This window comes from Globicephala melas, chromosome 16, assembly GCF_963455315.2.
Source record: "Globicephala melas chromosome 16, mGloMel1.2, whole genome shotgun sequence".
NCBI lineage: Eukaryota > Metazoa > Chordata > Mammalia > Artiodactyla > Delphinidae > Globicephala > Globicephala melas.
Genome location: NC_083329.1, coordinates 33747563 through 33819651, shown reverse-complemented (window position 1 = coordinate 33819651; position 72089 = coordinate 33747563). Strand labels below are relative to the sequence as shown.

Below are 72089 nucleotides of genomic sequence, written 5' to 3'. Positions count from 1 at the left end.
CCTAAACAAGTGGAAGAGCAGAGGTGTCACTACCTGAGATAAGGGAGAAGACGGTGGCAGGAGCAGGGTTTGAGGTAGAAGGTTTGCTGACAGGTTTTGGACATGATCAGTTTAAGATGTATATCAGGGGCTTCCCTGGTGGCGAAGTGGTTGAGAATCCGCCTGCCAATGAAGGGGACATGGGTTCAAACCCTGGTCCGGGAAGATCCCACATGCCGCAGAGCAACTAAGCCCGTGTGCCACACTACTAAAGCCCGTGTGCCACAGCTATTGAAGCCTGCACACCTAGAGCCTGTGCTTCGCGACAAAGGGGAGCCCCCACTTGCCGCTAAAGAAAGCTCGTGCCCAGCAACGAAGACCCAAAAAATGCACAAAAAAAAGGATGTATATCAGACATACAAAGGAAAATGTTGAGTAGAAGTTTATTACTTAAATCTGAAATTCAGGGGAGAGGTTCTGGCTACCGATACACATTTGGGAATTGCCCGAATACAGATCAAGCCAGTTTCATAAAACTTCTGGGATGATGGATATATTCTATATCTGCACTGCCCCATTTGGCAGCCACAAGCCACATATGACTTGAAATGTGGACAGGGTAACTGAGGAACTGAATTGTTAATTTTAGTTAATTTACAGTTAAATAAGCACATGTGGTAAGTGGCTACAAATTGGACGAAACACATATATATGATTGGATGAGAACCCTGGTGAGTGTAGGTAGAGAAGATTGGGTACTGGGACAAGCCTACCACATGGATTATTTGTGATAGGAAAAAAAAAAACCTCAAATCTCCATCAACAACAGAATAAAAAAATAATTAGTGACATTTTCACATAAGATTGTCTTTCAACAGTGAACACATACATCTATGTGAATGAATCTCAAAAACACTGTTAAACGAAAAATAGTAACTCAGAGAAGAAAATTTTCCATAAAGGTCAACAACAGACAAAACTAAACAATGTACTGTTTAGGAATACATTAAGATTGATAAAGCAATAAAGGAAAATCAAGGGAATTAATATCCAAATTCAGGATAACATCATCTCTTCAGGGGAGGTGAGCACAAAGGGCTTCAAAGTTACCAGAAATTTCCTAAACTAGATGGTGGGTACACAGGTGTTCATTTTGTTATTCTTCTTTGTCCTATACACTCTGGCATGTATAATATTAAATAATTAAAAGAGTAAAAAATTATGAGGCTGTATATGGTTAAATGTAAAATGGGTATTTCAAAATATCTTAAAATCATTAAGTTCAGAAAAAGGAAAGATAACTGTGTGGCCTGTATAAGGTCTAAAAAGGACAGGTTGAGTCATATAAAGAAAAGAGGGAAAGGCATGCTAGAATGGGAATCAACAGGTCATGTACAAGAATCAGTAAATTAGTGAGTCTGACCAGAGAAGAATGAAGTTAGGTTGAAAAGTTGGGCTAAGACCAGCTTATGAGATGCTTAAATGCTGGGTCGAGAAGTTTGGACTTGATCTTGAAATAGTGCATAACCACTGATGGTGTCTAAACAAGACAACAGCAGTGATAAGCATCAACTAATAGGAAAATAGGAGGCTGGAAAAATCAGTTATGAAACTTGAAGATGTGAGATGTCAGGGAAGATTTATTATGGCCTGAACTAGGATCCTGATGGATAATCAAGTTTACTCCAAGAAACTTTAAGATGAAAGACTGAAGAGAGTTTGGTCTTGGGAACAGGCAGTGAAGCGAAAAGAGAGATTCATAGATTACTCCAATTTTCAAGCTAAACTGAGAAAATGATAACACCAACATATGCAAAACTAGGAAATTAAACAGAGAAAACCAGTGTTGAAGGAAGACCATTAATTCATTCATGGGATAAATATGTCAAGCAGTGTGATATCGTCCCCTCAGGGAACGGTCTGTGAGTCCTACTTTTTTCTTTCTTTCTTTTTTTTTTAGTTACATACTTTTAATGGGCAAAGAGAAAGTATACAGTTCTTTGGGAAGAATAAAAGCTTTTATATCTTTTAACTCTATAAGAATTTTATAAGTACCATTTTATTTTATTTATTTATTTTTAAATTTATGTATTTATTTATTTATGGCTGCGTTGGGTCTTCATTGCTGTGCATGGGCTTTCTCTAATTGCAATGAGTGGGGGCTACTCTTCATTGTGGTGTGCGGGCTTCTCATTGTGGTGGCTTCTCTTGTCACGGAGCACGGGCTCTAGGCGCGCGGGCTTCATTAGTTGTGGCACGCGGGCTCAGTAGTTGTGGCTCATGGGCTCTAGAGTGCAGGCTCAGCAGTTGTGGCGCATGGGCTTAGTTGCTCCGTGGCATGTGGGATCTTCCCGGACCAGGGCTCGAACCCATGTCCACTGCATTAGCAGGCGGATTCTTAACCACTGAGCCACCAGGGAGGCCCATTTTAAAAGAAGAGTACTGTGGGGACTTCCCTCGTGGTCCAGTGGCTAAGACTCCACAGTCCCAATGCAGGGGTCCTGGGTTCCATTCCTGGTCAGGGAACTAGATCCCACACGTGTGCCACAACTAAAGGTCCTGCATGCCTCAATGAAGACCTGGCGCAGCCAAATAAATAAATAAATAAATATTTTTTTAAAAAAAGAAAAGAGGAAAACATGATCTACTAATTTTTAGAAAAAGAGTACTGTGAAAATAATACTGAGTTGCTTTTCAAAATAAATTGAGAGAAGGAACAGAACACAAAAATGGAGATGTTCAGTGAAAGGTCAGAGGTGAAGGAATGGACAAGTCACTACATGACCGAACACTCCTTGAGGACAGAATTTATAACTGACTGTCTTTGCATCCCCCACAGCAATGAGCACAGTGAGTGATCACTACAGAACAGACATTCAAGTAAGGCTGAATGAACAGACAGAAGAATGAGGGCAGACTGAAGACAAGCCAGTTAGGAAGACCCTACCCGAGCCTTCAGAACCCAACATACCTTAGAGGATCTAACCCTATGGAAAGAGAGTTCAGCCTTCTCACCCTGGCTGAAAGGTAGGCTGAGCCTCTGGTACCTGTTTAGGAGATCTAAAATACCAACAGGAAAACGGAAAGGAAACCCATTCTCAAGGAAACATATACTGAACTTCTGCTCCCCACATTACTCCCTAATGAGACCGTGCCCAACTCTAACCTTTAAGGCAGATAGGCAGAATGTAACTTATTATGTTTATGGTTAATGCTAAAGATATTCAAGGGCATCCGGTCCTTTTAACTTGTTAAAAGACATTGTTCTGGTTAAAAGTGGTTTAAAAGCCTGAATCTTAATAGGTAGCCCCACCTAGCAAACCTCTGTTTCTTAAGCCTGTAGAACAGAGAAATGCAAAGTAGAGCTACCTGCAAAGTGAGATGACTGATGCTCAGGTGTTTCAAGTGGTTGCCAGGAACTGGGCTATTACCTCCAGGTTCCCCTAGGTTCAGATGATTCTGCAGAGCTCCCGTTTATCCAATATGGCTGAACAGAGAACAATGAGGCTGCTTTTTAAATGAACTGATCTTATACAAATGCTGTAAGACCACTCCTTTCTCAAGAGGTTAGAACAGGAAACGAATGCCCAAACACTGGCAAAGGCAGTATAAAATAACAGTTAAGAGCTCAGGCTCTGGCACCAGACAGACACAGGTTAAATCCCAGCTCTTCCAGTAAATAGCTATGTAACCATCTCAGTTAACGCATTCGTCCTACTATGTAGAGTAGGACTGAGTACCTTCCTTAAGATCGGAATATATGGTAACTTCCGGTGTTAGTATGTTCCTTCCTAAAACTACACCCTGATCCCTTTGATTGGACCTGCATTTTCCTTACTAGCCTCAGCCACTAATTTTTAGTGTAGAGCTTTCTAAATGGTTGATCTCATTTATTACGCTTTGAGTCTCGAATTTCCCTCTCTGAGAACCACCATATTTTGAAGCTCTGGTTGTTCAACCCATACCCTGGACTTCATCAATGAAAGTGAAGAACAGTGGCAGAAAACCATAGAGAAAAGTGAACTGTAAGTTGAACATATAAACCTTTTAGTTGTATAAAACTTAAAATTGATGCTTTCTTTAAAATCACAAATTCTGTACACTGGAGATAAGGTGGAGCGAAACACAGCCTATTAGCAACAATTTTAAAAAGTGTTCTGACATGAAGGAGGCCCAGGGAGGTACCCCACCTATGCTCAGCACCTCCACTTCCCTTTCTAAACTCAGGGATCTTTTTGCATGTTGTAGTGGATTCTGGGGTGTAGCAGGAAACAGAAGAGGGAAAAGAAGTTCCACAGATTCTTCATTTGCATTAGGCCTCCTTTAGTACCATTACTACTATCCTAGTTCTGGCAGTAAAGACTAAGGCCCAACCAGTTTCTCTGCCTCAGGCCTCTCCAGTCTCTTACAATCCTGCACACAGCTACCAAACTAGTTTCCTAAACAACCAGTTTCATTAGATCACTTCCCACCTCAAAAACTCCTAATGGCTCCCTACCAATTATTAACCAGAAAAAGTCCAACTAAAATCCAAAGGTCAAGCTAGTATTATCCTACTTTTATAACACAGGACTTGTTTCTTCTTAATTCCCCCAAGGAAATTCTCTAAGGCTCCGACTAATCTGCTCACCGTCCTCCCAACACAGACAGGCTAACCTGCACACCTAGGTAGGATTACACCCACCTTCTGCCTTTCCTTCAAAGGTCAGCCCAGACCCCCTCCTCTATCTTTGTCCCACACCATGCTCCTAAAACACATCCTGCGCAGCTTCTGACCCTCTCAGTTGGCTATGCTCTCGTGGCATCTCAATCCGCTCCAGCAATTATGAAGGCAGACCATATTACACAGAGGGTCATCACTGTATCCTGCACTTATTAGGTCCCAGATATTTGTTAAACCAGACGAAGAGTTCAAATAATGTACCTAAGTAGGGCAAGACAATACTGCCCATCTTTGCCAATTCCTCTTTATTCACAGTAAAGGGTATTCAGCGCTCGCTACAACGCTGAAAATTTCTAGTACACACAGAGCAGCCAAATGGAGAGAGCACGCCACCGGATGGCAAAAACCTGCGTCCCAATCCTGGTTTCTGCCACAATCTCTCCTGGGCCTCGGTTGTCTCAGGTGTAAAACAAGGGAGCTGCGGTGAAGGATCCCAGGGTATCTTTCGGCTCCCAAATTCCCTCCCACAGTAAAGCCAATACTCGGCTACTCGCTAAGGCGGAGGCAGGGAAACTTTTACACTTCCCAAGGCTGGCATTTCCACAGAGGAGTGGAAACTCAGTCCGCAGAAGAAAAAGCGGAGCTGAGAGGAAGGTGAGAAGCGGTCTCCCTGGACTCGGATCCTTTACCCCATAGCAAGGGACAGTCCGCCTCGGCTTCCCAGTCACTCACAGGAAGACTCTCCCCAGAGTAGCGCGGCCCTGCGCGGCTCCCGGCAGCGGGCCGGGGTGACTGTTCGCGCCCGCGCCCCCCGCCCCCCGCACTTGTGACACACGCCCGCTGACCCCGGGTCACAGCCTCCGTCCGCCCTCACCGCCCGAGGGACACCCTCCTCTCCGGGCAAGGGCCCTAGCTCCCGCCCCGCGAGCAGCCCTTCCGGGCCCCGTGCGGCCTCAGTGCGGCCGTCCGGGCCCCAGGCCGGCGGGACAGGCGGCGTGAGGGGCGGCGGCTTTAAGTGCTGAATCACCACTTTGCAACCCGAGCTCCAAACCACCGTGACCCAAGGGCCCCGAGGGCCCAGGCGCTCCGCTCGGCTCACCCACAGAGGCGCTCCGGAGGGGGCAGGCGGGCGCCGAGGACCGAGCGGAAGGTGCTGGACAGCGCGGAGTGCAGCAGCCACGTTAGCCGGTACCGCATACCCCAGCGCAGCCGCCGGGACCACAGCGAACGCTTCCTTCTTGCGCCGGAGCCGGCCTTGCTCACTGCGCATGCTCAGTCCGCCGCGCCGCGTCGCCTCCCGGGAGCCTCCGAGCGGCCGCCTCCCCGGGTTTTGCCTGGAGCCCGACAGGGCGGGGACGGAGGGCGGCCAGGGCCGGAGCTAGCGGGCGGGACGGAGTCTGGCCAGGGAGCTGTGGGAACCCAGCCGTCAGGCTTCCCGGGGCGGGGAGGGGCCCGGCCGGCTCACGCCAGGCGCACGCGTGAGGGTGGCGATGTGTATCTGGCTCTGTGTTAGCAGGGGTCAGGGAGCTCACGAATACCGTGAGGACACAAGGGACCACGTTTGCGGAGGCGCCCTCATTGGCTGTCGGCCCCGGCAGTGCAGGTGTTGGAACAAGGTCTGCGAACTAGGCGACCTCGCACAAAACCAGTCGGCGGCGGGCGCGCGGCCCGCGGGCTCCCTCTAGAGCGCGGTGGGGACGTGGACCGCGGGGTAGGGCACCGGGAAGAAGTTAGACTCGAGGGCCCCCCCAGATGGAGGCCGGGACCCTGGGAGGAGTTTCCATCCTGGGAAACTAGCAGCCCTTCAAAGAGCAAGGTGGAGATGGGACAGGCCACAACAAAACAAGGCTTTCGGGGGTTTACAAATCTAGAATAGAAACTACCGCTCTGTACTACTACTATATATTTTTTAAAAACATTTATATGTAGTACTACTACTACTATTGTTAGTGTACTTCAGTCACTATTCGTAAGACAAGACTTTTTTCCTCCCGATGGCTTTCTGCTGTGCACCCGAAAATAATTTAATAGTTGTTATGAATCAGACTTTCCGTTACGTTATTTTACAGGGGTCTTTAAAGAAAAGCGAAATTAGGGTCAGCAACTCTCTAGCTTAAGTGCTTTTAGGTTCTTGATGTGGCAGACCGGAGACTACAGCTGAAGACAGTGCTCTGAATCCTATTATAGCTTCAAATGGGAATTCAGGAGAAGGATTCCTTAATCAAGTGGTTGCTTCATCAAAGAGGTACTCGGGCATCTTTTTTACCAGTTTCTGCTAAAGGCAAACGTTGGATGGACGAAAACTGAGATAGCAGAGAGAAGGAAGCACTCCTAGTACAGTGTAAGGTAAAATTTCACAATGTTACTTTCTAGTTCCAGCCCATCTGTATTAGTTTCCTGTGGTTGCCATAACAAATTACCACAAATTTAGTGGCTTAAAACAACAGAAATTTATTCTCTCACATCCTGGCTGCCAGAAGTCCAAATCAAGATGTTGGCAGGGCTGCACTCCCTGCAGAAGGTCTTAGGGGAGAATCCGTTCTTTGCCTCTTTCAGCTTCCGTGGCTTGAGGCCATATCACTCCAATGTCTGCCTCCGTCTTTACATTGCCTTCTCTTCTGTGTCTTTCTTCTTTTGTCTCTTATTAGGACATTTGTCATTGGATTTAGGGCACAATCAGGTAATCCAGGATGATCTCATCTCATCCTTAACTTAATTACATCTGCAAAGACACTTTTTCCAAATAATGTAACACTTACAGGCTACTGGGTTTAGGACGTAGACATATCTTTTGGGGGGCCTTTACTCACCCCACCTTTCTAGCCTCTACACCTGCCATCCAGCAACTCCAATTCACACAGCTGTCACAGCTAATTGATGCTTACAACAATACTAACTTGTCAGTGCTCTTTCAAGCCCTATTGAAAAGGCATTGCCTTTACAAAACTTTCCTTCAATTCCATTCCTCACATACCCCATTGGAAGTAACACTGATCTGAGCCGCCACTCTCTAAAGGCATTTATTTGACTCTTAACCTTCCATATGGGTAAGAAGCAGTAGATTAGGAATGATGTCTTTATCATTTTTGTATATCATCTGGCAGCAAGCACAATGCTTAGGCAATGCTTGTCAAGTTTATGTTTGCTGAATCTTATTAAGCCTCTAGATGTAACTACCATTTATAGGAAATACAGGGGACAAATGTGTTAACTTACACCATAAGGATACAATCAGCAAAGTTTAGAATGTTTGGAACATTACACAACAAATGACTCTATTACTTTGACAAATAAATTGCAAAATAAAAAAGAGGAAGGAGAAGCCTATGGATTAAAAGGGACTTAGAATTGTCAAGCTATGACAAGCTGTTATAAAATTTGAATGAAAATGCAAAGGGCCAGGAAGACCCAAGCCAATCTTGAAGCAGAATCAGAAACACTTACGCTACCAAATTTTTTTCTTTTTTCTTCTTTCTTTTTTGCCACACCACGAGGCTTGTGGGATCTTAGTTCCCTGACCAGGGATTGAACCCGTGCCCTCGTCAGTGAGAGCACAGAGTCCTAACCACTGGACTGCCAGTAAATTCCCACCACCAAATATTAAAAGTTACTATTAAGCTATAGTAATTGAGATAATATGTTAATGGCATGAGGGCAGACAAATAGGCCATGGAAAACTATTTAGTAGTATCTACTAAAGCTGCACACATGCATATGTTATGATCCAGCAATTCCACCTTTATACTCAGAAATGTGAACACACATCCGCAAAAATACATGCACTAGAATGTTCATAGCAGCATAATTATTAATAGTCCCAAACTGGAAACAGTTCAAATGCCATCAAGAGTAAAATGCACAGGAAAAGTAAACTGGGGAATAGTCACACAATGGAATACTATACAGTGATGAAAATGGACATACAAAAATTACACTGGACAATATGAATGAATCTCACAAACGTGATGAAAGAAGCCAGACCCAAAAGAGTATATACTATATGCGTCCATGCTCTTTCAAGCCCTATTGAAACCAGACCAAACTAATCTATAGTATTAGAAGTCAGGTTAGCGAGTACTCTGGGGTCTGCAGTGACTGAAAGAGAATGCAGGGAGCTTGTTTTACATGCGTGTGTTCAGTTTTTGAAAATTGAGCTTATGATTTATATACCTTTCTTTTTGCAATACTTCAATAAAATCTTCAAAAACAGATTGTCTTCAAAAATGCAAAGCAAGAGGGCTTCCCTGGTGGCGCAGTGGTTGAGAGTCCGCCTGCCGATGCAGGGGACACGGGTTCGTGCCCCGGTCCGGGAAGATCCCACATGCCGCGGAGCGGCTGGGCCCGTGAACCATGGCTGCTGAGCCTGCGCATCCGGAGCCTGTGCTGCACAACGGGAGAGGCCACAACAGTGAGAGGCCCGCGTACCAAAAAAAAAAAAAAAGCAAAGCAAGAAAAGAGACATTAACCAAATGAAATGCTTGGTTCTTGTTTAAATCCTGATTTGAACAAACCATTGTGGAAAAGAAATGTTTATAAGACAATTAGGAAAGTAAGAACACTGACTAGAATTTTGATGATATTAAATAATCAATTTGGGGGTTATGTTAGTGGCTGTTCACAGCAACTTTTTATTTGCGGTACGCGGGCCTCTCACTGTTGTGGCCTCTCCCGTTGCGGAGCACAGGCTCCGGACGCGCAGGCTCAGCGGCCATGGCGCACGAGCCCAGCCGCTCCGCGGCATGTGGGATCTTCCCGGACCGGGGCACGAACCCGTGTCCCCTGCATCGGCAGGCGGACTCTCAACCACTGCGCCACCAGGGAAGCCCCATGAACACTTTTTTAGTGCTTGGAAGAATGTTTAAGTTATGTTAAATAAAAATTCAGGTTGTGAAACTACATATTTAAGTATGATTTCAATTATTAAAAACATAGACATTGGAAAGAAATACATCAAAATATTAATAGTAATCACTAGGTAGTGGCAATCTATTTTATTTATATATATATATATATATATAGAAGTTTAAGAAAGAAAGAACAGAAAAAAAAAAAAGGAAACCAGTAGAAATATTCAATGGATACTTCAAAATTATTTTCCAGAACTGAAGGAAATGAGTTGCCAGAGTGAAAGGATTCACCAAATGTCAGCTCAGTGGGTGAAAATAGATGCGCACCAAGTCAGATTATTGCAGAGTTTCAGCACGTTGAAGGGAGAGAGAAGATTATTTAAGGTTCCAGAGAGAGAGAGAGAGAGAAAAAAAAAAAAGAGAGGCCAGAAACAAATGACTGGGAGTCAGAATGGCTATGGACTTCTCAGCAGGAGCAGAACCTAGAAAACACTGTCTTCAAAGTTCTGGGGCAGCAATGCCCTTGTCCTAATGGTGGCACAAAAGCAGGAGAGTTCCCACTCTTCAGGGGCTATATGTGGTTGCACAATAGGTATATCAGAAGTAACTCATATAAATCAAAGTCTGGAGGGCTCTTCCCACGTGTTTTTCTCTGTGTGAAACCCCTGGACCTTTGCACATCCCAGAGTGTGAGTTGTGGGAAGAGTAATCAAGGTTGAAGTTTCCAGGTGGAAGAGGAACTCAGGGTCACCTTTAATATCATTTAAATAAAATAAAGTAATGTGATATTTCTTACACCACCCAAGATCGTGGTTGCAAAATCATATCTGCTATAATAGTTTTTAGGGTAAAATTTAAGGACATAAAAATTATAGTAATAATCATAGGTATAAACTAATTACTATGGAAAATCAAATGTTGGTGAGTTGGTGGTTTATAGAAAACACTAATTTCTCCAGATTACTAATAACTTCCAACAGGTTTCACATAGAAGGTCCAAGATAGTAGCAAACGCCTGCCATCCTTAAATTATTCTTCGAAAAGACCTAGCTTCCTGCTTGGAAGGAAATACAGTGAGAACAAAACACAGATTTATATTTCAATAATTCTGCACTAGGTTAGTAGGATGCCTATTTAAAATGCTTTTCTTTATTGTGAAGGTAAAAATAAAGCTCTGAAATGAACAGAAGCACTTTTTTTTCCCAAGGTTTTAAAGACTATTTTTTTTAAGACCAGTTTTATGTTCACAGGAAAAGCGAGAGAAAGTTTCCGAGATAGCCCATACACTCCCCGGCCCTGCACTTGCATGGCCTGCCCTACTATCAACATCCTCCACAAAAGAGGTACATTTCCTACAATTGATGAACCCACACTGAAACATCACTACTACCCAAAGTGCATAGTTTACATTAGAGTTCACTCTTGATGTTGTATATTCTACGGGTTTGGACAAATATATAATGACATGTATCCATCATTATAGTATAATACATAGTATTTTCACTGCCCTAAAAATCCTCTGTGCCCTGCCTATTCATCCCTACTTCCCCTCTAACTCCTGGCAACCACTGCTCTTTTTACTGTCTCCATAGTTTTGCCTTTTCCAGAATGTCATATAGTTGGAATTATTCAGTATGAAGCTTTTTCAGATTGGCTTCTTTCTTTTAGGAATACACATTTAAGTTTCCTCCATGTGTTTTCATGGCTTGATAGCTCATTGCTTTTCATGGCTGAACAATATTCAATTCTTTGGATATATCACTTACTAAAAGGATATGTTGGCAGCTTTTAAGTTTTGGCAATTATGAATAAAGCTGCTATAAATATCCACAGGCAGGTTTTTGTGTGGACATAAGTGTTCAGTCTCTTTGGGTATATACAGTGGTCCGTCAGTACCCACAGGCACTGGTTCCAGGACTCTCGTGGATACCAAAATCTGCGGATGCTCAAGTCCCTTATATAACTTGGTATAGTGTAGGTGGTCCTCCATATTAGCAGGTTCCACATCCTTGGATTCAACCAACCACAGATCAAAAATCGATCTACAGGGCTTCCCTGGTGGCACAGTGGATAAGAATCCGCCTGCCAATGACGGGGACACGGGTTCAAGCCCTGGTCTGGGAAGATCCCACGTGCTGCCGAGCAACTAAGCCGTGCGCCACAACTACTGCGACTGCACTCTAGAGCCCATGAGCCACAACTACTGAAGCCCGGGCGCCTAGAGACCGTGCTCCACAACAAGAGAGGCCACCGCAATGAGAGGCCCGCGCACCACAACGAAGAGTAGCCCCCGCTCGCCGCAACTAGAGAAAAACCTGCGTGCAGAAACAAAGACCCAACGCAGCCAAACATTTTTTTTTAATTTAAAAAAAAAAGATTAAAAATAAAAATCGATCTACAGGGAATTCCCTGGCAGTCCAGTTGTTAAGACTCCCACTTTCACTGCCACGGGCACAGGTTCGATCCCTGGTTGGGGAACTAGGATTCCACAAGCTGCATGGTGTGGCCAAAAAAACAAAAAATGAAACAAAAACAAACAAACAAAAATCGATCTACATCTGTGATCCACTATGAGTTAATTTTTGTGAAGAGTGTAAGGTCTGTGTCTAGAGTCATATTTTTTGTCAGAAACACTTTCTGTGTTTAAAAATTAATCACTGTAGAGAGAAGATGCAGAAGTACTTCTGTTTCAAATACCAAAAATCACACTGAAGAATTTTTTTACTGAGATATAATTCACTTACCATAACATTTGCCATTTAAAAGTGTACAATTTAGTGGTTTCTAGTATATTAACAAGGTTGTGCAACCATCACCACTAATTTCAGAATATTTTAATCACCCCTAAAAGAAACACAATCAGCAGTCACCACCACCCCAATGCCACCCTCCCCCAGACCCTGGTAACCACTAATCTACTTTCTGTCTTTACGAATTTTCTTATTTTGAACACTTTATTTTTTTTTTATTAAAATTATTTATTTATTTGGCCATGTCAGGTCTTAGCTGCCGCATGCGGGGTCTAATTCCCTGATCAGGGATTGAACCCAAGCCCCCTGCACTGGGAACGTGGAGTCTTAGCCACTAGACCACCAGGGAAGTCCTCTGAACATTTTATACAAATGGAATTATACAATATGTCGTCTTTTGTGTCTGGCTTCTTTCACTTAGCATAGTCTTTTCAAGGTTTATCCATGTTGTAGCATGTATCAATACTTTATTCCTTTTTACTGTAGAATAGTAAGTAGTCCATTGCTTAGATATACCACATTTTTAAAACATCCATTCATCAGTTGATGGTCATGTGGGTTGTTTCCACTTTTTTTCCTATTATGAATAATGCTGCAATTGAATATTTGTGTACAGTTTTTATGTGGACATTTATTTTCATTTCTACTGAGTGTATACCTAGAAGTGGATTTCCTGGGTCATGTGGTAACTCTCCGTTTAAACTTTTGAGGAACTGCAATACTGTTTTGCAAAGTGGCTGCACCATTTTGCATTCCCACCAGCAATGTGTGTGGATTCCAATTTCTCCACATCCTTACACTTGTTATTATCCATTTCTAAAAAAATATAGCCATCCTAGTGTATGTGAGGTGGTATCTCCACACTGAGATTTTAAAAGTATTTGTGGAATAATTACTGATTGTAGACTAAATACTGATTGTAGAACAAATATTGATTATTTTAATCAGTGAGTTTTTTTTGTTTTTTTTTTTTTTTTGCGGTACGCGGGCCTCTCACTGTTGTGGCCTCTCCCGTTGCGGAGCACAGGCTCCGGACGCGCAGGCTCAGCGGCCATGGCTCACGGGCCCAGCCGCTCCGCGGCATGTGGGATCTTCCCGAACCGGGGCACGAACCCGTGTCTCCTGCATCAGCAGGCAGACTCTCAATCACTGCGCCACCAGGGAAGCCCAATCAGTGAGTTTTTCAAAGCCCAAAGTTCAGTTATTTCTGAAGTGATTAATGAGAGTGTAATTAATGAATTATCACTATCTCCTACTCTAGCCATGTTTTATGACTTCACACAAGTATCTATATCAAGTTACACAACCCAGACAATTATACAAATATTGGATGATTGTGTTTGTGATGGATATAAACGGGCTATACAATAAAACCACTGACCGCTAGAGGGTCCCGTATAACAGCTCACAGAAAGAGAAATCTACTTTTGATAGAGAACACAGTAAAGCTACGTTAAAAAAAATTTTTTTTTTGGCTGCACGGCATGGCATGTGGGATCTTAGTTCCCTGACCAGGGATCAAACCGGTGGAAGTGGAAGTGCAGAGTCTTAACCACTGGACTGCCAGGGTAGTCCCTAGCTACATTTAATCCTTTTTTAAAAAAATACATTTATTTACTTATTTATTTATGGCTGTGTTGGGTCTTCGTTGCTGCTCGTGGGCTTCTCTAGTTGCGGAGAGCGGGAGCTACTCTTCGTTGCAGTGCGTGGGCTTCTCATTTTGGTGGCTTTTCTTGTTGCGGAGCGCCGGTTCTAGGCGCGCAGGCTCAGTAGTTGGGGCACACGGGCTTAGTTGCTCCGCGGCATGTGGGATCTTCCCAGACCAGGGCTCAAACCCGTGTCCCCTGCATTGGCAGGCGGATTCTTATCCACTGTGCCACCAGGGAAGTCCGCTACATTTAATCTTATTTGGGATATTTGTATTGACTTGTTTAATCAGCTAACCAAAGCTCTTAAAAAAAAAATTAGAGTATAAATTCAGGTTCCTTATCAGCATTAAGGCATTTAACAGAACAGCATCAAAATAAATAAGGTATTTTTATGATATCCTTCCTGTGGTAGGCTGAATAACAGTCCCCCCAAAGATATTTATATCCTAATCCTTTTGAATGTTACCTTATGAAACAAAAAAGGACTTTGCAGATATGATTAAATTAAGGATCTTTAGATGGGGGGGAGTATTCTGGATGACCCAGGTAGGCCCTAAATGTAATCACATGTATCCTTATAAGAGAGAGACAGAAGGAGATTTGACACAGAAGTGAAAGTATGGAGGTAGACTGGAGTGATGTGCCACAAGCAAAGGAATGCTAGCAGCCGCCAGAAGGCTGGAAGGCACATGGAACCGATTCTCCCCTGGAGCCTCAAGAAGGAGCCTGGCCCTGCTGACACCTTGATTTTTTTTTTTTAAGGATGTTCTTTTTTAAAAAATTAATTAATTATTTTTTGGCTGTGTTGGGTCTTTGTTGCTGCCCGCGGGCTTTCTCTGGTTGTGGCGAGAGGGGGCTACTCTTCATTGTGGTGCGCAGGCTTCTCATTGCGGTGGCTTCTCTTGTTGTGGAGCACGGGATCTAGGCACGCTGGGGCTTCAGTACTTGTGGCATGTGGGCTCAGAAGTTGTGGCTCACGGGCTCTAGAGGGCAGGCTCAGCCGTTGTGGCACACAGGCTTAGTTGCTCCATGTCATGTGGGATCTTCCCAGACCAGGGCTCGAATCTGTGTCCCCTGCATTGGCAGGAGGATTCTTAACCACTGCACCACCAGGGAGGTCCCTGACACCTTGATTTTGATCCAGTGAAATCGATTTCAGACTTCTAGCCTCCAGAACTGTGAAAGAATAAATTTCTTTTGTTCTAAACCGCCAAGTTTGCTGTGATTTGTTACAGCAGTCATAGGAAACTGATACACCTCTCAAAAAAAAAAATCTGAAGTAAAAATACTTAGAATCTGGACTCTGTATAACCTACTCAGCAATCAAGAGTCAGTAGAATAAAAACATTTTCAGAGAAGCTAGTTCTCAAGAAATTTATTTCCTCCGCACTGTTTCTCAGGAAGCTACATGAGTAAATAAGGGAGTAAAGCAGGAAAGAGTACACAGATGAGATCCAGAAAACATGATCTCCAACCCAGGAAACTGGCAAAGGGAATTCCAAGATCCTGCATGCCACACAGCATGGCCAATAAATAAATAAATAGGAAAAAACCAAAAACAAGCCAAGGGAAACCCTAGGATGGCAGCTGGTACAGGCCTAGAGAGTAAGCAGTTCAATTACAAACAACTTGAAACTGATAGATTTCTGTTGTGATTGAATTGGTGGAAAGTTTTACTGAGGGGCTATAGGAAGAATTAGGAAAATAAGGAAAACTAATCAAATGAAACTGGGCAGTTATTAACTTTAGAATAGACAAAAAGTAAAGGAAACATAATCTCACTAGATTGAAATGCTCAGCTATGAGTAGGCGTATAACCTAAATACAGGTCTTTGATTTAACAAAAATTGTAATATTGGGGGTATGGGGAAGGGAAAGCAGAGGGGATAGTAAAGTTTGAGAACTAAATCCTCATCTTCCATAAGAGGAAGTCAATAAATGAAGTCTAAAATTGATTAATCAAAAGGTAACAGTACATACAAATTCTTTACAAAAATGAAAATGTGTAAATGCTAGAAAAGTAGCTAAGTTGAAAGTAGTTGTTTCTGGAGTGGAGGTCTGGAGGGATTGGGGTGAGATAAAGCAGGGAAATAGTTTTTTTGTTGTTGTTTTTATAAGCCCTTTAGAAACTATTTAACTTTCAAAATGATGTCCACGTTTTAATTTAAGAAAAATAAAATTCAATTTAAAATAATTTATACAAGAAATATACATACTCTTGAAAGAGAGAATGCCAGGTCAAACACATGGCCAATGATATCGCACTGGTAGAATTTAGGTTAACTATTCCTAGAGTATTAAAAATAATTTCTAAACATGGGCGAACTTTCAAGAGAGAAGTGTTGACTCACCTGAGTAGTTTGAGCTCCACAGAGAGTGTAAAATAACATATCAATGACAGCCACCTGCCTAGTGGAACAAAACTCTTACAAATTTCCATAAGACCCTGGCCATCTCCGTTAGATTTAGTCTAGTCTCGAGGGCAGGAACTATAATTCAGCCTATTTCTACAATGCCTGGCTTGTAATAAGCAACTCAATAAGGGTATGATGAAAATGGGATGCAGGTGCACTGACCACATGAAAAAATTAGGTGAACTAGGTGAGGGAGATAGCAGTTAACAATCTGGGATTTGGGATCAGAAAGAATTCTGAGTTCCTTCTCTGTTATTTATTAGCTGTAGACTACAGACAATACACTTAGTTGGCCTGTTTATTCATAAAAGAGTGAGAAATACTAGTTTCTGTTTCAAAGAGTTGTTCTGAAGATTAAATAAGATGGTGCACACAAAGTCTTTTATAAAGTCTGACACATGGTAGCCCTAGATAAATGGCAGCTATAACTATTAACAAATGGAGACTCTTGAATTTCTTGCATCAACCCGAATGTCAGCTAATGTAAATATTGTTTTTTGTTTTTTTATTTTTTTGGCCGTGCCACGCGTCTTGTGGAACCTTAGTTCCTGGACAGGGAACTAACCTGGGCCCCAGCAGTGAAAGTGCTTAGTCCTAACCACTAGACTGCCAGGGAATTCCTTAAATATAGTTTAGATATTTACTAATGAGAAAGAAAAGGAGAAGAAATTAACATTTCTTGACCTATTATGTGCCAGGTACTTTACACATGTTATTATTTTAATTCTTACAATAATAGTAATGATTATTATCTCCATTTTACAGACAGGGAAACCAAGGTTGAGAGAGGTTAAGTAATTTCCTACAGGTACTCATATATTTTTTTATTGACTACTTTGTGTAAGGCTCCATTCAAGACACTGGGAGGGACTTCCCTGGCAGTTAAGACTCCGCGATTCCACTGCAGGGGGCACAGGTTCCATCCCTGGTCGGGGAATATTGAGCAAAACACAGTCCCTGAAGAAACTTTCATTCTAGCAAGGTAGATAGACAATACAGTGACAATGTAATTATAGATTATAGTAAGTGTTATGAATGAAATAATCAGCATCTTGAGACAGAAAATTAAAGGAGGAATATGTTTTAGATAGAATGGTCAAGAAGGGTGTTTTTAAAGAGAAAGTTGAGTTGAGATCCGAAGGATGAGAATGGGTAAGCCATGCAAGGAGCCAAACTAGAGAGTTGTAGGGAGATGGTACAGCACATACAAAGGTCTGGCTGCAGGAAAGAGCTTAGGTAGTAAGCTGTGTGGATAGAGGCTGGAGTTGTTTGTATAGGCCAAGGCCAGATCATGAGGGTGTTGGGGCCCATGATAGGCTGCCCCCAAAATGTACCTCAGTGGCATATTGATGATTTGGAAATAAAGTTACTTAAGAAAGGGTCACTGTCACAGGGACACTTTGACCCTTCTGTCTCCCTGTGAGCAGGAAATAAACCTCTCATGTGAAAGGTGCACTCCTTGCATCTAGAGGTTAAAAGGGCACCCTTATCGCCAGAGACAGGGAATTCAGGCAAGAAGCCTATACAGACAGATCTTGTGACTTCTTTAATTTGCTACCCCAAGCCTAAACTCTGTTTAGATTATTTGCTAATTGAGCACCCCAAACTCAGTTTCTCTGTCAATTTCTCATAAATTTATTGTTTCTTTGTCTAAAAATTACAAGCTGCCTGCTTTGGCCACTTCCTAGGTCCCATTTCTATGAGACTTCCTTGTGCTCCAATTAAAATTAGTTTTTTCCGCCTGTTAATCTGTCTTGTGTCTATTTCATTAGTCCAACAACAAGAATTCAGCATGGGTAAAGGGAGAAATTTTTCCCTTCCTGACAAGGGCCTTACAGAACATGGTAAAGAGTTTGGATTTTATCCTAGGTATACAATGAGAAGCTAATGTAAGGTTATAAAGTACATGAAGGGCATAATCTGTTCGTTTTTTAAAAAATAGCCTTCCCTTTGCTGAGTGAATGCAGTGGGAATGGAAAAGAGCAGAAGCAGCGAGACCTGTTAAGTAGGTTGTTAAGGACAGTTACTCAGGGAAGAGATAAAAGAGACGGAATAGAGTGGAGGGCAGAGGTGATAAAAGCAACAGGACTGCACTAGACACGGAGAAGAAAGGAATCAAAGGTCTGGTTAGCACCACGTGTCTAAATGAGAAAGATTAGGGTGGTGGTAAGGGGGGTAAAGGGGGGACCTGTTTTGGACAGGTCCATTGTGAGATGCTGGTGAGCCATCTAAGAGGAGCTATCAGTAGACAGCTGGCTATGCAGGATGGAGAGGACCATCCATCTAAGCTGTAGATGGAGATGTTTCCTTGGGGGAATGTAGGAGGTTAATAAGCAGAGGAACACTTAAAGGGGCCTGAGAGCTTTCCACCCCACCTGGCTGTCACTTAAGAAACTACAATGTATCTTGGGACTTACCTGGTGGCACAGTGGTTAAGAATCCGCCTGCCAATGCAGGGGACACGGGTTCCAGCCCTGGTCTGGGAAGATCCCACATGCCACAGAGCAACTAAGCCCATGTGCCACAACTACTGAGCCTGTGCTCTAGAGCCCGTGAGCCACAACTACTGAGCCCGCACGCCACAACTACTGAAGCCCACGCACCTAGACCCCGTGCTCCGCAACAAGAGAAGCCACTGCGATGAGAAGCCCGCGCACCACAACGAATAGTAGCCCCCGCTCGCCTCAACTAGAGAAAAGCCGCACGCAGCAACGAAGACCCAACGCAAACAAAAATAAATTAATTTTTTAAAAAAGAAAGAAACTACGATATCTAGGTTCCCGTGGCCTAAGTGTGGCCCAGAAGCGCAGTTCCCAGAGCCGACTATGGCACAGGCCCATGATTCATTATTTCCTGGGTCCAGAACCCACACCTAAGCTGGTCGAGTCACCCCAAGCACTGCCGAAACGCCTAGAGTACCCTTACGGAAGCCAGCGGTCATTGCGTGCGAGCCGGCCCAGGGTGCGCGGGCTGGCGGGATTTGTAGGCTGACTGGGGCGGGCGTTTGCGCAACCTCCTCGAGACCCTGCCCGACGCTGCGCCACGTAGACAGGGGGAAGCGCGCCCTGAGCCTGCAGCAGTTACTGCAGGACGGCTGTCGGAAAGAGCAAAACTGATCTTGTTTTCTTTCTTGGAATCATTTGGGGATGACGATTTCTCATCAGTTAAAGGATAAATTCCTAGTCCTAAAGTAACATTCAGTGTCCTTTTCGTCACGATTTCGTACCCGTGGTAGCCTTAACACTTCCTAATTATTCTTCAAAACTAGTCTGGACGTTTCCTCCGAGAAAGGGGCTTCCTTTGGACCTCTCTCTTCTGTGCTTCCACAGCACTCTCTTACAATTATCTAATAACAATTACAATCACGGCCAGCCTTCCTGAGCGCTTCCATGTTCTAGTCTAAGCTATTTACCCGCACCACCTCATTAATTCTCACACAGCTCTCTGAGACGGTTGCTATTATTCCCATTTTGAAGATGAGAAAATTTTGGCTTACAGACGCGATATAATTGACCAAATTGAGCAAGTTTAAGTGTGACACTACCAAGTCCGGCGTCTCTCCCACGAGACTACGAGTTCCAGGAGGGCACGGTCGGATCTGCTATTTACTTTCCAGCGGGCCACGCCCCGGGAGCGGGATCTGGTGTCTACACCGCGTCCCATGGTGCCTTGCGCGCCTGCGCTGCAATTGGCCCGGAGACTCGGCTCCTTTTTCAAATTGAGGCGCCGAGTCGTTGCTTGGTTTCCTGGGCTTCGGGCGGATACTAGGCTGGTGATTCGAAGGCTCGGGCGGGCGGAGGACAGACGCCGGGGCCAGTCACAGTCCCTGGTGGACAGCGATTTCCCCGGCCACGCCAGCACCCGACAGGGGAGGAGGGCACCCGGGTCCGCGCCGGCGCCGAGCCGCTCCACGCCCCACGGCGCCCGAGTCCGCGATCAGGCCTTGGTTTTTCGGCGGGGACCGTCATGGCGTCTCAGCCGAATTCATCTGCGAAGAAGAAAGATGAGAAGGGGAAGAACATCCAAGTGGTGGTGAGATGCAGGTAGGCCGAGCTTGGCAGGATTCCGAGCCCCGGGCTTTGCTGCAGGGTTCCTTCCTGCGCGGTCCGAGGAGAGAGGGCTTTTGTTTGCAATTTCTGAAGGGACCAGACCTTCCTGTTTCATAGTTATCTGCGTTCTATTTGATAAAATGACACCAGGTTGCTGTGAGGAGTAAATTAGTATTTTTTCTTTATTTTTCAGAAGAAAGGAATTTATATCTGAGTTTATAGTTTAAACTGCTATTCAGAAGGAGAATTTGGTCGCCGTTCTTTAGTGAAATGTGTTCTTTTCTAAAAAAACTACTGTCGACAAAGATTTAGGTGTCACTCCTTGCAGTTGGTCCGTTTGGAGATGACTGCACACCTACTTTACAGATGTTTTAGCACTTATGTTGGGATTGCCATCCCCTCCATCACCTCTAAAAACGTAATCAGTCCCCTCTTCTCTTTATTCTAGATGCAGTATTTCCTTAATCCCTACTAAACAAGTAAACATCACTGTATTTAAAATTTAAAAATTAAGTTGTAGAGTGAGTTTATGTTTTTACGATCAAGGAGAAAACTTAAGTTCTGCTACATTTCCCAGTGGTTTCCATATCACTTCCCAATTTTAAAATGAGCTAGGAGAGGAAGGACATACTTGAAGATACTTGAGGCCCTCCATAGTTTACTGGTATTTGTGTGTTTTGTATGTCTGTTTTTGCTGCTGTTGTTTTAAAAACTACCAACTATCAGAAACTTTTCTGTAAATCCAAACGTATTCTAAAATTAAAAGGTTATTTAAAAAGTGTATTAACAAACTTTCTTAGGTTATTGCCTACACAGCTTTGGTGACTTGAGTTGTAGATATCAAAGGTAATAGCTAACTTTCTAAAGTAGGCGCCAGAGAAGACATTTGGTGGTAACCTTAAGTCTAGCCAATTACATTCTAGTTGCACTCTAGGGCTTCTGCTAATAGTTACTTGTTTTGAAGATTAGAAAAACAGCCTATATTCAAATGCAAAGTTTTAGATGATTTTGATCGTTTAGTAAAGTCAAGTAGTATTACCTTTTCTGTGTGGCTTCATTTTCTTTAATTTCATTTTTATTGTTAGTTACAGAATATGTCAGACCTATAAAAAGTTATAGAGAACAATGAAACAGACATCTGCGTATCCATCACCCAGATTAGAAACAGAACAATCATTACATCTAGAGTCCCAGCGTATCCCTCCGCATCCCTTTTCTCTACCCCAAGAGTTAAACATTATCCTGAATTTCATGTTTATTATCTCCATACATTTCAAGGCTTAACTTAAAAGAGATTTCTTTTACTTTATCACTAATGAAAAGTGCTTAGGTTGTGTCTAATGTTTACAATAACTTCAGTATAAAGAGATGTTTTTCTTTTCAACTTAGCCTTTTCTTTTTCAAATAGCCTTCCTAATGCAAACATGTCCTTAAACTTTACTAAATAAACAACTTATGAGGCCCTCGGAGGTTGTCAAATCTTTTCTGTAAAGGGCCCAGATAGTAAATATTTTAGGCTTTGCAGGCCACGTGTGGTTTCTGTCACATACTCTTCTCTGATTTTTTCCCCCGTTTTTTTTTTTATTTTAATTTATTAAATTTATTTATTTTTGGCTGCGTTGGGTCTTTGCTGCTGCGCCCACAGGCTTTCTCTAGTTGCAGTGAGCGGGGTCTACACTTCATTGCGGTGTGCGGGCTTCTCATTGCGGTGGCTTCTCTTGTGGAGCACGGACTGTAGGCATGCAGGCTTCAGTAGTTGTGGTGCACGGGCTTATTTGCTCCGTGTCATGTAGGATCTTCCTGGACCAGGGTTCAAACGTGTGTCTCTTGCATTGGGAGGCAGATTCTTAACCACTGTGCCACCAGGGAAGCCTTTTTCCCCCAGTTTTAAACTTTTAATTGGCACAGTTTATTGTAGCCTAAGAGATCAGCAAAATTTGAAGAGAGATGACTTCATTACTTGGTTACAATGAATACAATCTTTACGATGTTCTTTACTTGTACAACAACTCTATGAATATTTATGGAATGAATGAATGGATTTAGCAATTCATTCAAAAAGTCTGCTGGACACGACTTTTTTTTTAAAATCCTCAGTCTTTGTTTACCATTTTGGTTGTTTGAATTTTAATATACTGTATTGAGGCCAACTAAAATTGATGGGTTTGCTAGTGTCATCAGCAGAAACCTTGCAATATCTAATTAAAGAAGTCTGGATAGGAAAATAGTTGCTTAGCAGCACTCTTTATTGCAGTGCCAACAGTCCCTTAAGCTTCTCTCTGGGAGCTTTGATAACTCTTAGGAATGTGTGATTTGTGTGAATTTCTACTACTCTGCCCTGACAGCTTGAATGGTATTCATTTGGTAACTTAATCACACATCCAGGCAAGAGATTAGACCAATTGGAAAAGCTTTAACCATATGAGAGGAATTCATTCCACTTGATACTTTTGTCCTACCTCAGTACAAGTTGGTTTTGACTTAATTTTGTTGAACTTTTAATAATACTGCATACTGTGACTTATGTGCATTGTGTAGGTTTCAGTACATTTGACAAATGACAGCATGACCAGATATTACTTGGAAGTTACTGAGTTAAATTTCCCAGGATCACAAATTTGGTCTTCTGACTGGTCAAACATGCTAGGGGGTGGGGCATACCAGAGGACATTGAGGTATCCTTGTTAAAATAAATAGCAACTTGGTTCGTCTAGTAATGAGGGGAAAGATAATTTCCTATTTGGTGTTTCCTGTCACAGTATGTGATAATGAATGGGAAAAATGAACTCAGGTCAAGAGTACACCTTTCCCCTTGGACCAGATGTGCGTTAAGTATATCAATATCTTATGGATGCTATTCTGTGGACTATGGTTCTTTTTAGCTTTCCCATCATTCCCCTTAGGATGACATTTATTAAGCAGTGTAGTATAACAGATATTTGCATGCCTACTGTGTGCTAAGCATAGTAGTAGACACTGGGGAAACAATAAATTAAACAGGATTTCTTTCCCTACACTGTGAGGTTGGTACTATTACCAACCTTAATTTTCAAATGAGAAGACAGGCACAATGGGCTACATTGCCCAAGCAGACTGGATGGAGAGTCCTCACTCTACTGAAATGCCTAAGGAGGCATTTATTATCTTAGATTACTTCACAGGGAGTCTTTCCCATCACCCATGCCTCTCCCCTATCCCACCCTGTCCCAATTAAGGCCACATTAAACTTTTGCTGTATGTTCCTACCTTTTACGTACCCTTTCTAAACATCACCTCTCTTATAATCACTTGTTTTATGTCACTGTTCCCCACTAGACCTCACAGTGCTGTGAGGACAAACTTGGAACAGTTTGGAACTTGGAACAGTGAGTACCTGGTACCTAGTAAGCACTCAACGTATTAGTCATTATTTTAATCTGTTTTTTATTTTGTGCCATTTATCCACTGGCAGGTTAATATTTTGAACGCAAATCTGGTATGTTATTTCTACTACATCATAACCTAACTTGACTGGATTCTAAGAACAGTGGAAATAGAATTCTAAAAAATAAGTTTGGCATTTTTTACAAGTTAATTCTGTTAGCATCTACTCCAAGAAACTGTCAAAATTGTACATATCTTTCAAAACTTTTTAAAAAACTAATTTTGTTTCTGGGATTTGAAACCCTTAAAATTCTGCTGTCTGCCTTAGCAGTGTCATTTACTCCTCATTTAATCTCTATCACCAACAGTGTAGTTAAAGCTTCACATTGTTCTTGTCTGAGGTATTAACAAAAATGTCATCAATAACCAGATAACTAAGAGTTCATGAATGACCTTCTGTGTTTCTTTTTACAGACCATTTAATTTGGCAGAGCGGAAAGTTAATGCCCATTCTGTAGTAGAATGTGATCACATACGGAAAGAAGTTAGTGTACGAACTGGAGGATTGGCCGACAAAAGCTCGAGGAAAACATATACTTTTGATATGGTACTTACTTCCTAAAATGCTTCTACTTCTTTATTCTTCACTAATGTAAAGTTATCCTAGTACACATATTTTCTGTAGGTTCTAGTGTACAGTTACAAATTTCAGTTAATCCTTTAAGTTGTCAAATGGTTTCTAGTGGGCTGAATAAGTTAATATATTAAAAACAAAAGTATTAAGTAATTCAGAAGTGTTTTTTTTTTTTTTAAGAAATGCCTTTTTTTTTTTGGATAGGTTTTTGGACCATCTACTAAACAAATTGACGTTTATCGAAGTGTCGTTTGTCCAATTCTGGATGAAGTTATTATGGGCTATAACTGCACTATTTTTGCGTGAGTGAAACACTATTTTTCAAATTGATGAAAAGGTTTAGATGTGTGTATTCGTTCTTTTGTTTAACACTTTTGTTAATTTTGACAGATATGGCCAAACTGGCACTGGAAAAACCTTTACAATGGAAGGTGAAAGGTCACCTAATGAAGAATATACTTGGGAGGAGGTATTTATTGTTTATAACAGACTTCTGTCTCTAAAGTGGCTGAAGTATATCCAAATAAAACTTGGTTGAAGGCCTGTCTTGAAATGGAAAAGATCAGAGTACCCATGTCAAACATGAATTTAGGATAAACTACTACTACAGTAAAATTAAAGTATATGGTATGGCTTTTGTTTAAGAAACATACATTCTTATTGGGAGAGAGAGGAGCAATACATATGGCACAGTTAAGTGCTAAGAGAAGGGTCTGTTTCGGAGAGAATAGTTGGAGCAGACTATTGTGGGAAAGTAGAATGTGAGTAGGGCTTGAAGGGAAAACCTTGCAGTGCAGGAGTTAGTATCATAAAGTTAGTCAGAATTAGAGAATATACTGTTAGATGAACACTTCTGATTAAAATGATGGTGTTATGTTCTCATGAGAAAATTTGGAAAGGATTATTGAAATTGGCTTTATAAGTAGCTTGGTTCAATTGGTTTCTGTGTAATGCTCAGGCATAAAGTGGCTGACAGGAATGACAGATTTGTGGAAGGTGTAAGGAAGAATAATTACTATTAAACAGACTGTTGTAAATGGCTTGGCTTCTCCAACAGGTTAGTTTTGTTTTGTTTTTAAACCTGTTTTGACATACTTATGTTTAAATATACTATAAAGGAGGCCCTTGTTATATGTGTTTTAACTATTGCAGTAAATGGCATTCTTTAAAGTCTTTATTAATGTTACAATTTCAGGATCCTTTGGCTGGTATAATTCCACGTACTCTTCATCAAATTTTTGAGAAACTTACTGATAATGGTACTGAATTTTCAGTCAAAGTGTCACTGTTGGAAATCTATAATGAAGAGCTTTTTGATCTCCTTAATCCATCTTCTGACGTTTCTGAGAGACTACAGATGTTTGATGATCCTCGTAACAAGGTAACTTCAGTCTTTGAGAATGAAATGACTCCAAATGTTAATGTGTGATACTTTGGGAAGTCTATATATATATATATTAAAACCAATCTAATGGATGCTTTTTTGATATTTTGTCAGAGGGGAGTGATAATCAAAGGTTTAGAAGAAATTACAGTACACAACAAGGATGAAGTCTATCAAATTTTGGAGAAGGGGGCAGCAAAAAGGACAACTGCAGCAACTTTGATGAATGCCTACTCTAGGTGAGAAAGCCATTGTTTCCCCCACCGCTCCATTTCCTTTTTAAGAAGAATTATGAACTTGGGGAATCACAGTGGGGTGAGTTAAGGTATGTGAGTCACACGTCTAGATTGTATGCTGGATTGCATGCCTTAGTAATTGGCTTGAGATTTATAGGGAGAGCACCAATGTTGGGAGAATGTTGAAAGGAGAACAAAGACAAGTTGAACTTGAGCAGAAGTATTAAGTCTTTTAAAGGAGAAGATTTCTTTTCCCAAATGAAATTATACATGGGAGCCCAGATTAAAATGTGGCGGCTGTAGTTGATTTGGCAGTAGGATGCTCAGAGGCTAACCTCCTCAGCCTTAGGAAGGTTTGCCCTGAGCACTTTTCTGGAGCCTCTCAGTATACTGAGAACACAGTTTGAAAACCTCTGATTTGAGTAAGGATTAGAGGAAAATCAAATGACTTTATTTTATTTTTTTCCAGCTTTATTGAGGTATAAATGACAAAAATTTTATATATTTAGGTTGTGCAACGTGATTTTTTTTTTTTTTCCCCCAAATGGCTTCATTTTAATGTAGGAAGACAAATGGTCACTAACACTGGCTTTTAAGAGGAGAAAGGGGCATATTTGATAGTAACCCCTTATAGGATGCATCGCAAACTCTCCAAATGCAGTTCACTAAGTCAGAGGTGATTTTTTTTCTGCTAGTCTTTGAAGGAAACATCAGAATGTAATTGAAAGAGCTATGGATTAGGAGTTAGATATTTGTGTTTAGTTCCAGTTCTGCAGTTAACTAAATATGTTACTTCAGGTAGTTAAACTTATCTGAATATCATTTTCCCTGAGCTACAAAATGACTTTTAGGGCTCTCATTTCTTTGCTCTCTTATAGTTGGACATTTCTACAATATGCTATAATGATTATAATTGCAACTCTGTAAAAATATGTATGCATTTAAAGAAAGAAGAAAAATAGCATAAGATGAAAGTAATTAAGATCATGGAATTATGTATGCTATTAAAATTTTAATTAAATTTTCCTATAATAGCTTTCCATTTAAAAACTTAAGTTATAAACCAATCATAGAATGAAATTTCCATTTTCATTAAATGATTGGTTTATAACTTTATTTAGAATTTGGAGGAATGAACTTAAGAAAATTTCTTTTCTCTAAATACTTTTCTCTGAAATATAAAATTCCTATTATTCTGTAAATTTGAATAATTAAGGATTCCCTTTTTCGTACATAGACTGCAATAAAGATCTCTTCTTATGAATGTATGTGATAAAGAGAAGGAAAATGTAATTCACTTTTCCAAAATCAGAGTTGACTTTTGTGTTTAATTGCATTAATTCCATAATCTTCAATTAGGAATGGGTAAATTATGGTAGGAGAATATGAGATGCATATTATAATTCAAATCTATAGTTTATATTTTTCCATGTGCCCTTCCTCCTTTCTGTTATATAAAATAATTCAAATAATTTTGTAAAAATGATACTTATTGTAAAATTTTCCAAGTAACGTGAAAAGTACAAATGAGGAAATTAAAAATTACCATATGCCAACCATCAATGACATTAACAAACATAATGTCATTTACCAAATGTCATTGATGCAGAAAGGAATGATGTCTTTGGTTGTCTGTATGATTTTGATATCTCTCAGATAAAAGTTGAATGTCAATATACAGCATAAGACAGACTTTGGAAAACTTTATAGTCTAGCAGTGATTATCTTGTAGTGTTTTGGTAAACGCTGTTTACTAATTTCTGCTGTTCAGTGGAAGGAGCTACCTATCTCTGATGACATTCTCAAAGCAGAGCAATGTACTTTTAGAACAATTGGCTTTGAAGGGGAGTAATCAGATGGCTTGCCTGGTGCTGTTTGAATTTATGGTAATGACATATTTCAAGTGGTTCTTTTTTAAAAAAAATTTTTATTTTTGGCTGCGTTGGGTCTTCATTGCTGTGCGCGGGCTTTTCTCTAGTTGCGGGGGGGGCTCTCTTCGTTGCGGTGTGCGGGCTTCTTATTGCAGGGGCTTCTCTTATTGCGGAGCACAGGCTCTAGGCGTGTGGGCTCAGTAGTTGTGGCTCTCGGGCTCTAGAGCGCAGGCTCAGTAGTTGTGGTGCACGGGCTTAGTTGCTCTGCAGCATGTGGAATCTTCCTGGACCAGGGCTCAAACCCGTGTCCCCTGCACTGGCAGGCGAATTCTTAACCACTGCGCCACCATGGAAGCCCCTCAAGTGGTTCTTATAAATAGAAAGATCGATTGCAAGCCTTCCCTTTTGGGATCTCCCCTGCGGGGGGCAGGTAGAAGAAAACAAAAACCTAGCATTCTATTCATCCACTGTCTTCCAAAATCTTACTGGTATCTTCTCTGATACTATCTTTTTCTACCCTGGTGGATTTAGATCTTTCTTTGCTGTTTTCAATATTTTATAGAAAGCAAATAATGTTTTGTATAATGACTGGGCAACTTGGTCTTGTTTTCTAGTCGTTCCCACTCAGTTTTCTCTGTTACCATACATATGAAGGAAACTACAACTGATGGAGAGGAGCTTGTTAAAATTGGAAAGTTGAACTTGGTAAGCATCAACATTAATAACCACTGTTTCATTCTTTCTGTTTTTTTTTCTAGTTTTATTGAGGCATAATTGCCAAATAAAATTAACTATTTAAAATGTACAGTGTGGCAGGATATTCTTTCTCATGGCTGAATAATATTCAAGTGTGTATGTGTGTATCACATCACATCTTCTTTATCTGTTCATTCATCAATGGGTACTAAGGCTGTTTCATACCTTGGTTATTGTGAATAATGCAATGAACGTGGGAGTGCTGATATTTCTTTGAGATAGTGATTTCATTTCCTTTGGATACATACCCAGAAGTGGGATTGCTAGGTCAGATGGTAGTTCTATTCCAATGTTTCATTCTTTATCACCTCATAAAGCAGCTTGAAGGTTTGTATTTATAGACAATATTTTTGTAGTCACTGGATTATTAGGTTTGTAGTGGATTGTTAATTATAGAAAAATTACTGGCTATTTAATATATTTATGTACAATACGAGAATGAAAGTCTTCTATTCCAAATCCAATAGACTGAGAACTCACTTTTATTTTTTAAATTTAAGGTTGATCTTGCAGGAAGTGAAAACATTGGACGTTCTGGAGCAGTTGACAAGAGAGCTCGGGAAGCTGGAAATATCAATCAATCCCTGTTGACTTTGGGAAGGGTTATTACTGCTCTTGTAGAAAGAACACCTCATGTTCCTTATCGAGAATCTAAACTAACTAGAATCCTCCAGGACTCTCTTGGGGGACGTACAAAAACATCTATAATTGCAACAGTTTCTCCTGCATCTCTCAATCTTGAGGTAAGCTCTTTGAAAGGTATCTGGAAGTGTAGTAGCTATAATTCTTATTTAATATCACATATTTTTAAAGTTCATCAATTGGCTTCATTCATTCTATACTACAGTAAAAAGAATCTGAGCATTGCATGTGGACATGTAGAGGAGGACACCACTGGAAAAATTGTCTTTCTCCTTTCTGGCAATTTTTAATCTTAAAAAACTACTTACTGGGACTTCCTGGGCATGGTGGTTAAGAATCCGCCTGCCAATGCAGGGGACATGGGTTCGAGCCCTGGTCTGGGAAGATCCCATATGTCGCGGACCAACTAAGCCTATGTGCCACAACTACTGAGCCTGTGCTCTACAGCCTGTGAGCCACAACTACTGAGCCTGCGTGCCACAACTAATGAAGCCTGCGCACCCTAGAACCCGTGCCCCGCAACAAGGGAAGCCACCGCAATGAGAAGCTCACACACTGCAATGAAGAGTAACCCCCGCTTGCCGCAACTAGAGAAAGCCCGCACGCAGCAACAAAGACACAATGCAGCCAAAAATTTAAAAAAAATAAATAAAATAAATAGTTACTTTAGAGGGGTGGGTAGGATGAATTTGGAGATTGGGATTGACATATATACACTACTGTGTATAAAATAGATAACTAATGAGAACCTACTGTATGGCACAGGGAACTCTACTCAGTGCTCTCTGGTGACCTAAATGGGAAGGAAATCCAAAAAAACGGGGATATATGTATACATATAGCTGATTCACTTTGCTGTACAGCAGAAACTAACACAACTTTGTAAAGCAATTATACCCCAATTAAAAAAAAACCAAACTAGTTACTTAATTGCATTTTTCCACACAGTCTTCAAAGAAAATTGCTGTGGTCATTAGCAGTGGATGGTCTAATTGAGGACCTAGAAGTGGGTTAAGTGAATGCTGCTGTTTTAGAGGCTGCTTAGAGAGCACTGAAGATGGGGTTGGATGTGTGGGAACAGGTAGGAAAACCAAGAGAAGCAACAAAGATGGTAAAATCTTATATTGGGTTATGTGCTTTAAATGGAATTAGGAAAAGCTTTTATAAGATCTCTAACTCCCCTTTCATTTAAAAAAATATCTTTATTGGGATATAATTCACATACCATAAAATTCACCCATTAAAAGTATATAATTCAGTGATTTTACTGTATTCACAGAGCTGTGCAACTATCACCAAAATCTAAGTCTAAACATTTTTTTAAATTAATTAATTAATTTTATTTATTTATTTTTGGCTGCGTTGGGTCTTCGTTGCTGGCACGCGGGCTTTCTCTAGTTGCGGTGAGCCGGGACTCCTCTTTGTTGTGGTGCGTGGGCTTCTCATTGCGGTGGCTTCTCTTGTTGAAAATTAGTATTTTCGGTAATTGGCCTTTTCTTTTCATCACAGGAAACTCTGAGTACATTGGAATATGCTCACAGAGCAAAGAACATACTCAATAAGCCTGAAGTTAACCAGAAACTCACCAAAAAAGCTCTGATTAAGGTATTTGTGAATTTTTGTGGAGTAATGTAATCTTGTTTGACAAATGTGAAAATGAGGAGCTGAAATAGATAATTGTTAAAAAAAATTATTAAATTGCCTATGGTAAGGCTTTTCATCTAATGATTTGAACTAAATACCCTATGTGTTAAAATGTTTTTTCTAATGCTAATATGTTGACTTTACCAGCTCTATCAAGTCAGCAAAATTTAAGTATATAATGGTGCTTCAAGGAAGTTTTAATTAGCAGTTCCCTAATGAATAAGCATCTTATTCATTAATGCAAGATATTGAGCATCTTCACATGTTTATTATGCATTTGTATATCTTTTATGTGAAATGTCTACTAAATCCTTTGCCCAATTTTTAATTGGGTTGTCTTTTTATTAAGTTGTAAAGAGTTGTTCATATCTTCTTGATACAAGCCCTTTATGAGATTATTTGTAAATATTTCCTCCCAGTCTGGCTTGTCTTTTCCTTTTCTTGGTAATAGTTTTTTTTTTTTTTAATTGAAGATTTTATTGAGGTAACTGTAGATTCACATGCAGTTGGAAGAAATAATACAGAGAGATCCTTTGTACATTTTATCAAACAATATAGTAAAAAATCACCATAGGGATATTGACATTAATAACAACTCACTGATCTCATTCCCCAATTTTCCTTGTATTCACGTGTGTGTGTTTAGTTAATGCTATACAATTTTGTCACATGTGTAGGTTCATGGAGCCACCACCACAGTAAAGATACTGAACAGTTCCGTCATAATAAGGATTCCTCATTGCCCTTTTATAATCTTTTCCTTCCCACTTTCACCTCCCCTCGCTAATCTCTGCTATCCACTATCTGTACTCTATTTCTAAACCTTTGCCATTTCAAAAGTGTTATTGAATGGAATCATATAGTATGCAAACTTTTGGGATTGCCTTTTTTTCACTCAGCATAATTCCCTGGAGGTTCACCTGACTTGTGCATATCAATAGATTTTCCTTTTTAGTGCTGAGGAATATTCCATGGTATGTGTATACCATACATACAGTTTGTTGTCAGATTCACCTGTTGAAAGACATATGGGCTGATTTCAATTTTTCACAATTATAAATAAAACTGCTTTGATCATTTGTTTACAGTAATTTGTGTACACATAAATTTTCATTTTTCTGGGATGATTGCCCAAGACTATAATTGTTGTGTTGTATGGTAATTAAATGATAAGTTTTTAAGGAACTGCCAAGCTGTTTTCCAGAGCGGCTATACCATTTTACATTCCCACTAGCAATGTATGAGTCATCTAGTTTCTCCACATCCTTACCAGCATTTGGTGTTGTAACTATTTTTTATTTTAATCATTCTGATGAGTATGGTAGGTAATAAATAATATCTCACTGTGGTTTTAACTTACATTTCTGTACTGGCTAATGATGTTGAATGTCTTTTCATGTCCTTATTTGCTGTTTGTTACCCTCTTTGGTAAAATGTCTGTTCATGTTTTTAGGCCCATTTTCTAATTGGATTATTTGTTGTGGTGGTGGTGGTTTGAAAGTTTTTAATATATTCTACATACTAGTCCTTTGTCACAAACATGGTTTGCAATTATTATCCCCCAGGCTGTACTTTTCTTCTCATCCTCTTCTTATGGGCTTTTGCAGAGCAAGTGTTTATAATTTCGATGTGGTCTAACTTGTCAATTTTTTTCTTTTATGCATTGTGTTTTTGGTGTCAATTGCAAGAACTCTTTGCCTACCTCTAGATCCTGAAGATTTTTTCCTTTTTTTTTTTTTAAATGAAGGTTTTGTATTTCTACATCTCACATTTAATTTCATGATCCATTTTGAGTTGATTTTTGTATAAGGCATAAGACTTAGATCAAGGTACATTTTTTTCACCTGTGGGGTGTCTGGATGGCTTTAGCATTCTTTGTTGAAAAAGCTATGTTTTCTCCATTAAACTGATTTTGCACCATTGTGAAAAATCAGTTGGGTATATTTGTGTGGGCACATGTCTGGGCTTTCTATTCTGTTCCATTGATTTATGTCTGTCCGTCCACTAATATACAGTTTTAATTACTGTAGCTTTTTAAAAAAGATTTTTATTGGAGTATAGTTGATTTACAATGTTGTGTTAATTTCAGGTGTACAGCAGTGTAATACCTCTTGGAATCAGTTTAAAGGAAGTTTATTTGAGAAAACCTCTTTTTTCATAAAGAGCCTCAAAATTGTCAGGACCTGAGGAAAACTACAATGATTTTATATTCATTGTTATAAAAATGCCAGGCTCTTTTATAAGCATTAATTTTATTTAGACACTTGAATTTTTGAACCCTAATGTTATTATTAAATCTAAAATATTTAACAGTAATTCTTTAAGATGATAAAATATTCAGTCATTTTAAAAATTTCAATTGTTTCAGTGTATATTTTTAATAGTTTGTTTTAGGATCTAATTAAGGTTTACCCTTTGCAACTTTTTGATCTATCTTTAGGTTTCAATACATTGGTTCTTCTTCCATCTACTTTCCCTCATATAATGTATTTGTGGAAGTATCTGTATTATTGTCCTGTAAAAGTTTCCTGTACTATCTTGACATGTTCTATTCTTCATATTTTCTATAAATTGGTAGTTGGATTTTGAGGCTTGATAGATTCAGGTTTTATTTATTTATATATTTTTGGCCAAACTAGTTCATAGGTGGTGGTATGTTCTCCCACTAGGAAGCACAGAACGTGGTTCTTTCTCTTTTTGAGGGGAATTGATTATATTCAAGTGACTTGATCCATTAGTTCTTTAACGATCGCAAAATGATAATTTTCTAATTCAATTATTCTTTCTTAGTTGATTGCTGGACTACCTCCATAAGGAGGAACTTTCCCTCAGCTACCCAAGGGTATAATTCTTATAGGAAAGGCAGGACAAATGCTTGATTCATTTCCTTTGACAGTTTTGAGAGTAATGAGTTGGTTTCCCAGCTTTCTTAACATCATTATAAACTTATGGACTTAAAATATTTGTGCTTACCAATTGTAGTTATACTAACTACAATTGTAGTTATAATATCCTCACTGATGTTCAAACTGTCCCGTCTTTGGTCAGTGGGTACCTCTTAAGTGGGTTCTTGAGTCCTTTTCACTAGCCTAGGCTTCTTTGGCTTTCTTCCTATTTTGTTTGACAAGATGTTGTAGGTTCATCCTGAATGTTTCTTGCCCCAGTCCTAGAGTCAGACGCTTCTCTAAGAAATCCTGGTTCCTTTTAATGTGAGATGCTATTTAGAGACAAACCTGGGTACTGGAGGTTGTGTTTTTTCTTCAGAAGCCTGTATTTTTATAATGAGTGCATTTAAAGGAGTTTTGGAAGCTGTTGAAACACTTTATTCTAAACAGATTAATATTGAATGAAAAGTATGGTTATGACTTTTTATCATACATTTTTATGCTTTAAAAAACATAGGAGGGCTAACTTTGTTTTATTTATTGCATATCTTCCCCAAACTGAAGTGTTACATTGACATGACATTCTTCTTGCATAGGAGTATACAGAAGAGATAGAGCGTCTGAAACGAGATCTTGCTGCAGCCCGTGAAAAAAATGGAGTGTACATTTCTGAAGAAAATTTCAGGTAAGCCCTTGGCTATGGGAATTAATTTCTAAGAGTAAGCATTTTCTGGTAATAGGCTGTTTGAAGTGCCTTCTATAGATGCTTCTTTTCATTTTGACATTAACAAATAGTTATGAAACAGTTTAAAACTCTTTTTATGTAACTTTATTTTTAGATAATGATAGATTCATATGAAGTTGTAAGAAGAGTACAGAGGTCCTATGTATTTTTCACCCAGTTTCCCACATCTTAAGTAACTGTTTGTACAGTATCAAAACTGGGAAATTGACACTAGTACAATGTGTGTGTATAATTCTACCTCATTTTATTGCATTTGTAGATTTGCTATAGTTCTACAGTTAAGATGCAGATTTATCCTATCATTACAAACATCTTGCTCTTGCTACCCCTCTGTAGTCATATTCATTAACCCTTCTTCCCCAATGATCCCTAACCCCTGGCAACCACTAATCTGTTCACTTTTTTTTTTTTAATATTTATTTATTTATTTGGCTGCGTCGGGTCTTTGTTGCGGCATGCAGGATCTTAGTTGTGGCACATGGGCTTCTCTCTAGTTGTGGCACACAGGCTCAGTAGTTGTGGCATGCGGGCTTAGTTGCCCCGCAGCATGTGGGATCTTAGTTCCCTGACCAGGGCTTGAACCCGCATCCCCTGCATTGAAAGGCGGATTCTTAACCACTAGACCACCAGGGAAGTCCCTCTGTTCACTTTTTAACCCTGGAGTAGTTTGTTTCAAGGAAAGTTTCCACTGAAGCTTTATGTAGAAACAACAATAATAACAGAGGCAGAAGGCAAGTGGGATGCTAAGGATTATAACTTGAAAATTCCTGAATGCGTTTATCCTTGATACTAAGGAGGGTGACTTTCACAGGGCATTTTTGATAATAACCAAAAGCATTTTAATATAACCTTTTACTCTTTTATAGATGTTATATTACATGATCATTCTAATTAATGGTATATAAATCATTTAATAAACTCATTTTTTCCATTTATTTTCAATTACCATAATGTGCTATATCCTCCTGATTGTTGTTCATATGTTAGTTTTACAAATGCTCAAATTTATATTGTGTATTGTAGGGTATTAAACAATAATTCTCCTTTCATTCTTCCTATGTGACTTTAGTTTTGTTTGTTCCTTTCATGGCCCATACCCAGTTGGCAAAAACATTTTTACAAAAATCTTTCGTAAATTTGCACTTAATTCTTAAACTTGATATTTTAAAATGTTTTCTTTTTTCTGTTTCTCTGGTTTTCAGATATACTCCTCTACCATACACACTAGTGCTGCATTATTTTTTTTCAAGTGTTCACTTTACAGGTGTCCCTATTTCTATCATTTTAATATTTTTTATATGTTATATCTTATTCAATAAAAACATTTTATATTTTAAGTTTGGTATCAGAATGCTAGAAAACCCAACTTAAACTGACTTAAAACAGCAAGGATATTTAGTCCAGTAACTCAAGGATCCTGTTTCCTGTCCTGAGTGGTAACTTTCTTCTAGGGCTAGCTGTTCATCAGGGAAGATGGTCAGCAGCAGAACAGCTACCTTCTCTCATTCATGTCTCATGTGGATGAGAAGCTGCCTGTCCTTTAACCATCAAAACTGGCCAGGGGAACATCACTTGTTGATTAGTTTAGTCCTCAGTTATGTCCTTGTATGACCAATACAAAGGCAAAGGAGTTGAATTTCCCTGATTGTCTTGAGCCAGTCAGGCTTATTCCCTGGATTTAGGAATGGATTAGGCCCCCCACCCACCCCCCATACAGGTTGGCTGCTGTGCAGTCAGGGGAGAGTAATTCCCCAGAGTAAATCTGGATGCTGGAAATAGGTGCTTAGTAGGCAACCAGTGGATATCTACAAGTGGTTTTGTCTCTTGATTTGCTAATATGGTATCTTTTGCTGTTAGTAGTCAAACATTGGACACTGCAGACTTAATTTTCTTATCTTCTGTTCATCTCTTTGATGGAGTTTAGATTAAGAAATAACTTTAGTTTGTCCATCCCATTATTTTAAGGACAGTGTTTACTCATAATAGGCATGAGGCATGATCTGAAATAAAGTTAATTCTGAAAAAGCTCTTAGAATTATTATACCATAAGTCAGAGAAAGATCACAAAAGCTACAGCCAACATTTAAACTTTTATCCCAAGTTTAATAGACTTTTAAAACTATATCAAAACTATATCATTCCCTCCAGCCTCTGCCCACTCAGCTGGCCTGCCATAGCCAGCCAGCACATACTGTCTGCACAGGGGATGTGTCTATACAAGGCCATCCATGCCTTTAAGCCTGGGAGAGGTAGTATACTAATTTGAAAAGATATATGTTCCCATATGTTCATTGCAGCACCATTTATAATAGTTAAGATGTGGAACCAACCTAAGTGTCCATTGACAGATGAATAAAGAAGGTGTGATACATAAATAATGAAATACTACACAGCCATGAAAAAGAATGAAATCTTGCCATTAATGTCAACATGGATAGATCTAGAGGGTATTATGCTAAGTGAAATGAGTCAGATACAAACAAATTTATGATTTCACTTATATGTTGAACCTAAAAAAACCAAACAAATGAACAAACGTAATAAAACAGAAGCAGACTCATAGATACAGAGGACAAATTGGTGGTTCCTAGTGAGGAGGGTGGTGAGGGAGTGGGCAAAAGAGGTGAAGGGGATTAAGGGGTACAAAATTCCAGTTATATAAGTCAGTCACAGGGATGTAATGTAAAGCATAGGGAATATAGTCAATAATATTGTAATAATTTTACATGATGACAGATGGTAACTAGACTTATTGTGGTGACCATTTTGTGATGTATAAAAATATCAAATCACTATGTTGTACACCTGAAACTAATATAATATTGTAAGTCAATAATACTTCAATTAAAAATTATTTATCAAAACTATATAATTCATTAAATAACAATGTTGCATCCCTCTTGTATATTCAGTATAGGAAAAGCATTTCAAATATCCCATTCTACTTTAAAGAGCTATTTCCAATAAGGAACTAATATAGTTATCAAAAGACTGTTAGAATTAACTCTCCTCTTATACTTCAGTTCTGTCTTTTCCTTTAATTAACAATATCTCTAGCTAATAATTTGAGGAAATCTACATTCTTAAAATTCTTTGCCATTTAAGCACAGTGCGGAATAGAAAATGATTGGTAGTTACGAGGGAACTAGAAGAAGGCAAAAGATAGCACTGACTTCTGAAACTTGCTAATGCTCAAAAAATCAGAGAGCCCCGTTAAAGCAGACCAGAATTGTCTGGTCCAAAATGTCAGTAGTGCTAAGGCTGAGGAACTGTGCTTTAGAGAATAATCGTTTATCTCATGAGGACTTTTGTGGTGGTGTGACAGTGGTATGTGACAGTGGGGTGTGTATTGGGGTATGGGTGCTGGGAGCAGGGGAGTGTAATTGCTCTGTATACATACTTTAGTTTCCCAGGTTTTCGCCCCTTATCTCACCCCTTCCTCCTGTGACACTTGATGCCTTCACATCACAAGCCTCTCCTGGATTCTGTGTGTCTTGTTTATACTTCATATTCCTGATTCCTGACAGACACCTAGCTGTATGTCCCACCTCTACTTTTTTTATGTGGGTTATAATCTTCTGTCATCTTTGTAGCTTCTCAAATTATATATACAAACATGTTTTTTCCCCCTCATAGGTAGGGATTCTCAGTTTCAAAATGGAGAAAACAAGAAAAAGTCTATTTCTAAACCAAGGACAAAGAATACATTTGTTTTCTGCACTTAGTATCTATCTCTTGACACTTAGGCATCATTGTCATGATAGTGATAAATGGTAGAGATTATATTTAACTGCCTCAATTGTGTTAGAATAAATTTTATAAGAATTAGGAAAAAATATTAACTGTCAAACTCCTTTTAAATTTTATTTTAGAGCCATGAGTGGAAAACTAACTGTTCAAGAAGAACAAATTGTAGAATTGCTTGAAAAAATTGCTGCTGTTGAGGAAGAGCTAAGTAGGGTAAGCATTCAAAACTGTATTGAATGTCATGCAAAAAGCAAATATTAAAGGACAATTTCAGAAGGTGATGGACCTGATATTTTTTCTTTAAGATTTTTTTTCTTGCTGACCTTTAAACTAAAAGTAAGTTGTATCACAATATTTTTACTATCATCAATGATAATGAAGAAGCTGACTATTTTGACACTTATATTAATGCAACATTTTAAGAAATTAACTGAATTGTACAATTTAATGTTAAAGCTAAATAGTGAATGCTGAGACATTTTCATCAACATGTTTATCAGCTGAGGAAATGCAGATGTTGGGAGAAACCAGATGTTAAATAACTAAGGTAGAAAGACCTGACCCTTCAGTGCCACCCTCACACTGGCAGTGTTGGAAGGAATCTGAAGAATTAACACCACTCCATTAGACCTATTACTTGTTTTTTGTTTGTTTGTTTGTTGCATGGCTTGTGGGATCTTAGTTCCCTAACCAGGGATCAAACCTGTGCCCCCTGCACTGGAAGCGCAGAGTCCTAACCACTGGACCGCCAGGGAACTACCCTGTTACTTGTTTTTAATGAATTTATAGGAAGAAACCAGATGCCATATAAAATGTTCTAACGTACCTAGTAACTTGTTACAACTTTTACATGGAAATAATTTGTTTGGTTCTTCTAACATTATATTACGAACTAGCCAGGTATCTCAACAACCAGTTCTGCGTTTTTTAATTCTTCAAAAAAAATGTTTAATGTGTTATAGGTTACAGAATTGTTTACGGATAATAAAAATGAACTTGACCAGTGTAAATCTGACCTGCAAAATAAGACACAGGAACTTGAAACCACTCAAAGACATTTACAAGAAACGAAATTACAGCTTGTTGAAGAAGAATATTTCACGTCAGCTTTGGAAAGTACTGAGGAGAAACTTCATGATACTGCCAGCAGGGTTTGTCCTTTGTTTTAATTTGTACTTGCATTAAAGAAATTAAAGAATGGGTAGGAGTAACTCTTAGCTTAAGCATTAATTGTGAAATTCTATTTATTCACCCCAAATGATACTTCCATCCATTTAAGAAACATTATGTTACTATTTCGTCTAAATTTGCTTCACTAGAGATGCTAATTTAAGAAAAAACTATTCCTAAAGTTTTGAAAATAGAACATGACTTTAATATACTTTGTGGATGTTTAGAATAATGGTGTTGTAATGCTTTACCTGTGGTCATGGTTGAGATTAATCAGTCTTCAAGAATTTAGTATCTTCTAATGAGTATTCAATTTTTTATTAGGTGTAATTTTCCTAGGAATTAGTAACATATAATGGGGGAAAAAATTTGTGAGGGAGCATAATTACTAAAATAGATTGGCAAAATCAGTTTTCCTTGTCTAAATGGCTAGGGGAGGGGAAATAAACATTCCTGGATAAATTAGCATAAGTTTAAAATTTTCTTCTGATACAATATATAAAATTTACTAGTTCTTATCAGGAAAAATCCTTATGAAGCACAGATATTTTCATTAGACTGCTTTTGTCATATCCATCTTATCAACACTTATTTTTAAAAATCATATATAGTTGCTTAACACAGTTGAAGAAACTACAAAAGATGTATCTGGTCTCCATTCTAAACTGGATCGTAAGAAGGCAGTTGATCAGCACAATGCAGAAGCTCAGGATATTTTTGGCAAAAACCTGAATAGTCTGTTTGATAGTATGGAAGAATTAATTAAGGATGGCAGCACAAAACAAAAGGCCATGCTAGAAGTTCATAAAACCTTGTTTGGTAAGTTCAGGCATTTCTAATTCTAATCTTTGTGTGTTTAGTGTGAGACTAATTTCAAAACTGATAATTAAATATCATAAAAACTCAGGTGACAGTGTCAGTAGTCCCCTCCAATGCACACTATCTATTCAGACTAGGGATTAATGCCTTTGAATTAAAACAAATGTTAGTTGAGTTTTTTCTATAAAACTCATTACATACCTTGTTACATATCTTGGGTTTCCTTATTGAAATTTTCTGTGCATAAACATTCTCCAACTTTTTTTTTCTTTTGAGAATGTGTATTTTGAATGTTTGCTATATTGTCAGAATATATGGGTATTATTTTTAACCATAACCATTGTTGTTATCTTCATTTAGGAAAGTAAGTATCCATTCGTTTATTATTATTTTAAATTTATGTATGTATGTATGTATGTATGGCTACGTTGGGTCTTCATTGCTGCGCACAGGCTTTCTCTAGTTGCGGCGAGCCAAGGCTACTCTTCATTGCTGCGTGTGGGCTTCTCATTGCGATGGCTTTTCTTATTGTGGAGCATGGGCTCTAGGCTCCTGGGCTTCAGTAGTTGTGGCACACGGGCTCAGTAGTTGTGGCTCGCGGGCTCTAGAGTGCAGGCTCAGTAGTTGTGGTGCACAGGCTGAGTTGCTCCCTGGCATGTGGGATCTTCCCAGACCAGGGCTCGAACCTGTGTTCCCTGCATTAGCAGGCGGATTCTTAACCACTGTGCCACCAGGGAAGTCCCCCATTTGTTTATTATTAAAGTATTGTCTTCACTATAGAAAAGTTGGAAGATGCAGAAATGTAAAAAATTGTAAAAATCACCTAGATCTAGTCACTCTAAGCTAACCACTAAAAGTTTTGTTTATTGATTTCTAGTTTCTCTTCTTTAACCTCTTTTATCTGCAGTAATACTGTGTATTACCTTCAATTAGAGATTAGTTTTTAGAATATTCTAACTCTTGATTTACACTGAGTTACAGTTTTGGGTCTGATACATCTACAGATGTGCCAAGTGCTTACTGAGTACTGCAGGAATGTATTTAATTTATATTTACAATAATTCCATGCTTATGTAGTGAGCCAATTATTTTAAGCTTATTTGTTATTACAAATTTCCACAACAAGGATATAATTTTTCCAACCTCTTTGAACGTTGTATTTGTATTTAAATATATTTATTGCCGAGTTTAAATCTTCTTTTTTTTTTGGTATAGGTAACCTGCTGTCTTCCAGTGTCTCTGCATTAGACACGATTACTACAACAGCACTTGGATCTCTCACATCTATTCCAGAAAATGTGTCTACACTTGTTTCTCAGATTTCTATTATGATATTAAAAGAACAATCATTAGCAGCAGAAAGTAAAACTGTACTTCAGAAATTGATTGTTAGTAAATCTCTTATTTTTGAAGGGTTACATTTGATAAGTCTTCAAAACCAATGTTAACGGCTATTCTTTCATCTTAAGCTTTACTAGACACAATGGTAAACATATCACTTTAAGAGAGTAGGTTTATATTTTTAAAGGCAAATCTCTTCACTGTTTTTTTCTCCCAGAAAGATTAATTTCCAAACGTATATATATAACTTTTGAAACTTCTTTCACTTACGTCCTGTAACATAAAGAGTAGGAGTTAGTAAGCCTTTTAATAACTAGAAATAGTAGGTTTAGCTTCACGTGAATTCAAGGGACCCATGACTTGTTAGCTGGCTCAGAAATTGGTCATTCATCTTTTTCTCAAGGGTCCTGGAATAGTCATGCTAATGTTACTCTGACCCAACCAGGAGATATTAGGTAGTTAATTTTAAAACTACAGAAATTCAGAAAAATATGCAAGAAAAATGACTTACAGAATTTGGAGAACGTATATAAAATTTGTGGGGTCAGATATGTGTGATCAAGCCCTTCTGGCCTTTATCTGTGAGGCTGTTTTTCATAATTCTATAGAAGCCAGCCATCTAATTACACAATGTTGTTTACCTTTTCCATACTTGATTTGTATATACCCTTTATTTTGTAATTGTATCATTTGTCTAGGAAGTTCTTAGTCATCTCACTTTTTTTTCTTTGTACAGGCTCGCTGCCTCCCTTTTTGAGTTTAACGATATTTGTTGAACATTTTCCAAGTTCAAATGTTCACTGACACTGCCTAAATTCAGTGCTTATGACATTTGGTAGATTTCTTCAGTCACCCAAATTTAAAAAAGTTAAAAGATACTCTGTTGGTACCAACTTTTTGGAAATTGATTCATTTGCTAAATGGTAGTCTGTATTTATTGATGACTTCCTATCAAGCTATAAGCAAGCTTGAGTCTGAAGAGATGATTGCTGCTCCCACAGAATGAGTTGAAATTAGTATGCTTGCTCTTCTTTCAAAAGAAAACCAGTACCCTTTGAAGTATTTACTAATTATTTCTGTTATAGTTCCTTATGCTTGCCCTAGTAAAAGGAGCTTTGTTCTGAATTCTTTTCTTCTTTTTATAAAAATTCCCAATCTACAGTACTTTCTCAACTTTTCTATGTAACTTGACAAGAACAAGAACCTTGACAAGTTCTTCTGATACAATAGGATACAACTCGCCAGGTCTTCAAATTTAAATACCTCCAGCCCAAAGCCTACTTTTGAAGACTATTTGGTTTCAGCATTTTTGACTTAGTAATCTAAACTTGTTTGAAATTTATTTCATTAAAATATAGTTGTAGGTGTTTTTTTTTTGCTTCCTTTGTTTGCAATGCTGAAATCTTATCAAATGACTGTCACTTTCCCCTCATCTGAATTCTTGACTTCTGTTGCAGTAGACTGTTAAAAATCTATTGTACATCAAGCAACAATTTTTGTAATTACTGTATGCAGGATTAAGTGATTTATGATGAATATAAACTCTAGTAATAAATAGGCTCTGTAGGGTATACAGAATAGAGAATGGATACTTAGGATTTTAATATGCATATGTTTAGTTAACACAGTATTTAAGATATTATGATTTAACCAGCCAGACTTATGGAAGTGAAAATATTCTTTTTAAAGAGTTGTTTGTTTATTTTCAAAACCAGAATGTACTTAAGAGTGACCTCCTCAGTTCACTGGAAACAGTTTTATCACCCACTGTGATATCTATACTGGAAATCAATAGTCAACTAAAACATATTTTCAAGACTTCATTGATACTGGCTAATAAGGTAACAAATATTCTTATTATCTCAAATTGTTGTTTAAGAAAGAAACTCTGTCTGTGGCCACATCTAGAGAGATGTCCACATGCAAAACCCATGGGTTGTGAGAAGGAATCTGGAAGAGGGAGGAGATAGGATGCTCTCTGCCATTGATGCGGTCAGCAGAATCATGGCGAAGAAAAATGAGAGGGAATGATCTTCAAGATAAATATTTAACTTCACATAGTAACATATATAGCGGTCTATCATATGGTGGGTGAGGAAGATATACATATGAACGTATACCCATATATGTATGCATAAATGCCTCAACATGGATAATAAAAAACCTCTGAAAGTGTTTAGAAACGGTAACAATAATCTCTCAGAGGTGGGAGTGGGACTGGGTGGGGTTCTAGGGGCTGAAGGGGAAAGGGACTATTCTCTGCATACTGTTTTCTACCTTTTCTATTTTGTATGTATTCAAAAAAATAAAAATAAATAAATAAATGAATTTAAAACATTTTTAACTTAAGAAAAGAAATTAATTTTTTTTAGCATCTTTATTGGAGTATAATTGCTTTACAATGGTGTGTTAGTCTCTGCTATATAACAAAGTGAATCAGCTATACGTATACATATATCCCCATATCTCCTCCCTCTTGTGTCTCCCTCCCACCCTCCCTATCCCACCCCTCTAGGTGGACACAAAGCACCAAGCTGATCTCCCTGTGCTATGTGGTTGCTTCCCGCTAGCTATCTCTTTACATTTGGTAGTGTATATATGTCCATGCCACTCTCTCACTTCGTCCCAGCTTACCCTTCCCCCTCCCCATGTCCTCAAGTCCATTCTCTATGTCTGCGTCTTTATTCCTGTCCTGCCCCTAGGTCCTTCAGAACCATTTTTTTTCTTTTTTTTTAGATTCCATATATATGTGTTAGCATATGGTATTTGTTTTTCTCTTTCTGACTTACTTCACTCTGTATGACAGATTCCAGGTCCATCCACCTCACTACAAATAACTCAATTTCGTTTCTTTTTATGGCTGACTAATATTCCATTGTATATATGTGCCACATCTTTATCCATTCATCTGTCGATGGACACCTAGGTTGCTTCCATGTCCTGGCTATTGTAAATAGAGCTGCAGTGAACATTGTGGTACATGTATCTTTTTGAATTATGGTTTTCTCAGGGTATATGCCCAGTAGTGGGATTGCTGGGTCATATGGTAGTTCTATTTTTAGTTTTTTAAGGACCCTCCATGCTGTTCTCCATAGTGGCTGTATCAATTTACATTCCCACCAACAGTGCCAGAGGGTTCCCTTTTCTCCACACCCTCTCCAGCATTTGTTGTCTGTAGATTTTTGATGATGGCCATTCTGACTGGTGTGAGGTGACCCAAGATATGATCTATCCTGGAGAATGTTCCATGAGCACTTGAGAAGAAAGTGTATTCTGTTGTTTTGGATGGAATGTCCTATAAATATCAATTAAGTCCATCTTGTTTAATGTATCATTTAAAGCTTGTGTTTCCTTATTTATTTTCGTTTTGATGATCTGTCCATTGGTGAAAGTGGGGTGTTAAAGTCCCCTACTATGATTGTGTTACTGGCGATTTCCCCTTTTATGGCTGTTAGCATTTGCCTTATGTATTGAGGTGCTCCTATGTTGGGTGCATAAATATTTACAATTGTTTTATCTTCTTCTTGGATTCATCCCTTGATCATTATGTAGTGTCCTTCTTTGTCTCTTGTAAATAGTCTTTATTTTAAAGTCTATTTTGTCTGATATGAGAATTGCTATCCAGCTTTCATTTAATTTCCATTTGCATGGAATATCTGTTTTCCATCCCCTCACTTTCAGTCTGTATGTGTCCCTAGGTCTGAAGTGGGTCTCTTGTAGACAGCATATATGCAGGTCTTGTTTTTGTATCCATTCAGCCAGTCTGTGCCTTTTGGTTGGAACATTTAATCCATTTACATTTAAGGTAGTTATGGATATGTATGTTCCTATTATCATTTTCTTAATTGTCCTGGGTTTGTTATTGTAGGTCTTTTCCTTCTCTTGTTTTTCCTGCCTCGGGAAGTTCCTTTAGCATTTGTTGTAAAGCTGGTTTGGTGGTGCTGAATTCTCTTTGCTTTTGCGTGTCTGAAAATGTTTTAATTTCTCTGTTGAATCTGAATGAGATCCTTGCTGGGTAGAGTATTCTTGGTTGTAGGTTTTTCCCTTTCATCACTTTAAATATGTCCTGCAACTCCCTTCTGGCTTGCAGAGTTTCTGCTGAAAGATCAGCTGTTAACCTTATGGAGATTCCCTTGTATGTTATTTGTTGTTTTTCCCTTGCTGCTTTTAATATTTTTTCTTTGTATTTAATTTTTGATCATTTGATTAATATGTGGCTTGGCATGTTTCTCCTGGTTTTATTCTGTATGGGACTCTCTGTGCTTCCTGGACTTGACTATTTCCTTCCTGTATTAGGGAAGTTTTCAACTGTAATCTCTACAAATATTTTCTCAGTCCCTTTCTTTTTCTCTTCTTCTTCTGGGACCCCTATGATTCAAATGTTTGTGTGTTTAGTGTTGTCCCAGAGGTCTCTGAGACTGTCCTCAGTTCTTTTCATTCTTTTTTCTTTTTTCTGCTCTGTGGTAGTTATTCCCACTATTTTATCTTCCAGGTCACTTATCTGTTCTTCTGCCTCAGTTATTCTGCTACTGATTCCTTCTAGAGAATTTTTAATTTCATTTATTGTGAAATTTCATTTATTGTGTTGTTCATCATTGTTTGTTTGCTTTTTAGTTCTTCTAGGTCCTTGTTAAACGTTTCTTGTATTGTCTCCATTCTATTTCCAAGATTTTGGATCTTCTTTACTATCATTATTCTGAATTCTTTTTCAGGTATACTGGCTACTTCCTCTTCATTTGTTTCGTCTGGTGGGTTTTTACCTTGCTCCTTCATCTGCTGTGTGTTTCTCTGTCTTCTCATTTTGCTTAACTTACTGTGTTTGGGGTCTGCTTTTCGTAGGCTGCAAGTTCGTATTTCCCATTGGTTTTGGTGTCTGCCCCCAGTGGCTAAGATTGGTTCAGTGGGTTGTGTAGGCTTCCTGGTGGAGGGGACTGGTGCCTGTGTTCTGGTGGATGAGGCTGGATCTTGTCTTTCTGGTGGGTAGGACCACGTTTGGTGGTGTGTTTTGGGGTGTTTGTGACCTTATTATGATTTTAGGCAGCCTCTCTGCTAATGGGTGGGGTTGTGTTCCTGTCTTGCTAGTTGTTTGACATAGGGGGTCCAGCACTGTAGCTTGCTGGTCGTTGAGTGGACCTGGGTCTTTCTTAGCGTTGAGATGGAGATCTCTGGGAGAGCTTTCGCCATTTGGTATTACGTGGAGCCGGGAGGTCTCTGGTGGACCAATGTCCCGAACTTGGCTCTCCCACCTCAGAGGCACAGGCCTGACACCCAGCCGGAACACCAAGACCCTGTCAGCCGCACAACTTTTGGGAAGTCTGAGGTATTGTGCCAGCGTTCATTAGGTGTTCTGTAGGAGTTGTTCCACATGTAGATGTATTTCTGATGTATTTGTGGGGAGGAAGGTGATCTCCACATCTTACTCCTCCGCCATCTGGAAGGTCTCCACGAAATTAATTTTTTTTTTTTCTTCAAAGATAGAAGATCAGAAGAAGGAAATGGATGGCTTTCTCAGTACACTGTGTAACAATCTACATGAACTAAAAGAAGATACAATTTCTTCCTTGGCTGAAACACAGAAGCTTTGTGAAAACTTAACTGAAGACCTGAAGACAATAAAGAAAATCCATTCACAGGTATCTTATTTAGGTGATTTAAGGAGCGTAAAAAGAAAGTATTATGATCTTTAACCTGATAATCCCTGTTACAGACTCAAAGCTATATAACTAAATTAGAATCCTGAAAATACCATAGCCACTTTTGCTTACAACAGTAATTAATGTGAAATAATTGAGAGTATTTCTCTTGATCAGTTAATATTTGATGATTTGCTACATGTAGAGCCCTATGCTAAAGCACAATAAAACGTAATAGTCCTTCCCTCACATCAAGAAGAAAGATGAACTGCAGAAATATACCATCAGGAGTACAGTTAGCAGAAGATGGTCATAGCATTTAAAATGAACATGTATCTACATTTAACTTTAATTTTTGTTGTTGTTGTTTTTGTTTTTACTGTAACATGGATAGTTACCCTCTTTCGCAAACTATTCCCTGCTTTCTTTTACTATTTTTGTCTCTTCAGTATCAGGCATTTAAATTGTAGTAAATTGATACAATTCTTTTTTTTTTTTTTTTTTTTTTTGCGGTACGCAGGCCTCTCACTGTCGCGGCCTCTCCTGTTGCGGAGCACAGGCTCCGGACATGCAGGCTCAGTGGCCATGACTCACGGGCCCAGCCGCTCCACAGCATGTGGGATCTTCCCGGACCGGGGCACGAACCCGTGTCCCCTGCATCGGCAGGCAGACTCTCAACCACTGCGCCAACAGGGAAGCCCTGATACAATTCTTAATTTTTATTGATAAATGTAATTTATGACTTGCTCCATGTAAACTATTCCTCAGTATATGATGCTTTAAATCAAAACCAAACCTTCAAGCCAGGCAAGTCATAATCTATAAATATCAGATATATGGAAAATAATTTCTGGTATTCTTAAGCCCTTAGTTATGAATTCTGAAGTTCTGTTAAATGAGGCTATTACTACATGACAGAACTCTTTGGTCAGTGAAACTGTTGACATGGTTTAGTGACCAGTAAAGAATTCTTTGTTTTGGAAAGAGGGAAAGGGAATTCATATCCATGTCACCTGAAATGAGAAGGGAAATACATCTAAGGTTTTTAGATAAGAATTAAAGCAACTTTAGCTTTCTGTCCCTGGACACCGCCAAACAAGCACTGTTAAAGTCTGCCCTCTCCAGGGCCCTCGTGTCTAAGTCAGAGTCGCCCGAAGAGCCCGAACAGCTGCGGAAGCTCTTCATCGGAGGCTTGACTTTGAAACAACCGATGAGAGCCTGAGGAGCCATTGTGAGCAGTCAGGAGTGTGCACAGACTGTGTGGTAATGAGGGATCCAAGCACCAGGCACTCCAGAGGCTTTCGGGTTGTCACGTATGCCACTGTGGAAGCGGTGGGTGCGGCCATGAAGGCAAGGCCACACAAGGTGGATGGAAGAGTTGAGGAACCAAAGAGGGCCGTCTCAAGAGAAGATTCTCAAAGACCTGGTGCCCACTTAACTGTGAAAAAGATTTTTGTTGGTGGCATTAAAGAAGACACTGAAGAACATCACCTAAGAGATTATTTTGAACAGTACGAAAGTGATTGAAATCATGACTGACCAAGGCAGTGGCAAAAAGAGAGGCTTTGCTTTCGTAACCTTTGATGACCATGACTCTGTAGACAGGATTGTCATTCAGAAATACCACACTGTGAATGGCCACAACTGTGAAGTAAGGAAAGCCCTATCTCAGCAAGAGATGGCTAGTGCCTCATCCAGCCAAAGAGGTCAAAGTGGAAGCTTTGGTGGTGGTCGTGGAGGGGGTTTTGGTGGGAATGACAGCTTTGGTCATGGAGGAAACTTCAGTGGTTGAGCTGGCTTTGGTGGCAGCCGCGGTGGTGGTGGCTATGGTGGCAGTGGGGATGGCTATAATGGATTTGGTAATGATGGGAGCACTTTTGGAGGTGGCGGAGGCTACAACGATTTTGGCAGTTACAACAATCTTCAGATTTTGAACCCATAAAAGGAGGAAACTTTGGAGGCAGAAGTGCTGGCCCCTATGGTGGTGGAAGTCAGTACTTTGCCAAACCATGAAACCAAGGTGGCTATGGCTGTTCCAGCAGCAGCAGGAGCTATGGCAGTGGCAGGAGGTTGTAATTACTGCCAGGAAACAAAGCTTAGCAGGAGACGAGAGCCAGGGAAGTGACAGGGAAGCTACAGGAAGCTACAGGGAAGCCCTAAACATGTCTTTTTTAAAATGTGCTGTATGAAGTTAGTCTACTCTGAAGCCATCTTGGTAAACTACACCAACAGTGTGAAGTTAGAATTTCTTCATGGTGATGCCAGGTTCCAAATTTATTTACAACCTGCTTGGGTGGAGAAGACATTGTCTTCAGAAACCTTGGTGTAGTTGAACAGACAGTTACTGTGTTGTGACCTGGAGTTCACAGTTAAAAGGGTCACCCAGGGCTTCCCTGGTGGCACAGTGGTTGAGAGTCCGCCTGCCGATACAGGGGACACGGGTTCGTGCCCTGGTCCGGGAAGATCCCACCTGCCGTGGAGCGGCTGGGCCCGTGAGCCATGGCTGCTGAGCCTGCGCGTCCGGAGCCTGTGCTCCGCAACGGGAGAGGCCACAACAGTGAGAGGCCCGCGTACCGCAAAAAAAAAAAAAAAAAGGGTCACCCAAGCAAAGGAGTTTTTTGGTTATTAATATGATTGTTGGCACATCCTATGCAATATATCTAAATTGAATTATGGTACCAGATAAAGTTCTAGATGGGAATGAAGCTTGTGTATCATCCATTATCATGTGTAATCAATAAATGATTTAATACCCTCTTGAGGGAATTCCCTGGCATTCCAGTGGTCAGGACTCGGTGCTTTCACTGCCATGGCCTGGTTCATTCCCTGGTGGGGAAACTAAGATCCCGCAAGCTGCACAGCACAGCCGAAGAAACAACGAAACAAAACCTTCTTGAATGGAATGAAAAAAAAAAAAAAAGAAAGATAGCAACTTTAAAATAAGATTATTTGTTTCCCTAATTGATAAGCATGAACCTTTTCAGATAAAAGGTTAATATTGGAAATTAGTACAAATGATAGTTAACATTTATTGAGCAACTCACTATGTGTTTATTCCTCCCACCAATGTAGATACAGGTTCTATTACTAGCCTAGTTTTCTAATGAGGGAACTGAGGCCGCAAGAGCATCTTACAATAGTTAGATCCCCTTACAGCCATAGTGGTGATGATACTGCCTGAAAGGCATCCATTTTTGAGGGGCTCTTCTATATGTTTCTAGAACATATTCTTGCTGTTTGAAATTGCAACAAGTTTACCTTAAACCTGCCTAGATCTTTTTAGGTATGTAGATCAGCTTTTTATTAATTAGCTGTTTTGAAATGTTTAAAATTGGCAAGCAACTGTTAAAAAACAAACAAAACGGGACTTCCCTGGTGGTCCAGTGGTAAAGGATCCACCTTACAATGCGGGGGATGCGGGTTCAATCCCTGGTCAGGGACCTGGGATCCTGCATGCTGCGGGGCAACTAAGCCCGTGCACTGCAACTACTGAACTCATGCACCTTAACTAGGGAGCCTGCGTGCCACAAGCTACAGAGCCCACATGCTCTGGAGCTGTTGCACCACAACTAGAGAGAAGCCTGCATGCTGCAAGGAAGAGTCCACATGCCGCAATAAAAGATCCTGCATACCTCAACGAAGATTCTACATGCCGCAACTAAGACCCGACACAGCCAAAAAAAAAAAAAAAAAAAGTGCTCTTAAAAACATCCTAATATTTAAAAAAAAATTAGAAAAAAACCCACCTATGCCGTGAAAAGTATTTTAGCATGAGTGGTTTGACTTCCCTGGCTTAAAGGAAGCAAGTTTACTAACTGAGCTATTTCTGAGATATTCTAGAACTTGAAGTTAGTGCTGACAAACCAATGATGTAAACTCTGAACACCTGGTTACATGTAGATAAATCTGAAAATACCTGCATTTCCCTCTACTTTGAGATTAGTAAAAATACTGACACTCTATTCATAATCAAAGTGTTAGATGTATATTGTCAGCTGATGTGTTATTCAGAAATGTGTTTAAAGATCCCAAGTATGAGAAAAGGTTAAGCTCTATTTATTTATTTGGCCACACCTCGAGGCTTGCGGGATCTTAGTTCCCCAGCCAGGGATTGAACCCGCACCCTTGGCAGTGAAAGCACAGAGTCCCAACACTGAACTTGTCAGGGAATTCCCTCTATTTACATTTTATTTATATGATCCAACTAAGTTCTGTAAAATGTTTCAGCTCTATTAACTGATAATATTTTTGGACTTCTTGACCCATTAGATTTTCAGCATTACTTTGTCTTCTGGTAGTGTTATCAGTTAAGAAGCAACTATGTATATCTGTCAAAGTGGTTCTCAAACACAATGTGACGTTTTGGTGTATTTGGTTAGTTTTGAGGTACTCGGAAAGTAACTTGTTACTTATGGTTAAAATATGAAAGTTTGCTAATTATTTACTTTTTAAAAAAATGCCTGTAATATTACTATCCTTTTAATGTCACTTCCACAAATCTCCTGTATGTGAGAGAGATGGAGTTAAAGATCTCTTGTCAGGAATTTTTATAATTCTCACCTATGGGAAAATACTTTATATCAGTATAGAAAAAAAGTTTAACTGTTATAATTTCAGTCTTTTCCTTCCCCACACCTTTCTTACAGGAACTTTGCCAGTTAATCAATCTTTGGAAGGAGAGATTCTGTGCTTTGGAAGAAAAGTGTGAAAACATGTGGAAACCACTTAGCAGTGTTCAAGAAAATACAGAGCAGTAAGATGTTTTAAATTTTTTTTAATATATCTTTTCTGAATAAGTTGCAGTCTTTATAATCTCCACTTTCCCCCAGATACTTCAGTGTGTATCCTAAAAACATAAGCTACTATCTTATATAATAATTATTTTATTTAAAAAAATTTTTTTTTTAAATTTTTTTGGAGTATAGTTGATTTACAATGTTGTGTTAGCTTCAGGTGTACAGCAAAGTGAATCATTTATACATATGCATGTATCTATTCTTTTTTAGATTCTTTTCCCAAGCAGGTTATTACAGAATATTGAGTAGAGTTCCCTGTACTATACAGTAGGTCCTTATTAGTTATCTATTATAACAGTTATTTTAAATTAGAAAATTAATATTGAGAACTACTATTATCTAATATACAGACCTAATTCAAATTTTGCCAATTCTCTCACTAATGTTCTTTATAAGAAACGAAAAAGATTTTCCTCCTGGTCCAGGATTTAATTCAGGATCACACATTGCATTTAATTGTCTTGTCTCTTGAGTCTCCTTTAATCTGGAGCAGTTCCTTAGTTTTTTTTTTTAGTTCCTTAGTTTTTGTCTTTTATAGCCTTTTCTTTTTCAAAGAGCATAGAATATTTATTTAGTACAATGTCTCTCAGTTGGGGTTGGCTTTCATGATTAGTTGCAGTTGTCAAGAAAACCACAAAGGTGGTATGTTCTTAGCGCATCTCAGATATCAAGAGGTTTAACTTTTGTAATTTGGTTGTAATGTCCTCTAGATTTCCTTTGCAATTAATAAAGAACATAAGGGGAGATACTTTGAAACTATATAAGTATCCTGTTCCTCTTAGAATCTATTGATATGTATTTCTGAAACAGTTATGATAGTGGTTATCAAATGATCTTTTTTTCTAATCCCATCATTCCTTCAGCATTTGTTAGTTGGCATTCTACTGAGAAGAAGAATTTTCCCTTTGTCCTGCCATTTATTCTTTTTTTTTTAAATAAATTTATTTATTTTTGACTGTGTTGGGTCTTTGTTGCTGCATTCAGGCTTTCTCTAGTTGCAGCGAGTGGGGGCTACTCTTCCTTGCAATGCATGGGCTTCTCATTGCAGTGGCTTCTCTTGTTGCGGAGCACAGGCTCTAGGTGAGCTCGCTTCAGTAGTTGTGGCACACGGGCTCAGTAGCTACAGCTCGCGGACTCTAGAGCGCAGGCTCAGTAGCTGTAGCGCATGGGCTTAGTTGCTCCACGACATGTGGGATCTTCCCAGACCAGGGCTTGAACCTGTGTCCCCTGCATTGGCAGGTGGATTCTCAACCACTGCACCACCAGGGAAGCCTCCTGCCATTTATTCTTATTCATTTATTTATGTTAGCATGTACTCATGCATTCTTTTATCCTCTGGGTATAGTCCACTATTATTTATTCTGATGTTCAAATTATCCCAGTTTTGACTAGTGAGAGCCTCTTCAACTTGTCTCCTGTGTCCTTTTGATATGATCTGTCCTTTTTGAGCATTTTCTTACTTTCTGATATAGCAAGATATTCCAGGCATCTTGTACTTTCTCAGCCCCAGCTCTGAAATCATATTAATATAAACCAAGATCTGGGCACTAGGTGTTCTTATTGCTACTGTGGTGTCATTTCTTCTAAGGCTCCCAAGGTGGACATAGCTAGAAATACATGTGTGAATGTGTATATATATGTGCACTTAAATATCTTTCTTTTCTGTATTTGTGCTCCCTTTTCAGACAGAAACCTGGCTCTCATCCACAATATATCTACCTATTTGCTCAATTTTAGAATACACATTAAGTAATTTCACAGTTTCTAACCCATATCCGTGATGAAATATATACTGACTAATTAGAGTAGGGTTTGGCAAACTATGGCTGCTGAGCCGGATGTCTGCTACTTCAAGTAATTTTATTGGACACAGTCATGTTGGTTTACTCAATCTGTCTATTTGTTTATGTGTTGCCTTTAGCTATCTTTGACTGCCTTTGCACTGCAAAGGTTACATCAAAGACTATATACCTGTAAACCTAAAATATTTGCTATCTGGATTTCTAAGAAAAAGTTTTTAAGAAAAGCTGATTCCTGCACTAGTGTTCAGTGTTCCTTTATAGCCTCATTGCTTGCCCGTCTCACATCCTTATCATATATTCCGATCAGCCTTATGTTTTCTTTTAGAAATTTTATAGTTTTATGTAAGATTTAAAGACATGATCTATTTTTAATTTTTTGTATAAGGTATGGGGTTTGTCAAGATTCAGTTTTTTGCCTATAGATATTCTAAACTAATGAGGATAAGGGTATTCTGATATTTACCCCTATTTTTGCCCATTAAATTGTTCCTTTCTGAAGTTCCAAACAGGTCTGCTGGCCACAAATGCTATTTTCCTTTGTCTGAGAATATCTTGACTTTCCTTTTATTCCTGAAAAATATTTTCACTGGCTATAGAATTCCGGGTTGACAGGTCTTTTCTTTCAGCACGTGGAATATGTTGTTTCATTTCCTTTTGTTCTCCATGAGATGAGAAATCCAATCATTTGAATCCATGGCATTCAAATGATTGTTCACCTATAGGCAGTTTCTCTGTAGCTGCTTTTAACATTTTTTCTTTGTCCTTAGTTTTTAGAAGTCTGATTATATTGTGTCTTTTTTTTTTTTTGTGGTACACAGGCCTCTCACTGTTGTGGCCTCTCCTGTTGCGGAGCAAGGCTCCGGACACGCAGGCTCAGCAGCCATGGCTCATGGGCCCAGCCACTCCGCGGCATGTGGGATCTTCCCAGACCGGGGCAGGAACCCATTTCCCCTGCCTCGGCAGGCAGACTCTCAACCACTGCGCCACCAGGGAAGCCCCTATATTGTGTCTTCTTATGTATTTCTTTGAGTTAATCCAATTTGGGTTTGCTCAGCTTCTTGAAATGTAGACTTATGCCTTTCACCAAACTTGTAAATTTTCATCCATTCTTTCTTTTCTTTTTTTTTTTTTAATCCAAGAATTGTTTGTCTGTCTGTTTGTTTTTTGGTGGCACTGCTTGGCTTGTGGGATCTTAGTTCCCTAACCAGGGATTTAACCCGGGCCACAGCAGTGAAAGCACTGAGTCCTAACCACTGGACCACCAGGGAACTCCCTTCATTATTTCTTTGAACATTTTTTCAGCCCTATATTTTTCTCCTCTGCTTCTAGAACTATGATGACACAAATGTTAGATCTTTTATTATGGTCCCATAGGTCTCTGAGGCTATAGATACTAGTCTATTTTCTCTTTGTTGATTGATTGAGTAAATCCTGTAATCTATCTTTGTCTTTATGTCCACAGACCCTTCGTTTGTCATCTCTAACCTAATGTTGAACCCATTCAGTGAGGTGTTTTATTTCAGTTACCGGTTTTTTCAGTTTATAATTTTCATTTGCTTCTTTTTTCTTAAATCTCTTCTATTTCTTTTTAAGATTCTTTCTTTTTTTTTTTTTTTAGATGTGTTTTCTTTTTTTTTTTTTTTTTTGGCTGTGCCTCGCAGGCTGTGGGATCTTAGTTCCCCAACCATGGATTGAACCCAGGCCCTTGGCAGTGAGAGCATGGAATCTTAACCACTGGACGGCAAGGGAATTTCCTTTCGATGTGTGTTTTTTTATTTTTTTTTAATTTTTATTTTATTTAATTTTTCATACAGCAGGTTCTTATTAGTCATCAATTTTATACACATCAGTGTATACATTTCAATGCAAATCGCCCAATTCATCACACCACCATCCCCACCACCCCATGGCTTTCCCCCCTTGGTGTCCATACGTTTGTTCTCTACATCTGTGTCTCAACTTCTGCCCAGCAAACCAGTTCATCTGTACCATTTTTCTAGGTTCCACATACATGTGTTAATATACGATATTTGTTTTTCTCTTTCTGACTTACTTCATTCTGTATGACAGTCTCTAGATCCATCCACGTCTTAACAAATGACCCAATTTCATTCCTTTCTATGGCTGAGTAATATTCCATTGTATATGTGTACCACAACTTCTTTATCCATTTGTCTGTCGACGGGCATTTAGGTTGCTTCCATGACCTGACTATTGTAAATAGTGCTGCAATGAATATTGGGGTGCATACGTCTTTTTGAATTATGGTTTTCTCTGGGTACATGCCCAGTAGTGGGATTGCTGGATCATATGGTAATTCTATTTTTAGTTTTTTAAGGAACCTCCATGCTGTTCTCCATAGTGGCTGTATCAATTTATATTCCCACCAACAGTGCAAGAGGCTTCCCTTTTCTCCACACCCTCTCCAGCATTTGTTGTTTGTAGATTTTCTGATGATGCCCATTCTAACTGGTGTGAGGTGATACCTCATTGTAGTTTTGATTTGCATTTCTCTAATGATTAGTGATGTTGAGTAGCTTTTCATGTGCTTCTTGGCCATCTGTAAGTCTTCTTTGGAGAAATGTCTATTTAGGTCTTCTGGCCAATTTTGGATTGGGTTGTTTCTTTAATATTGAGCTGCATGACCTGTTTATATATATTGCAGATTAATCCTTTGTCCATTGATTCATTTGCAAATATTTTCTCCCATTCTGAGGGTTGTCTTTTCGTCTTGTTTATGGTTTCCTTGGCTGTGCAAAAGCATTGAAGTTTCATTAGGTCCCATTTCTTTATTTTTGTTCTTATTTCCATTACTCTAGGAGGTGGGTCAAAAAAGATCTTGCTGTGATTTATGTCAGAGAGTGTTCTTCCTATGTATTCTTCTAAGAGTTTTATAGTGTCCGGTCTTACATTTAGGTCTCGAGTCCATTTTGAGTTTATTTTTGTGTATGGTGTTAGGGAATGTTCTAATTTCATTCTTTTACATGTAGCTGTCCAGTTTTCCCAGCACCACTTATTGAAGAGACTGTCTTTTCTCCATTGTATATCCTTGCCTCCTTTGTCGTAGATTAGTTGACCAAAGGTGCGTGGGTTTATCTCTGGGCCTTCTATCTTGTTCCATTGATCTGTGTTTCTGTTTTGTGCCAGTACCGTATTGTCTTGATTACTGTAGCTTTGTAGTATAGTCTGAAGTCAGGGAGTCTGATTCCTCCCGCTCCATTTTTTTCCCTCAAGACTGCTTTGGCTATTCAGGGTCTTTTGTGTCTCCATACAAATTTTAAGATTTTTTGTTCTAGTTCTGTAAAAAGTGCCATTGGTAATTTGATAGGGATTGCATTGAATCTGTAGATTGCTTTGGGTAGTAGAGTCATTTTAACAATATTGATTCTTCCAATCCAAGAACATGATATATCTCTCCATCTGTTTGTATCATCTTTAATTTCTTTCATCAGTGTCTTATAGTTTTCTGCATACAGGTCTTTTGTCTCCCTAGGTAGTTTTATTCCTAGGTATTTTATTCTTTTTGTTGCAGTGGTAAATGGGAGTGTTTCCTTAATTTCTCTTTCAGATTTTTCATCATTAGTGTATAGGAATGCAAGAGATTTCTGTGCATTAATTTTGTATCCTGCACCTTTACCAAATTCATTGATTAGCTCTAGTAGTTTTCTGGTGGCATCTTTAGGATTCTCTATGTGTAGTATCATGTCATCTGCAAACAGTGACAGTGTTACTTCTTCTTTTACAATTTGTATTCCTTCTCTTCTCTGATTGCCGAGGCTAGGACTTCCAAAACTATGTTGAATAATAGTGGTGAGAGTGGACTTCTTGTCTTGTTCCACATCTTAGAGGAAATGCTTTCAGTTTTTCACCATTGAGAATGGTGTTTGCTGTGGTATTGTCATATATGGCCTTTATTATGTTGAGGTAGGTTCCCCCTATGCCCACTTTCTGGAGAGTTTTTATCATAAATGGGCGTTGAATTTTGTCAAAAGCTTTTTCTGCATCTATTGAGATGATCATATGGTTTTTATTCTTCAGTTTGTTAATATGGTGTATCACATTGATTGGTTTGCGTATATTGAAGAATCCTTGCACCCTGGGATAAAGCCCACTTGATCATGGTGTATGATCCTTTTAATGTGTTGTTGGATTCTGTTTGCTAGTATTTTGTTGAGGATTTTTGCATCTATATTCATCAGTGATATTGGTCTGTAATTTTCTTTTTTTGTAGTATCTTTGTCTGGTTTTGGTATCAGGGTGATGGTGGCCTCATAGAATAAGTTTGGGAATGTTCCTTCCCCTGCAATTTCTCAATGTTGGTACCTGTTATCTTTATTCATTCAAGTTGTGATTTTCCAGAATGGTTTTTAATTGTATCTTGAACATTTTGACTATTATGTTAGGAGGTTCAGAATCCTATTTAAGTCTTCTTTTTTAAGTAAGCAGGTCCTGGGCCACTTTTTTGGGCTGTGGTTCCAATAACAATTTAATTTTCAGAACATTAGCAGTTTTATTCTGGCATGCTTCGTTCCTATGCTACGCATATGTGAAAAATATGTATTCTGCTTTTTTTTTTTTGCGGTACGCGGGCCTCTCACCGCTGTGGCCTCTCCCGTTGCAGAGCACAGGCTCCGGACGCGCAGGCCCAGCGGCCACGGCTCACGGGCCCAGCCGCTCCGCGGCACGCGGGATCCTCCCGGACCGGGGCACGAACCCGTGCCCCCCGCATCGGCAGGCGGGCTCCCAACCACTGCGCCACCAGGGAAGCCCTGTATTCTGCTTTTGATGGATGAAGTGTTCTAAACACATCAGTTAGGTCAAGTTAATTGGTAGTGCTGTTCAGGTCACCTGTATCCTTACTGAGTTTCTGTTTACTTATTCTATCAATTACTAATAGAGGGGTGTTGAGATCTCCTACTATAATTGTAGATTTCTCTATTTCTCTTCTCAATTCTGTCAGTTTTTGCCTCATATAAGTGATGCTCTGTTGTTAGATGTATACACAGTAGGGTTGATACATCTCTGATAATTGACCCTTTTATCATTATGTAATGTCCCTTTTTATCCTTGATAATTTTCCTTATTCTGAAATCTACTTTGTCTGAAATTAATACAAAAACTTCAGTTTTCCCTTGATTGCTATTTGCATAATATAGCTTTCTCCATTCCTTTACTTTTGGCATAAGTCTTTTTTTATTATTATTTTTTAATTTTTGGCTGTGTTGCGTCTTTGTTGCTGCACACAGGTTTTCTCCAGTTGCGGTGAGCAGGGGCTTCTCACTGCGGTGGCTTCTCTTGTTGCGGAGCAGGGGCTCTAGGTGCAAGGGCTTCAGTAGTTTTGGCTCGCGGGCTCTAGAGCACAGGCTCAGTAGTTGTGGTGCATGGGCTTAGTTGCTCTGTGGCATGTGGGATCTTCCCAGACCAGGGCTCAAACCCATATCTCCTGCATTGGCAGGCGGATTCTTAACCACTGTGCCACCAGAGAAGTCCCTTGGCCTAAATCTTTATATTTAAAGTGGATTTCTTATAGACAACATATAATTGGGTCTTGATCTTTTATCGAATTTCACGATGTATGGCTTTTATCTGTGTGTTTAGACCATTCTCATTTAAAGTATTGATATAGTTGGCTTAAAGTGTACCATTTTGTTTTCTATTTGTTGCATCGTTTGTGCTTTATTTCCTTTTTTCCTTTCCTAATTTAAGTTGAGCATTTTTATGTTTTCATTTTATCTCTCCCATTGACTTATCATTTATACTTTTAGAATTACTTTTTTAAACTGTTTTTTCTAGGATTAATAATATATATTTTAAAATAATTTTAATCCACCTTCAAATAATTTGCTGTTTCATGTGTAATGGAAGGACCTTAACAGTATATTCCCGATTCCTCCTTCCTGTCTCTTATGCATTGTTTTCATGTATTTTACTTCTACATATGCTATATTTACCCAATACATTGTTACTCTGATTATTTTCTTTTTCAGTATGGCTTCTAGAAATTTTTAAATTACATATGTGGCTCACATTATATTTCTGCTGAATGATTCTGCTCTAGAATTCTGGCTATCACCTATCCTACTACCTAACTCCTATCATCTGTTTTTCAATCCTGTTGTTGGTCCTATTCATTATATCATGTTTCCACTCTGAATTCTTCTTTCTAGATTCTTAATCTAGAAAGTGTTTCTTTTATTCCTAGTGGGTTTTGATTCCTTGAGGGGATAGATTTGTGTTGATAGCCTCCAAGCTTACCACTTAATTTTCTTTTCCTTTTTCAATTATTTTCACTTAATTTGTAGTTGAACTTCCGCTTTCAGCACATTTGCTTCCTCATGTGATTTGCTCACATGGTGTACCATCTAGTGGTAGTAGAGGGTAACCTTCATTCCCCAAAGTTTAACTCTGCTCCTGTGAGATGACTTTGAATGCTATTACAGGGAACTTTACTGAGAGAAGGAAGCCATCAATGAATTTTTTTTTTTTTTTTTTGCGGTACGTGTGCCTCTCTCTGTTGTGGCCTCTCCCATTGCGGAGCACAGGCTCTGGACGCGCAGGCTCAGCAGCCATGGCTTACGGGCCCAGCCGCTCCGCGGCATGTGGGATCTTCCCGGACCGGGGCACAGACCCATGTTCCCTGCATCGGCAGGCAGACTCTCAACCACTGTGCCACCAGGGAAGCCCCATCAATGAATTTTAAATGTATATTTTGATATTAGTTTTATATTAGGGTTATGTTACATTGTACTATGTGTGCTATATGTATAGTTTGTCTCACCCCAATATAATTTTCTTTTAATTATTAGGTACCTTTATAGTTGACTGTGTTTTATAATATTTATAATTTTTATGATTTATTTTGTATCATAGGCAAGGCAAAACTGCGTAAGAACAGAATAACTAACTGATTGTGGACAGTTTTGGGACTAAACTAGAGGCTAGAGGCTGTAGGAGGTGTCCTTAAGTACCATAATCTAGTAGGAGGAGTAAAACACATGGGCAGTGTTCATTTTAATAGCCATATAGTTAATATTTTAAGAGGTACAAAGTAAAGTGTCATATCTGGAAAAAGTTTTATAAGAAAAGAGATATTTTCAAAGGTCATTTAGTTGTAGATGTGATGTCAGTCTGCTGTGAAAAGACAATTAAGGGCTTGGGCTCTGGAGTTAGACTGCTTAGGTTTGAATGTGCCATTTTTGAGCTGTGTGATCTTGGGCAAGTTATGTATCCTTTGAGTCTTAGTTTTTCAAGTTAACAGTGTTATTCTCTTTTCCTATAGGAAATCTAAAGATATAATCAGCAAAACAACTTCTCACAGTGAAAAATTTGGTGCTGATTTTGATGACTTGTCAGCGGAACTCAGACATTTTAACCAGGAAGGTACAAAACTGGTTGAAGAGTCTGAGAAACACTGTGATAAACTCAGTAGCAACCTTGAAATAACATCTCAAGAGACTGAACAGAGATGTGAGGCTCTGAACACAAGCACACTTTATTTTTCTGAACAGTGGGTATCTTGCTTAAATAAAAGGGAAGAGGAACTTCAGAATTTATTGAAGGTAATAACTTTATAACTGGAACCTCATTTGGGGAGAATAGTGATAATCAGAAAATTAAATATTCTTGGCTAAGAATTGGTTTCAAAACACATGATATTTTAAAGTATAATGTTTTTGTTTTTGTTTTGCTGCATTGGGTCTTCGATGCTGCACGCAGGCTTTCTCTAGTTGCAGCGAGCGGGGGCTACTCTTCGTTGCGGTGCGCAGGCTTCTCATTGTGGTGGTGTCTCTTGTTGTGGAGCGTGAGCTTCAGTAGTTGTGGCTCACGGACTCTAGAGTGCAGGCTCAGTAGTTGTGGCGCAAGGGCTTAGTTGCTCCACGACATGTGGGATCTTCCCGGCCCAGGGCTCAAACCCGTGTCCCCTGCACTGGCAGGCGGATTCTTAACCACTGCGCCACCAGGGAAGCCCCTAAAATATAATTAATGACTTAAAATTTTAAGTGTAACAGTTGGTATGCTTATATATGATCTTGTTTCACATATGTTTCCTAGATCTTCAAATTATTTAACATTTACCTGATCTGTCCTATATCTATCTGTGGTTTTTGACTTGTTAGTTCCTTCAGTTAAGAGCACCCCATCTTTTGATATATAATACTTTTCACCTATGTATGCTTTTTACTTTTCTCCAGGTACATTCAAACCTGTTATTGCTTTAATTATTTAGGATATTGTTCTGGTTACTCAGAAGATATCTGATAGATTTGTGGGTTTGCTTGAACTTAACACTTGCATGAGCCCTTTGTGGCTTGGTTTTTCTTCTGTGCAATAAAATGATTTTACTAATATTCTCAGGAATTAGGTAAAAGAATTTAAGTATTTTAAGCTATATAAGCTATTTTCACTAAAAGGAACCATGACTAGTGGAGAAATAGGTAATTTCAGGTTTGGAGCAGGAAGTGTACCAGATGAGCCTACAGATCTTGTCATACCAGAAAGTGAGGAAGCTGTTAAAGATTAGTGGGGCTGTGTCAGAAAGACTTAGGAGCCAACTTGATGACACTCCCCTGTTTAAAGGTGGTACAATTTGAGCATCAAAAAGAGTAATTGCTACAATAGATTAAGATATGTCAAATATGTTAAAATTGATGAATTCATAAAAATTTCATTAGTCTCCTTTGGATCACGCTAGGGAAGCAAGAAATGATTCTGAGAAGTGGTAAATAAAGGGAAACAATTGAGCATCCATCTGTCTTTCCTGAAAGAACTCTATCTTGGTTCAACAGGGTAATGGATGAAGAAAACTGTTTCAAAGAAGAATCCCAGCTAATAAAATGCAGAAGAAATGACAGGATTAGGATATCACAATTTTGCAACCCTTAGTGAAATAATCCCTGTGGACATTAATGACTGCTTACACCATTTGATCAAAAGCTGAAGGAGATGTTTATAATTAAGAGGGTGACCACACTCTAACACACGGATTAGTCTTCTTTTTTGGGATTTTAGTTCCCCGACCAGGGATTGAACCCAGGGCCTCGGTAGTGAAAGCGTGGAGTTCTATAACCACTGGACCACCAGGGGGTTCTCCACACTGATTAATCCTAATGTGAGAGACATGACCAGGCATTATGTGCTTTCACTACCACCTATGAAATATTCTTGCCCAAAAGTTAAAAACTTATTTAGATCAAGCCTTTAGATCTAACTAATTTGTAGAAAATACAGAGGACAGATGAACATGTGAAAATAACAGCTTAGAGGTGCAATTGACAAAATCCAGAAATTGAGATATTCAGTAGAGCACAAAGACCTGGTTTCTTCAATGAAAATTTTTTTCAAGGAGAAAAGTATGAGGAAGGATAACTTATATCAAGAAGGAGTTAAGACTAGAGGGCCTTAAGCCCCGGTTTTCCTGGGATAGTCCTTGTTTATATCTATTGCACTGGGGTTATTACTATTAATGGCCCTTTTTACTCTGAGAATATCTCAGTTTAGATGATAAATTATATAGTCAATTAAGACATATCAACCAAATATAATGATGAATTCTGATTCAAACAGAACAAGTCTGAAAAAGACAATTGGTGAAATTTGAACACTGACTAGACATTTGATATAAAGAAATCAATGTTAAATTTTTTAGAAGTGAGAGTGGTCTTAAGAAGCTCTTAACGCTTAGAGAAGTATGCTGAAGTAAATGGATGAAATGGTATAAGATTTGCTTCAAAATAATCCTGGTGGAGAGCAGGAGTAAGTGGCCAATCTTGTTTGATCTATATCCCATGTAGTAATAAATGTTGAGGCTGGGGAGTGAATATAAGGGAGTTATTATTATTATTTCTACTTTTGCAGTTTCTAAACCTTTTATTATGGAAAATTTCAAGGTAAGGAGAAGTTAAATATTGCATAAAGCACTGACAACTTTGATTTTAATAATGAAGTCTCATTTGCATCATTTACAGGTTGTACAACAAGGTTGTGAGGCTTCAAGTTCAGAGATTACTGAAAAATTAATTGGACATAAAGCAGCTAATGAGAACCAGCATAACATTCTTCTTGGTCAGATAACTATTGATGAAGAAGAATTAATGACACAAAGTCAAGAACTTAATAAAACCGTAAAAATTGGTTTGACTAAGCTTAATTGCTTTCTGCAGCAGGATCTGAAACTGGATATCCCAACAGGTACTTTAAAAGGGAAATGGAATTATTAAATTTTTTGAAGTTGAATTCAACTGTATACAGTGCTAGATGTTCAGAAAAACAAGGTCCTGCCATTGCCTGATAGAATTTGCCATCTCACTCTGATCAACTCAAATATAGAAAAATTAGAACCCCAAAATAGCTTTGATCAAGCATTAAATGATGCATATGACATATACGCCCAAACACTTGGGCATCATAATTCAGTAAAAGTTTACAAACATTCAGGGAACTGGCTTTGGTTAAGAGAGCACATTTTAAAAGCAAATAAAAACAACCATCTATCTAGCACTGTTTATAAAAGGACATTTTAATACCAAAAATAGTGGAGGAATGTAATTAAATAAATCTAGTTTAATGCAGAGCTTACCACATTGCGCATTTTCTCATGTGTACCTCTCATTTTGTCATGACTGTTAGATTGGCATTTAGGAATTACCATTTTGGGAGGTCAGAGATGGCAAGGATCAGTGTAGGCTATAATGATTCAGGAATGCCTTCATGAAAGAAGGTGTAACCAACTGTTTCACACAGGATGAGTAATTGAGTTATTCATTAGATTGTGGTAGGGGTTGCACACCCTGTAAGTTTAGTAAAAATCACTGAGTGAATTTTGTGGTGTGTAAATTACACTTTAAAGCTTTTTTTTTTTTTTAGCAATTATAAAAGAGGATGGCACTAAAGGGTGTCAATATATTTTTTCCCCAAAACTCTTGATATTTAATGAACTTTTCAATGAAATTAGGAATATAAATATTAAGTGAAAAGGCAAGTGCCTGTGTAAATTATGAGAGCATGAGTTACTATAAAGAAATGTAACTGGTTAATATTTAGCTACCACCAAATTTAGTGAAATGATTATCCCTGTCAAACTGATCATGCTGCCATTCCTCAGAGCACTCTGAATCGTTTTAGAGCCTATAATACATCTTCTATACATGCTCAGAGATGGAAAATTTCATGTTTTGGTGTAGGTGGAATCTTGAAAATGGTTGAGTCTATTTAAGATCAGTTGTCAAGTTAGGAAATATTTTAAGCAACATATGCCTGACAGATAGCAAGACTGATTCTCATATGTGGCAATGGTTCTATTTTTGGAAGACAAAGACTTATTGGGAGGTATAAGTTCTAGCATTAAAAAAAATACCTTACTCATATCCCACACTTCAATCTTTACCACTTATGTCTACTAAAGGTATGACACCACAGAGGAAAAATTATTTATACCCATCAGCACTGGTGAGAACCCAGCCACGTGAACAGCTCCTTGATCAGTTGAAAAGGAAACAGCCTGAGCTGTTAATGATGCTAAACTGTTCAGAAAACAACAAAGAAGAGATCAGTCAGGTAAAATTTATTTTAGGCATCATAATTTTAGAACTCTCCCATGAACTCTTTAAAAAAAAAAAAAATATATTTATTTATTTATTTAGGTTGTGCCAGGTCTTAGCTGCGGCAGGCAGCCTCCTTAGTTGTGGCTTGTGGGCTCCTTAGATGCGGCATGCATGTGGGATCTAGTTCCCTGACCAGGGGTCGAACCCGGGCTCCCTGCATTGGGAGTGTGGAGTCTTATCACTGCACCACCAGGGAAGTCCCTCCCATAAACTCTTGATGTCATCTTCACGAGAAGAATTTTATTCTTTGCCCTTCAGTCCTACCCTGTCTCATTAAGGATAGTTGACTGCTAAGCCTGTTTCTTTTAATTGGGCAATTTTTTATGATTAGACTTAGAGATAATTATAATAGACAATGTTTATGTTATGCTGATTATGTGCCCGACACTGTTCTAAACACTTTACATACATATTTACTCAATTGTCTCAATAACTCTATAAGGTGAATGCTAGTACTATCCCCATTTTAAAAGGTGAGGAAACTAAGAATTGCCTTGTCCTAAGTCACAAGGATGGAGCTGGAATTAGAACCTAGCTCCACAATTTGTGCCCTTAACTATAGTGATTATAGAAAAGTTGGGAAATTGGAGAGTAACAAAGAAGGTAAAAAATAAACTGTAATCTCTTTATTCTGAGATTACCATATTTAACATTTTATTATAGGTACTTCTCTATATGAACACATAATAGGAATTATTTTCATTACTTTGTAGACTTCCTACTGATTTTGTTGAGGTTTAACTTTTATGTAATGGACATTGTGTTATTTTCAAAGAAGAAAACTGCCTTTACTTGTGTGAAGGTTTTTAAGCCCTGGGACTTAATCACTCATCAGCTTCTTATTTTAGGACTTGGATGAAGAAAAGGCAGTTCTGGTGCACACTGTTGAAGAACCTCTAAGTCAAGAGCCATCTGTAGACACTAGTTTGGATTGTTCATCAAGTTGTGGGGTTCCATTTTTCCAGGTACCTGATTATATCCTATCAGATAACCTTTCCACATCTGATGTAAGTCAGTCATTTGCTATTCAGTATAAAGGGATTACTCTTGGTGGGTGGAATAGAAAAAATATTTCAGTCATTCCTTTGGGATGGCTTGTTAACTTTTCTGATTTAAATTATTTACACAAGTATGATAATCGATTAGGGGTTTTTGGTAGGATAAATAAAGGCAAAATATGACTTAATCCCATCCTTAGCTGGTAATATTCTGCTGTTATATTTATCCCTTTTCTGCTTCCTACATACTCAGAATGATACTAAAAACAGTCATTTCTCTCTTCCCTCCACCTTTGACATGGAAGTCCTGGAGCCTGTCTCTGTCTATGATCAGACTTTGAAGGCTAAGAAGTTTAAAAGATTGAGAGACCGAATGCCTCTCTGTTAAATGACTGATTCTCCAACTTGAGGCTTTTCTCCTATTCACTATTCCCCCACGTAGCCTCCTGCCTTGATCTTGTGTGTTTAAATCCCATGCCCTCTCCTATTACCTTTTCATCACTGTTGGGAGTATGGCACTGTAAACTATCTACATCTTTCCCTCTAATTTGAAGTCATGAGCCTAGACAGTCTGTGAGGTAAGGATTTCCTTACTTACATAGGACATTGATGTCTACATTTTATAGTTGAAGCACTGCTTCTGATATGTATATGCTTGTACCTGTCTTTAATAGACCTGCAGGCCTCCACCAAGATCTAAAGATTCTCCATCCCTGATTTAAGCTGTTAAAACTTCTAGTTCAGATTTTATTAAATTCCTCTCTGTCTGCATCAAGGCAGTTTTATCTCCAAAGTCTTCCTACCTTTTGCTTCATTCTTTACTGTTAGAAAACTCTAGATATATTTCTTTCTATTTATTGACCCTCTCTTCTATCTTATAAAGTTAAGAAAAGGGGGAAAGTTAAGAGAAGGGAACCTTAGTGACTACTTAATCCCTGTTTGGAAATCCTTTCGTTATTAAAGTTTATGATGTTTTGAAGGCCAGGCTTAGTGGTTCGGCTATGGCAAAGAAGTTCCTATAGTACCAGAAAAGACTTGGGATTGGATTTTAGACCTTACCTGAAGTCCAGAAATTATTTTTACTCTGATAGCAGTCTGATATGGGGAAATTTTCTGGGTTAAAAACTTTAAAGTTGGTTTATGATTTGTCTAAGAATTGATGAGTGGGTCTACAATGAAAGTTGTCAGTTACTTAAAGCCTCTCTAAGGGCAAGTACAAGGATTCCAATGAAATATTTCCAAATGAGAAATATGAAATAAGTTTTTTTAAAGATAAGATATAACTTAAATAAAAAGTGCCTTGAGGTAGCCTGTATATCAGATTCTGTGCTTAAAATAGAATTGCCTTTTTTTTTTTTTTTCGCCCTCACTGCACCTCTTGTAGGATCCTAGTTCCCTGACCAGGGATTGAACCCAGGCCCTCAACAGTGACAGCACGGACTCCTAACCACTGGACCACCAGAGAATTCCCAGAATTACCATTTTTGTACAATAACAAATCTTTGTTTCCCGAGAGCAAGATTTCTAGCAGCCACACTGTTGACATTTTGAGCTGGATAATTCTTTGTTGTGGTGACCTGTCCTATGTATTATGTTTAGCAGCTTCCCTGGCTTTTGTCCACTAGAAGCCAGTAGCAACCACCTAGTTTTAACAACCAAAAATGTCTCCAGACAGTACCAAATGTCTCCTGGGGTGCAAAATCTCCCTACTGAGAACCATTGCCCTACAGTAAAATGTGTAATTATTCCTTGGAAAATCATACAGAAAATTAATATTTCTTTCTTCCCCCTCTTGGTAATAAAATGAAGAAGGCATTCATTTCTACTTGCCAAATTGTTGGCTCAAATTTGTGCTGAGTGTTTTCTGAAGTTTTCCACACCTAATTTCTTGCCTATAAACCAGAGAACTTTGAAAATAGAATATGATTAATATGTATCAGATGTTACTTTATATTGACTTAATTTTCCCCCTTAAATCCACAGCATAAAAAATCACATGGAAAAGATAAAGAAAACAGAGGCATTAATCCGCTGGAGAGGTCTAAAGTAGAAGAAACTATAGAGCAATCTGTTACGAAGAGCAGATTACCTCTACGAGCCCAGAACAATTTTTAGTTAACTTGAGGACTGGTAATTTTACTTTCTAAGAAAAATGAAAAATAAAACCTGTAACCCCAGAACTTGAGCCTTGTGTATAGATTAAAAATGAGTAGAAAATATCAAGGCAGTACTGTAAATTTAGTTGAATTTATTATCTACCCATTTTTTCTGTCATTGCTGTAGTTTACTGTATATTAAGTTGGGTTTCATTTGGGATTTGCATTGAGTAAATATGTATTTCTAGCTTTTGATATAAAATAGCTCTTTCATAACAAATGAAAAATATTTTTCTAGTATATTACTAAATAGCAGATATATAGAAGCTGCAGTGTTCTTTTAGGCTTGAACTTATATAGGTAAATATCACCAGCGCATGGTTTTAGGAAGGACCATATCCTTTCTTTTCTTTGTATGATTTAATTATGTTTATATTTGCTTACCTCCTTCCCTAGACTGTTTCATTCTGCCTTCTCAGCAAACTTTCTCCCTTTTTTTGTCACCAAACCATTTGTAGCGCTACAAAATGGTATCCATTATTATTATGGGATAGCCAGAATTTTACCTAGAAATCTTTTACACTTTGCTGTGGTTATCTCTAAAATTGCTGTCAACAATAAACACAACCCTAGAAGTATCCCTTCCTTCAATATTTTAATTTGTTTCCCCCTAGATATGAAAGCATTTCATTCCTTTATGAGGCCTAACACATTAGTCCCCACAGAGTTCATAAAAAGCCATCTTCTCCAGAATATAGATTGCTATTATGAGAGAACTACCTGGAGTTCTGATTAATGGCTATGTGACCCTATTTTGAAGCCTGTATCTTGTGCAAAAGGTCAAAGTGTTTAAGTGCTTTTTGAAGCTATTAATTATGACTATCATTTATATTCATTTACCTGGTGAAACTTTTTGTTGTTCTTTGTATATAATAAAATATGTGTGTATATATTTTTTGCTCTTGAAATCTTAACCCTTATTAGAAGGGCCCTGACAATTTTGATCTGGCAGCCAAATTTCTGGAAGTTGGGATGTTTCAGCATGAAGAACCAGAGCACTTAGAAGGAATATATGTGAAGAATAAATTTTTTACACACATCAAGTTTAAGTGTATAAATTCAGATTTGATTCTGATAGCTAAGTAAAACCAAACCCTGTTGGAGAATTAGAAAATCTGCTACTTCAAGGAACTAAGTTTGCCTTGCAGAGTACTAATTATCTTAATAAAAATGATCATATAATTTCTCTGCAAAATCAGATGTCAACATAAGCTATGGATAATATCTAAAAATATAAGCTACCCTCAGTAAACCCATGATTAATAAATTTGGTTTCTACATTAACTTATTTGTCTCATTATTTCTTATTTGGCAATGGGTATGTTTACAGAGTTAAGCCGGTTGTATTAAAATTCCTAAAATAAACTTCTACCGAAGTACCAGCAAGGAAGAAGGGCCTTGGTAAACATCCCGGCTTTCAGTTGCACTTGAAGGGGCTATGATTTAGTGTAAGATTAATGAAAAACAGATTGGGCCTCACAGGGCCTGAAGTCCAGCTTTAAGTCATCTCATTCCCTAAGGTTTAAAGTTATCTAGGAATGCTAATGCAACTGGTTGAACTGCCTGACAGAAGCAAAAATAAATCTGGAGAATTTTAACATCCAGAGCCTTAAATTAGCTCTGTAAATTGTTGTTGTGGTGGTGGTGGTGATACGCAGGCCTCTCACTGTCGTGGCCTCCCCCGTTGCGGAGCACAGCCTCCGGACGTGCAGGCCCAGCGGCCATGGCTCACGGGCCCAGCCGCTCCGTGGCACGTGGGATCCTTCCGGTCCGGGGCATGGACCCACGGCCCCTGCATCGGCAGGTGGACTCCCAACCACTGCGCCACCAGGGAAGCCCTGTAAATTTTAATATACAATGTCAAGGACTCAAAAAATAACCCTCAGCAAAAACAGAGTAGGTAGCTTCAAGGACCCATTCCTCCTCAGAGGCAGAAACATTCAGAAACAATTTTGTCAGAACTTGGAAGCAAATGTTGAATCAAGAACAAAGTAACTTAAAAACTAGGAAAGCTCTTTGGTGTTTTACTTGCCCTTGTTACATTCCCCTTCCCAGCTCTGTGGTGGTCTTGAAGACATGCAGAAGCCCATCGTTCTCAAAGAGTGAGACCCTGTTCCCTGGTCATGAAGGAGCAGAGGAGATCTTAATCTCAGAAAGTTGTTTGTTGAAACCTGTCTAAGCCAACCTGAAGGACTGAAGCAAGGCACTTTCCTTTGTTTCATCTAACTCAGAACTCAGGGTGGAAAAATGGCAGGTATTTCTCAAAAATATTGTAAGGCAAATGAACAACCTGCTGCCACCTTTGGCAAAGGATTACAGTTGAGGTAAATAAAGGAGTGCCTAAAGCCTGAGAGGAAAAAATGGGAGAGAATTTCCTAGGGAAGTTAGGCTACTCAAAAACAACAGTGTATAACAAACGCAGTAAGGTAGATAGCTAGTGGGAAGCAGCCGCATGGCACAGGGATATTGGCTCGGTGCTTTGTGACAGCCTGGAGGGGTGGGATGGGGAGGGTGGGAGGGAGGGAGACGCAACAGGGAAGACATGGGAACATATGTTTATGTATGACTGATTCACTTTGTTATAAAGCAGAAACTAACACACCATTGTAAAGCAATTATACCCCAATAAAGATGTTTAAAAAAAAAAAAAAAGAAACATCAACACAAATAATCCCAAACCATGGATAAAGTCCAAACCAGGAAAAAAAAAAAAAAAAAAACAACAGTGTATACTAGGGAACTAGTATAGTTCCCTAGAAAGCCATCAGTTAGGCCAAGTTGCATGGTTAGAAAAGACCTGAGAAGACCTAAGTGTTCACTGCTGGCTGAACTCTAGGCTCAGCACAAGCAGGAAGTGAAGGCTAAGCTGATTTAAAATGACCTAGCTAAGCACTTAAAGGAGTGCTCCAACACAACCAACCTACAAAGACTGGGAGGATTTTTTTTTTTTCTTTTAATTCTTGTTTTATGTATTTATTTTTTGGCTACTAGCATTCAAGAAAATCTGTCAACACACTAGCTGAACACAAGCAAAAAAGTCTTTAGAGACTACGTAAGTCAAAGAATTGAGACTTTACAAAAGAATAGTTTAGAAAAGTCACTAAATAAATTGCTACAGCCCACAGCAAGGAACAAAAACAAACCCCAAAGCATGAAGAATCTGATTTCCAAAGTTACCCTATTACAATATTCAAATGTTCAGTTTTCAACAAAAACTAGGAATTATGCAAAGAAAGTATGGCTCATTCACAGAAGAAATGAACATAAACCATCCCTGAGGGAGCACAAACTTTGGACTTTAAATCAACTGTCTCATATATGCTCAAAGAGCTAAAGGAATCCAGTAGGAAAATGTCTCAACAAATAGAGGATATCTGTGAAGAAACCATAAAAAGGAACCATACAAATTTGGAGCTGAAAAGTAAGATAACTGAAATGAAAAAAATCACTAGAGGCTTCCAACAGTAGATATGATCAGGCAATAGAAAGCCAGTGAACTTGAAGCTAGGTGAATTG

At 38.8% G+C, this 72089-nt stretch overlaps 2 protein-coding genes and 1 pseudogene across 4 annotated transcripts in view; 2 read left to right on the top strand and 1 right to left on the bottom strand.

Moving 5' to 3' along the window:
• IDE (insulin degrading enzyme) overlaps positions 1–5892 on the bottom strand; it is a 109958-nt gene extending 104066 nt beyond the window's left edge. For 2 of the 3 annotated variants that reach the window (XM_030865087.2, XM_030865088.2), the window contains exon 1: positions 5742–5892. In XM_030865087.2, coding sequence (XP_030720947.1) covers positions 5742–5839 — 98 coding nt within the window. In that variant the 5' untranslated portion in view covers positions 5840–5892. The remainder of the gene's footprint in view (positions 1–5741) is intronic. The other variant, XM_030865084.2, reaches the window with a different exon arrangement.
• A 14337-nt stretch (positions 5893–20229) lies between these two features.
• Positions 20230–69540, top strand: KIF11 (kinesin family member 11). Its single transcript, XM_030865097.2, has 22 exons — positions 20230–20345; positions 24189–24321; positions 24553–24650; positions 24739–24817; positions 25544–25729; positions 25847–25971; positions 28454–28544; positions 29096–29338; positions 30747–30842; positions 34363–34451; positions 38384–38471; positions 39221–39409; positions 40040–40247; positions 41463–41635; positions 43304–43429; positions 47063–47221; positions 51868–51974; positions 61099–61378; positions 63785–64007; positions 65221–65372; positions 66268–66384; positions 68401–69540. Exons 1-22 carry the CDS (start codon positions 20269–20271, stop codon positions 68530–68532), a joined length of 3171 nt encoding a protein of 1056 aa, XP_030720957.1. The 5' UTR covers positions 20230–20268; the 3' UTR covers positions 68533–69540.
• On the top strand, positions 47528–49297 carry LOC115857788 (heterogeneous nuclear ribonucleoprotein A1-like; annotated as a pseudogene).
• Positions 69541–72089: the final 2549 nt, after the last annotated feature.

Excerpts from the sequence above, each read along its gene's own strand:
- KIF11 (XM_030865097.2), top strand. The coding sequence starts at position 20,269 with ATGGCGTCTCAGCCGAATTCATCTGCGAAGAAGAAAGATGAGAAGGGG. Across the intron at positions 25,730-25,846 it reads TTGATGATCCTCGTAACAAG|AGGGGAGTGATAATCAAAGG; the intron begins GTAACTTCAGTC and ends ATATTTTGTCAG. Across the intron at positions 41,636-43,303 it reads CTGTACTTCAGAAATTGATT|AATGTACTTAAGAGTGACCT; the intron begins GTTAGTAAATCT and ends TTTCAAAACCAG.